At 42.3% G+C, this 53,178-nt stretch overlaps 1 protein-coding gene across 3 annotated transcripts; it reads left to right on the top strand.

Moving 5' to 3' along the window:
* Positions 1–22,665: 22,665 nt before the first annotated feature.
* DERL1 (derlin 1) lies at positions 22,666–52,622 on the top strand. 3 transcript variants are annotated; one of them, XM_519933.7, is made up of 8 exons: positions 22,666–23,975; positions 35,224–35,335; positions 40,896–40,960; positions 42,206–42,232; positions 43,162–43,257; positions 44,442–44,494; positions 46,641–46,751; positions 50,371–52,622. In XM_519933.7, exons 1-8 carry the CDS (start codon positions 23,823–23,825, stop codon positions 50,507–50,509), a joined length of 756 nt encoding a protein of 251 aa, XP_519933.1. In that variant the 5' UTR covers positions 22,666–23,822; the 3' UTR covers positions 50,510–52,622. The 3 variants fall into 3 exon arrangements, with proteins under 3 accessions (XP_519933.1, XP_054512962.1, XP_024201036.1); XM_054656987.2 differs by lacking the exon at positions 35,224–35,335 and having other exon boundaries at positions 23,534–23,975; XM_024345268.3 differs by lacking the exons at positions 22,666–23,975; positions 35,224–35,335 and adding an exon at positions 40,170–40,222.
* The last annotated feature ends 556 nt before the right edge of the window (positions 52,623–53,178 follow it).

Genomic DNA, 53,178 nt, shown 5'->3' with positions numbered 1-53,178 from the left:
TAACCATAAGCATTTATTGCTCATGCATCTGGAGTCAGCAGGTGGCTCCACTGATCTGGGCTGGGCTCACAAACACATCTAGGGGCCAGCTGGTTTTCAGCTTTGTAGGCTGACTTCATCTGGGGCAACTGCAGTAACTCTATTCCAAGTGGCTCTCATCCTCCCACGCTAACCAAGCATGTTCTCAAGGCAGTGGCAGTGGTGCAGGTGAGCAAGCAGACATGCAATTCTTCTAGTCTTGGAGCTGGCACACCATCACTTTCATCTCTTCTTAATGGCCAAAGTCAGTATGTGGCTGAGCCCAAGGGCTGAGTATTATATTGCATTCATGGCAGGAGAGCACTGAAAAGTTTCATGGATCCAGGGAGGAGTGGAGAACGGAGACCAATTATACAATCTACAACACCTACCATGCGTTTGGAAGGGGGAAGAACCTAAAATATTTGGTGAAAAGCATTAAAAACTCCCACACCATCCTATTTCTCAGTACCTAAAATCTCCACAACCCTCAGGGCTTCCTCCTTTTCTCTTCTAAAACTTTTCTCAGCGCCCATAAACACTAGGGTTTCTGACTCTAACTTCTTTGTTAGAAGCTCAGCTTTATCTTTCTGTTTATTTAGCTCTTTTTCTCATTAACAGGAGTCAAATGGAGTCTAGAAGCTGACCCAGAAACTAGAATCTTTCCTTGTGAGCATGTTGAGGGCCAGGTGCGGTGGCTCAAGCCTGTAATCCAAGAACTTTTGGAGGCTGAGGTGGGCAGATCACTTGAGCCCAGGGGTTCGAGACCAGCCTGGGCAACAAAGACCCTGTCTCTATTTAAAAAAATAAAATAAAATAAAAAATTTAAAAAAGAAAAGGAAAAATATTAGGAAGAGTACACATTTATGGAACTCTCTTCCCTCCATGTCAGATACTCATTAATTGTGTGATTCTTTGATTAATGTTGCCTGTCCCACAGGACTGTTAACTTCATGAAGACAGAGCTCCCCAGGGCCTAGCATAGAGTATGGCATGGAAAAAGTGGACAAAAGACCAGTGCTGTGACTCATGCCTGTAATCCCAGTACTCTGGGAGAGAGAAGTGGGACAATCCCTTAGGGCTAGGAGTTCAAAACCAACTGGTCAACATAGCAAGGCCCCATCTCTACAAAAGAAAAAGAAAAGTGGACAAAATATATGTGTTGAGTGGGGGACTTTACCTGTTTTGTGCTCCCTAGCATCTGGCACAGTGTTAGGCACATAGTAAGCCCTTAAGACATGTTTATTGAACAATTGAGCTATTATTTAAACCTAAACAACTTCAGGCTATGTTTATATATATATAATTTATCAAACTATAGTGGGAAAGAAGAAAAAAAAACAAAATGAGGCTGAGTTTCTAATCCTAGCTCAGTCACTACATTGTTGCATGATCTTGGGTAAGTCACAACCTCTCTGAGTCTCATCTTCCTCACCTGCAAACAGCAGGAATGGAAAAATGCTCCCTTAACCCCCTTCCATTTCCTACATCCCATGCTGCTAAATATACAACATGGAAGCTCATTTATGCATCCCTTGACATTTTTCTTCTGTGTAATTGCAAAGAAAATATTATTTCATATTTTTAGGTATGCATTCAGAAGGCCACAAGCAGACATGATTTATGTTTACACACAAGTTTTCTTCCTGACACACATAAAAACATGGCTGCATTTTATGAAAATACCTCTTGAAGTTGTCAATGTCAAGTTTGGAACTTCCGAAAGAGGTTTCTTTTTTGTGGGAAATAGGATTCCCTCATCACTTATTTCCCTGTTTCTTCTGGGATTTCTCATGACACACATGTGACATGTCACTTCATTTTGACTTTTGTCACAAAGAAACCCTGGTACCTATTTTCCACACCTCTATTCTTGTTACCCAAGTATAGCCAACTTTTGATGCCCCAAATTGGAGACAGCAGTGCAACCCAATACTTCTCAAACAAACTGGCTTAGTAACTACTCCTGAAAAACTTAAAGCTTATAAATGACCATATTCAATGTGTCTGCAAAATCCTTTCTACCAAAATCGGAAAAGGGCCTGGATTAGCTCTTCTCCTCTCTATAGGTAGGCCATATCTTGCTCTTGTCACTCATTGATTTAATCATCAGTGGATCATTCACTCAATATTTTGAATGCCAACTAGGCATCAGGCCCTGTACAAGTACCTGGAGTTGCAGAGACAAAATGAGATGAGTTTCATGTTCTTGGAAAGCTCACAGCTTAGGGTGGAATGGGAAGTTCTAGGGAGAAATAGATGTGTGACTATAATACCATGTGATCAGTGTTATACTGATGTGCCTCAACTTATGATTAAGTTGTATCCTGGTAAATTCAATGTAGTTTAAAAATATCTTAAGTTGGCCAGGCACGGTGGCTCATGCCTGTATTCCTAGCACTTTGAGAGTCCGAGGTGAGTGGATCATTTGAGGTCAGGAGTTCAACCACCCTGGCCAACATGGTGAAACCTCGCCTGTACTAAAAATGCAAAAATGAGCTGGCATGGTGGTGAGTGCCTGTAATCCCAGCTACTTGGGAGGCTGAGGCAGGAGAATCACTTGAACCTGGGAGGTGGAGGCTGCAGTGAGAAGAGATTGCGCCACTGCACTCTGGCCTGGGCGACAGAGTGAGACTCTGTCTCAAAAAATATATATCATAAGTAAATACTTTTTTTTTTGAGTTGGGGTCTTGCTCTGTCACCCAGGCCAGAGTGCAGTGGCACAATCATGGCTCACTGCAGCCTCAACCACCTGGGCTCAAGTGATTCTCCCACCTCAGCCTCCCAAGTAGCTGGGACCACAGGTGTATGCCACCATGCCTGGCTAATTTTTTTTATTATTTGTATAGACAAGGTCTCACTATGTTGCTCAGGCTGGTCTTGAACCCCTGTGTTCAAGTGATTGTCCTGCCTTGGCTTCCCAAAGTGCTAGGATTACAGGTGTGAGCCATTGCAGCCTGCCAAAAAATGAATTTAATAACTCTGACCTACTGAATGTCAATCATAGCTTAGCCTAGCCTACCTTAAACATGCTCAGAATACTTACATTAGCCTATGCTTGAGCTAAGTCATCCAATACAAAGCCTATTATATAACAAATAATATTTATAATAAATTTATAGTAATATTCCATGAATAGCTCATGAAATCTATTGAGTAATGTACTGAAAGTGAAAAACAATGCTTATATGGGTTGAAGTATGGTTCCTACTGAATGCCTATTATTTTTGAATATTCATAAAGGCAAAAAAGCATAAATTGACCTGTCACAAGTTGGGACCATCTATAACTGAGGTATTGGTAAATTTCAGAGAAGGGAGTGATTAATTATCTGGGAAAGAGAGAGAGATGTTAAAAGAAGAGTGACAGGCCAGGCGCAGAGGCTCACAACTATAATCCCAGCACATTGGGAGGCCAAGGCAGGTGGATCATGAGGTCAGGAGTTCAAGACCAGCCTGGCCAACATGGTGAAACCCTGTCTCTACTAAAAACCATAAAAATTAGCCAGGCGCATTGGCAGGCACCTGTCATCCCAGCTATTCAGGAGGCTGAGGCAGGAGAATCGCTTGAACCTGGGTGGCAGAGGTTGCAGTGAGCCGAGATCATGCCACTGCACTCCAGCCTGGGCGACACAGCAAGACTCCATCTCAGAAAAAAAAAAAAAAAGAAGAATGACACTTGAGCTAGGCCTGGAAGGATGAGGTGGAAAAGGCTTTCTACACAGAAGAAAGAGTTTTGGTGGTTTCTTGTTATTGCCTGTATTAGTCAGGGTTCTCTAGAGGGACAGAACTAATAGATGTATATATAAAGAGGAGTTTATTAAGGAGTATTAACTCACATGATCACAAGGTCCCACAATAGGCCATCTACAAGCTGAAGAACTTGGAGGCCAATGTTTGAGGGCAGGAAGCATCCAGCACACGCGAAAGATGTAGGTGGGGAGGCTAAGCCAGTCTTGTCTTTTCACGTTCTTCTGCCTGCTTTTTATTCTGGCCTCGCCGGCAGCTGATTGGATTGTCCCCACTCAGATTAAGGATAAGTCAGCCTTTCCCAGCCCACTGACTCAAATGTTAATCTCCTTTAGCAAGTCCCTCACAGACACCCCCAGGATCAATACTTTGCATCCTTCAATCCAATCAAGTTGACACTCAGTATTAACCATCACACTGCCCATCCCACCTAATGCAGTAATTTTGTCCCCATTTGACTAACGAGGAAACTGAGGCTTGGACTGGTTATATAACTTGCCCAAGGTTATACAGCCATTAAGCCAAGGTTGAAATGTAGACCTAGCTGGCTCCATTGTCTCACTCTGCATTTCCTATGCCTCTCTGCCTTTGTAGATGGGTCTGCTAGTCTGGTAGACTGATTAGTTCTATAATTCTTCCAAAAGACCCATCGCTCAGACCAGAAAACAATTTATTGCTAACCTGGGTTAAAAATTTCTGGGAACCTTTATAACAAAATTCTGTTCTAATCTACTGAACGTCAATCATAGCTTAGTCTAGCCTACCTTGTTTTAAAAAAAATAAATAAAATAAAAAAGTTTCAACCAAGCAAGGATTAAATTTAAAAAAAATTATTTTTAAAAAGAAAAGAAAGGGAAGGCAAGGCAAAAGAGTTCCTTTGCGTATGAAAGGGAGTCTTGGTACATAAAGAGGCTGTCAATGCTGAGAGCATTTTTAAAACATAGTAAAGCACAGAGGAAGTGGGGCTGGGGGAGGATTGTAACCATGGATAGTTCCGCCTGCCCAGTACTCTTACTTCCACCGGCAAACCTACCTACTGCCCTCTCCCAAACCCTTCCTGGACAGGCTCCTTAGCCCACCCTCATTGGTCGTATGATTGGCATGGGGGTGGGGCCTGACTCAGCTGAGCCAATCAGAACCCAGTGCTGGGGGGGAAAAAGAGAGAGAGAGAGAGAGAGAGAGAGACAGTGTGTGTGTGTGTGTGTGTGTGTGTGTGTGTGTGTGTGTGTGTGTGTGTGTACGTGTACTCCCTGGTAGCAAAGACAGGGAGTAGCCATAAGCAATAGCTTTGTGGTGATGAGTCTGAGAGGGGATAGCTAAAGGTCAGGACAAAGCTGGAAAAAGCGGTGGGAAGAGAGCAACCTGGCAGTATTTACGTCCCTTGCTTTTTTTTTTTTTTTTTTCCTTTTGAGACAGAGTCTCGCTCTGTCGTCACCTAGGCTGAAGAGCAGTGGCACAATCTCAGCACACTGCAACCTCCACCTCTCAGGTTCAAGCGATTCTCCTGCCTCAGCCTCCCGAGTAGCTGGGATTACAGGCATGTGGCACCCCACCCGACAAATTTTTGTATTTTTAGTAGAGACGGGGTTTCGCCATGTTGGCCAGGATAGTCTCGAACTCCTGACCTCAGGTGATCAACCCGCCTTGGCCTACCAAAGTGCTGGGATTATAGGCGTGAGCCACTGCTCCCGGCCACATCCCTTGTTCTAATTGCCCCAGAAGTTGATCTGGCCTTCTGACTTTCCTGTACTGGAGCTAAAACATTGCCTCTTATTTGGAGAGTAGATGGAATTGGAAGAAAAAAGGGCGAGGGAAGGCTTCAGGATGATGCATGAGCTCAGTAGGGAAGGATGAGTGGCGCTTACCAAGGCGGAGGAGACATTAGGGGAGGAAATAGCGTCTGTAAAAATCCAGGAGGTTGTGAAGAGACAGGATAGCTTCCAGAAACTAGAGTTTTGTTCAATTAAAGGGCAGGATGCACAAGGAGTCATTGGGCATATACAATGCTTAGCACTTTGAAAGCCTTCAATAATAACAATAACAGTTACTATTATTTCTATGTGGAGAATGGCAGAGGAATAAGAGTTATGCTGAAGTTAGAATATAAAAGACCCAGCTAAGCACAGTGGCTGAATCTTGTAATCCCAGCACTTTGGGAGGCCGAGATGGGCAGATTGCTTGAGGCCAGGAGTTCAAGACCAGCCTGGCCAACATGGCGAAACCCTGTCTCTACTGAAAATACAAAAATCAGTTGGGCATGGTGACACACGCTTGTAGTCCCAGCTCCTCAGGAGGCTGAGGCAGGAGAAACGCTCGAACCCTGGAGGTGGAGGTTGCAGTGGGCCAAGATCATGCCACTGCACTACAATCTGGGCAACAGAATGAGACCCTGTCTTAAAAAAAAAAAGAAAAAGAAAAAGAAAAAAATCACTAGAACAAGAAACACACTGAAACAATGTGTTTTGTGTGTGTGTGTGTGTGTGTGTGTGTTTTAGGGGCCAGGCATGGTGGCTCACACCTGTAATCCCAGCACTTTGGGAGGCCAAGATGGGCAGATCACTTGAGGCCAGGAGTTCAAGACCAGCCTGACCAACATGGTGAAACCCCGTCTCTACTGAAAACACAAAAATCCGTCGGGCATGGTGATACACGCCTGTAGTCCCAGCTCCTCAGGAGGCTGAGAAAGGAGAATAGCTTGAACCCTGAAGGTGGAGGTTGCAGTGAACCAAGATGGTGCCACTGCACTACAATCTTGGCAACAGAACAAGACACTGTCTTTAAAAAAAAAGAAAAAAAGAAAAAAAGAAAAAGAAATCACTAGAACAAGAAACACATGGAAACAATGTGTTTAAAATATATATGTATATTTTAGGGGCTGGGCGCAGTGGCTCACGCCTGTAATCCGAGCACTTTGGGAAGCCAAGGCTGGTGGATCACCTGAGGTCAGAAGTTCAAGACCACCCTGGTCAACATGGTGAAACCCCGTCTCTACTAAATATACAAAAATTAGCCGGGCATGGTGGCAGGTGCCTGTAATCCTAGCTACTCGGGAGGCTGAGGCAGGAGAATCACTTGAACCTGGTGGGCAGAAGTTGCAGTGAGCCGAGATAGTGCCATTGCGCTCCAGCCTGGGCAACAAGAGCAAAACTTCATTTAAAAAAAAAAAAATATATATATATGTATATATACACACATACATATATATACACACATATATACATATATATACACATACATATACATACATATACAGATATATACACATATATATACATACATACATATATATGTATGTGTATATATATATACCGAGTCTGCCTTTCTAAGGAGTTTGGATCTTATCCTGAAAGGTTCTAAGGAAACTCCTTTTTTTCTAAATACATCCCTTTGACTGCAGTGGGAAGATCACTCAGAGGAGTCTGAGGCTACAGGCAGAAGTTGAATATTTATTTAAGCAGCTTAGAACACATCTCTGATTTTTTCTGTACTGACTCATTAAAACTGGGAGAGGGGAGGTACACTGCGTCATAGTTCACAGTAGGGGAGCTGTTATTCCACAAAAAGTGAAGAAGCCTTGACCAAGTCAGGCAACAGTTAGGTGACAAATTTATGGAACTATTGTGTAGGAAAGTTGGCATTGCAAAAGAAATAGTTCTGTTTCATCAGTAAAACAGAAATATGTGTCACGCTGCTAACTGATGCAAACTTGTCAATGCTTTCCATTGCCTAAATGGCTCAACTATTTGGCCTTGTGAGGGGGAGGAAGAAGGCAGAAACCATTGCAGGTGAACTATGACATAGTGTACCTCCCTCTCTCCCCACTTTAATATGAGTCAGAACAGAAAAAAATCAAAGAGATGTGTTCCAAGCTGCTTTAATAAATATTCATGCTTAGGTGTTCTCATAAAACATACATGAAAGCAACCAAGGGTAGTGTTTCATGTATAATCAAAAGGATTTGGCACCTACAGCTAAAATAGTACAATATCAGAGGAGAGGAAGAAATGTGATGTTGATGTTGACAGGCAGCAAGATCATGCCCATATACAATGAGAAAACTGCTGACATAGATTAGGTTTCTAAAAGGGTTTCTCCACTCTAAAGGAAGGAGGAGCCCAAAGGGTGAAGCTCCCAGTCCCATGACAGAATGAGCCCTGCTTGCAGGTTTCAAGTCTTTAGAGCCCTTCCACGTGGCCAGGAGAGGAGGTGGGGGTGGAATTATCAGCCTTTATGACATCTAAAGCTGTTCTAAGAAGTAAAGACAGTCTAGAGCCACTTGGGCCATAGCCAGAACTACATAATATTCCATCATATAGGATGTGGCATAATTTTGTAATCTCCCAGTTGTTGGCAGTTGGGTTTAAAAAAATATTTGCAGTCTGGGTGGTGGCTCACACCTTTAATCCCAGCACTTTGGGAGGCCGAGGCAAGCAGATCACCTAAGGTCAGGAGTGTGAGACCAGCCTGGCCAACATGGTGAAACCCTGTCTCCATTAAAAATATAAAACTTAGCTGAGTGTGGTGGCAGGCACCTGTGATCCCAGCTACTCAGGAGGCTGAGGCAGGAGAATCACAATCTCACTGCAGAGGCTTCAGTGAGCCGAGATTGCGCCATTGCCCTCCAACCAGGGTGACAGAGTGAGACTCCCCGTCAAAAAAAAAAAAATTTGCAATCTGCGTGCCAGAAAAATTAATATCTAATTGTGTTATTGCAGGAACTAGTATAAACCAGCTTGGAAAGATTCTATCAGTTAGGCTGTAAAATTATAATCTGCAGGTAGTGACCTATTCCAAAGATCCCCCTGGGCAGAAGGCTGTGGGGGTCAAAAGATGTTGGGACTGTCTCCACAGGACTGAATAATTAGCCTTGATTTGCAGGCGCCCAATAACATTTGTGAGCTCAGAGGACAAGTTGTCAATCAAGCATGAGAAAATGCCAGTAAACTATGAGTAAAATGCCTTTAATTGCTGTAAGGGTGGAAGACAAAGTGATTGAACTAAGCATTTATTGTCCAGTAAAGTATTCTAGGGCAGTGCAGTATCCCTCCTCAGGCACCCTCCCTGAGGAGTAAGGATGACCAGCAAGAAATCAGCACCTAACAGACCCCTCCTCAGCCAAACATCACATCAACTGGCTCTTCAGTTTCTTTCCTTCTCTGTGTGGCCTTAGCAGTACAAACCATTTTTTCCAACTGTTTTTGTTTTTATTATATTGATGCGTTTGATAAATACTGCAAGCAACTTTCCATGTGAGAAAAGAAAAAGATAAGAGGATAAGCACAATAGATCACGATTTATTCTATAGACTTTGGAAGAGTACTGTCTGTTAGTGAAATCAGGCCCAGCAGTTGGGCCCAGCAGCTTAACCCTGCAGAGAATTTCTTTTCAAGGAAGTAGGTGTGAACATCTGGGGCATGGAGAGGGTAATGGAACCAACATTGACTAGACATCTGTGCCAGGTATGTGTTAGCTGCTTTTCACTTTATTCTAGTTTGTTCTTTGGCCTTGCTTCCTTTTTTTTTTTTGATGGAGTCTCTGTCTGTCGCCCAGGCTGGAGGGCAGTGGCACGATCTCTGCTCACTGCAACTTCTGCCTCCTGGATTCAAGCAATTCTCCTGCCTCAGCCTCCCGAGTAGCTGGGATTACAGACACCCACCACCACACCCGGCTAATTTTTGTATTTTTAGTAGAGACAGGGTTTCACCATATTGGCCAGGCTGGTCTCAAACTCCTGATCTCAGGTGATCCACCTGCCCTGGCCTCCCAAAGTGCGGGGATTACAGGCGTGAGCAACTGCACCTGGCCTCTTTTTTGTTTTTAAATCCCGTAGAAGGTCCTACTTGAATTTAGCATTATATTAAAACCTCTAACTCATAGGTACTGTGAACATAGAGTTCCAATTTCATGTTTTCTGTTCTGTTCCCCCCACTAAATACATTTGCATTTATTAGATCTTGTCCCTGAGTAATGGTTGGGAAAATATGCGTAGTATACTTAAAGGCATGAAACCCAGACACCTGAGTTCCACTCCATTGCTTACTGTAATAGTACTATAACCTTGGACAAAGTATTTAACTTCTCTGTTTCTTGATTTCTTCATCTGTAAAATCAGTATCATAATAGGACTCACCTCATAGAGTTGCAAAAAGTTTAAACAGCATCAGGCAAATAGAAGTCCTCAATGGGTGTTAGCTATTATTAAAGCCCTGCCAGGCGGGTACCAGTGATGTGCTATAAATGTTTAATGACCGCCTCTCTGGACAAAAAGAGTTCTGGTATGTAACATTTGGCAATTTCTGTGGTGGCAATACTCCTGTGATGGCCAATTTCAGGCTATCAATGTAATATCACTGAATGCAGAGTTGGACAGAGGTAAGCAACAGTACACTATTATATAGTATGTTCACTGTACAGACACAGTAGACATAAATAACTTCAAGAGCATAGATAATAGTAAAATACAGCATTATAATTAGAAAGGCTGGGCGTGGTGGCTTATGCCTGTAATCCCAGCACTTTGGGAGGCCGAGGCAGGTGGATCACCTGAGGTCACAAGTTTGAGACCAGCCTGGCCAACATGGTGAAACCCCATCTCTACTGAAAATACAAAATTAGCTTGGCATGGTGGCATATGCCTGTAATCCCAGCTACTTGGGACGCTGAGGCAGGAGAATTGCTTGAACTGGGAGGCGGAGGTTGCAGTGAGCCGATATCGCGCCACTGCACTCCAGCCTGGGCAACAAGAGTGATATTCCATCTCAAAAATAAATAAATAAATAAATAAATAAATAGGAAGTTGGTACTTATTACCTTTTGAAATATAATGTGTTTTAATGTAAGTTTATATAATTTAATTTAATTTTGTTTTTAGAGACAGGGTCTCTCTTCATTGTCCAGGCTGGAGAGCAGTGGTGTGATCATAGCTCACTGCAGCCTCAAACTCTTAGGCTCAAGTGTTCCTCCTGCCTCGGCCTCCCAAAATGCTGGAATTACAGGCATGAGCCATTGCACCCAGCCTAATTTAATTAGAAAAATATAATTTTAAATTTTTTGTTTCCATAGGTTTTTGGGGTATAAGTGGTATTGATTATGAGTAAGTTCTTTATTGGTGATTTGTGAGATTTTGGTGCACCCACCACCCAAGCAGTATACACTGCACCCAATTTGTAGTCTTTTATCCCTCACCCCCTTCCCACCCTTCCCCCCAAGTCCTCAAAGTCCTTTGTATCCTTCTTATGCCTTTGCATCCTCATAGCTTAGCTCCTGCTTATGAGTGAGAACATACGAGTAACATATTCCTGAGTTACTTCACTTAGAATAATGGTCTCCAACTCCATCCAAGTTGTTGTGAATGCCATTAATTAATTCCTTTTTTATGGCTGAGTCGTATTCCATCGTATATATATATGCCACAGTTTCTTTATCTACCTATTGATTGATAGACATTTAGGCTAGTTCTACATTTTTGCAATTGCAAATTGTGCTCTAATTTAATTTTTAATAACAGCTGTGTTTAATAATTGACTCAGAAAATTCAACATTTGGCTCCAGTAGCTGGTGTGAGCTGGCTACAACAGTGCATTCAACTTTATCAACTTAGACATTTGATAATACTTTAGTTGTTTATTGCTGTGCAACAAACCAGCTCAAAACTTACTGGCTTAAAACAACCGTGATTTCCTTTTTTTTTTTTTTTTTTTACAATTCTGTGAGTTGACTGGGCTCAGCTGAACAGTTCTTCAGCCCTGCATGGTACAGCCAAGGCCTCTCATGGTTGCATTCAGCTGAAGCTCAGCTGGGGTAGAACATCCAAGATGGCTTCTCATCCATCAGGGCCTCTCTCCACATGACCTCTTATCATTCAGTAGTCTAGCTTGAGCTTCTTCACATGATGTTGGCATCTAAGAAATGTTCCGCTGGGAGTGGTGGCTCACATCTGTAATCCCAGCACTTTGGGAGGCCAAGGTGAGTGGATCACTTGAGGTTGGGAGTTCGAGACCAGCCTGGTGAAACCAGATTCTACTAAAAATACAAAAAATTGGCCTGGCATGGTAGCATATGCCTGTAGTCCCAGCTACCTGGGAGGCTGAGGCAGGAGAATCGCTTGAACCTGGGAGGCGGAGGTTGCAGTGAGCTGAGATTGTTCCACTGCACTCCAGCCTGAGTGACAGAGCGAGACTGCATTTCAAATAAAAAACCCCAAACAAACTCAGTGTTTGTCAACCGGGGTGATTTTGCCATAAAGGACATCTGGCAATATCTGCAGACATTTTTGGTTGTCATACCTGGGGAAGAGGTTCTACTGTCATGGGGTGGCCATAGATGCTGCAAATTATTCTACAATGCACAGGACAGCCCCTCACAAGCAAAGAACTATCAACCCAAAATGTCAACAGTGCCCAGGTTGAGAAACTCTGCACGTAACCTGACACATGCACCATTTTGGCTGTTTAGTATGTACACTTTCTCTTTTCAACACATTTTCCCCTGCTGCTTTTGACAGCAAGTACAAGGTATAAAATTCTCTTAGCGCTCTCTAAATGTGTGTTCAGCCTATTTGGCTTGGCTTCAAACAAATATGACAGATGTAGCATTTTTGGCTCAAATGCCTTGCCAGTCAAGCATATGCATGTTTGCACATCACGTTTGCAATGACAGCAATAATATTCTGTGACTAAAAGGGGTTGCACATTCAACTTTTACTGAGACATCTCAAATTATTTTGTTTTTCCTCTGAGTCTTTTGGCTCTCAGGCGTTCTTGGTGCCTCTCTCTGCTCTCTTCCTCAGGTAAACGGTTCTCTCCTGTTCCTCGTGATACCAAGGTTACATTTGCTCTTTTTTTTTTTGAGAAAGAGTCTCGCCCTATCGCCCAGGCTGGAGCGCAGTGGCGCAATCTCAGCCCACTGCAACCTCCACTTCCCAGGTTCATGCGATTCTCCTGCTTAGCCTCCAGAGTAGCTGGGACTAGAGGTGCGTGCCACCACTCCCGGCTAATTTTTGTATTTTTAGTAGAGACGAGGTTTCACAATATTGACCAGGCTGGTCTCAAACGCCTGACCTTGTGATCCGCCTGCCTCAGCTTCCCAATGTACTGGGATTACAGGCATGAGCCACCACACCCAGCCACTTTTGTGCTCTTTTTATAAAGGGATGCCCATTTATTAGCTCAGTTTTTTTTCTTTTCCTTTTTTTTTTTTGAGACGTAGTTTCACTCTTGTTGTCCAGGCTGGAGTGCAATGGCACAATCTCCACTCACTGCAACCTCTGCCTTCCGGGTTCAAGTAATTCTCCTGTCTCAGCTTCCCAAGTAGCTGGGATTACAGGCATGCGCCACCAGGCCCGGCTAGTTTTTTGTATTTAGTAGAGAAGGGGTTTTATCATGTCAGTCAGGCTGGTCTCAAACTCGTGACCTCAGGTGATCCACCCACCTCGGCCTCCCAATGTGCTAAGATTACAGGCATGAGCCACCGCACCTGGCCAATAAATATGCCGGCTAGTTTTTTGTATTTAGTAGAGAAGGGGTTTTATCATGTCAGTCAGGCTGGTCTCAAACTCATGACCTCAGGTGATCCACCCACCTCGGCCTCCCAACGTGCTAAGATTACAGGCATGAGCCACCGCACCTGGCCAATAAATATGAATTGAGCTCCTACTGTGCGCAAGAGCTGCTCTGGGTTGGGGGGGCTACAGTAGTGAACAAAACCAAGTCGTGCTTGCATGCAGCTTGCATTCTAGCTGGGGAGACAGACAATGAACAAATAAGAAAATAAATAAATGATACGTTGGGTAATGAAAAGTGAGGAAACATTTAAGCAGAATAAAGGGATGAGACTGATAGCATGGGATGGTATTTTGATTAAAGTGTTCAGGGAATGTACCACTGAAGGGTGTTGTCTAAGCTGTACAGAAGGAAGACCCAAAAACTCCCCTCCCTTCCCCTCCCCTCCCCTCCCCTCCCCTCCCTTTCTCTTCTGTTTTAGAGATGAAGTCTCATCTCACCATGTTGCCCAGGCTGATCTCAAACTCCTAGCCTCAAGCAGTCCTCCTGCCTCAGCCTCCCAAAGTGCTGGGATTGCAGGTGTGAGCCACCATGCCTGGCCCAAGACAGGTTTTCAGTAATGCACTATACTGTGTGGAGGTTTGGTTTAAAAGAACAGAAATTTATTCTTTCACATATCTGGAGGCCAGAAGTCCTAAGTCAAGACCGGGCATGGTGGCTGGGATCACACCTGTAATCCCAGCACTTTGGGAGGCCAAGTCAGGCAGATTACTTGAGGTCAGGAGTTCGAGACCAACTTGGCCAACATGGCAAAACCCTGTCTCTACTAAAAAAATTCAAAACTTAGCTAGGCGTGGTGAGGCTCACCTGTAATCCTAGCTACTCAGGAGGCTGAGGCAGGAGAACTGCTTAAACCTGGGAGGCAGAGGTTGCAGTGAGCAGAGATCGTGCCACTGCACTCCAGCCTGGGCAACAGAGCGAGACTGTGTCACAAAAAACAAAAATCCTAAGTCAAGGTATTGACAGGGCTGGTTCCTACTGGAGGCACTGAAGGGGAGTCTGTTCCATGCCCTCCTCCTAGTTTCTAGAGGTTGCTGGCGATCCTTGGCATTCCTTGGTTTGTAGATGTGTTACTCTAATTTCTGCCTCTGTCTCCACATGATCTTCTCTCTCTCTTTCTCCCTCTCTCTGTGTGTGTCCACATTTTTTCTTTTATATACACCAGTCAGGCCAATTGAAGTGGCTCACGCCTGTGATCCCAGCCCTTTGGGGGGCCGAGGCAGGCAGATCACCTGAGGTCAGGAATTTGAGACCAGCCTGGCCAACATGGTGAAATCCTGTCTCTACTAAAAAAAAAAAAAAAAAAAAAAAATTAGCCGGGTGTGGTAGCGGGCACCTGTCATCCCAGCTACTCAGGAGGCTGAGGCAGGAGAATCGCTTGAGCCCTGGAGGTGGAGGTTTCAGTGAGCCAAGATTGTGCCATTGCACTCCAGCCTGGGCAACAAGAGTGAGACTCCGTCTCAAAAGAAAAAAAAAAAAAAAAAGACATCAGTTGGCTGGGTGTGGTGGCTCACGCCTGTAATCCTAGCACTTTGGGAGGCCAAGGCAGGTGGATTGCCTGAGCTCAGGAGTTCTAGACCAGCCTGGCCAATATGGTGAAACCCCGTCTCTACTAGAATATAAAAAATTAGCCGGGTGTGGTGGTGGGCACCTGTAATCCCAGCTACTCAGGAGGCTGAGGCAGGAGAATCACTGGAACCTGGGAGGCGGAGGTTGCAGTGAGCCAAGATCATGCCACTGAACTCCAGCCTGGACTCTGTCTCAAAAAAAAAAAAAAAAAAAAAAAAAAGACACCAGTCATTGGATTTGGCCTCACCCTGATTCAGTATGATTCAGCTTAACCTGATTACATCTGCAAAGACTCTATTTCCAAATGTGACATTCACAGGTACTGGGTGCTAGGGCTTCAACATACCTTTTGGAGGAACACAATCCAACTTGCAACAGTGTTGTTTTGAGTTATCACAATAACTAGGGGACATGCAGCCATGTAGGGCAGGGGCCAGGGGTGCTAGGAAGACATTCCACAATGTGCAAGATGGCCCACACTCATTTGTCAATTCCTAAGATACTGCTGTAAGTAAAAACCCTGTCTGTAATATCTGAACCTAGAACTTTGTTTTACATATAAACATAAAGAATATTTATAGGGATTCAGTATACACTAAATTTTCCTGAACTGCAACCACTCTTCTACTGTTTTCTTTCTTTCTTTGTTTTTAACTATTCTACTGTTTTCATCGAGAAAGACTGTACTATTTTTCCCTTTCACTTTTTTCTTTTTAGAGATGGGAACTTACTCTGTTGCCCAGGCTGGAGTCCAGTGGCACAATAATAGCTCACTGCAGCCTCCACTTCCTGGCTCAAGTGATTCTCCCACTTCAGCCTCCCGAGTAGCCGGGAATAGAGGTGGGTGCCACCAAACCTGGCTGATTTTTTAATTTTTATGTTTGTAGAGACGGGGTCTTGCTATGTTACCCAGGCTGGTCCCAAACTTCTGGCCTCAAGTTATGCCCCTGCCTTGGCCTCCCAAAGTGCTAGGATTAAAGGTACTGAGACACCACACCCAGCTTTTTAATTCTTTTTTTTTTTTTTTGAGACGGAGTCTCTCTCTGTCGCCCAGGCTGGAGTGCAGTGGCGTGATTTAATTCTTTTTTACTTGTGTGTGTATTCTTAGTTCCTCTTCTTTCTTACATGAAAAGTAACATATTATATACTATTTTGCACTTTACTTTCTTCACTTACTAGGGTATCTGACATTTTTTGTACAATATTTTATGCTGTTACAAGTTTATCTTCAAGGTAAACTACTAAAATTGCCATTGTCGAGTTAAAGAGTAAATGTATACATTGTTTCTATTGTTATACAATATTTCCTATTGTACTATTTTTTGCCAATCTGATAGGTGAGAAATGGTATCTCAGTATGATTTTAATTTGCATTTCTCATATTATGAGAAAATTGAGTATCTTTTAATGTTTTACGGTAATTTAATTTTTTGTGTGAATTATCTGTTTGCGTGTTTTATCTGTTTTTCTGTCAGGTTTTTGGTCTTTCTCCCCCTCATTTTTTTACAAGTTCTTATATACTTGGTTATTTTAGCCTTTTATCTATGATATATCTTGGAAATATTTTCTCCCACTTAGTCATCTACCTCTACGTGTTTTTTTGTCATGCAAACACATTTTGTTTTTATATCATTGAATCTGTCTTTTATCACATTTGAATTTTTATGCACTCTATTATATTCAGAATTTTTCCAAGGGCTGTCCACCATTGTGGACAGTCATGTAACCAATGCCAATCGATTCAGCTGGTGGTGTTTGAGCCACAAATACAACACATGGATATCTGTCTGCATTTATAGCTCTCAACTCACCATAAATCTATAACTGCAAGCACCAGACGTTTTCATGACGTTTGCTAATATAGTTGTGCCTGATCATTAACATTAAAATCTATATTATAGTAGAAGTTAGTTTCCTTTTTTTCTCATTATATCACAATTAGGGCATTATATTTATTTTATTGGAGTTGTAATTTATAACCTATGGTTTTCATTGTGGCATTGGGATAGCAAATATTTTAAAAGACAGCATTTGGCCTGATAGGGTTGAGCACCACTCCTCTGGGGGAAGTGTGTTCCAGGCTAAAGGTACAGCAATCACATGAATGCCTTGAACTGTCCAATGCAGGGAAGGTATTGAGGCTGGAGCAGAGTGACAAGGGAAAAGTGAGAGGTCACAGAAATTGCCAAGGTTCACATCATATAGGGCCTGGAAGGTCATGGTAAGGACCTTGCATCATGCTTTCCACTCTGGCTAAAATAAAATGCAATGTGGCTTTGAGCAAGAGAGTGACAGGGTCTCATTTAGGCTCCTGTGGGATTGCAGACTGCAGAGGGGTGCAACGGAAGCAGGGATACCAATTGGAAGTCCACTGCAGAAGTCCAGGCACTGAGGACGGGTGCGGTGGCTTACTCCTGCAATCCCAGAACTTTTGGAGGCTGAGGCAGGTGGATCACCTGAGGTGGGGAGTTTGAGACCAGCCTGACCAATATGGTGAAACCCCGTCTCTACTAAAAATACAAAAATTAGTCAGGCTGTGGTGGCATGCACCTGTAATCCCAGCTACTCAGGAGGCTGAGGCAGGAGAATCACTTGAACCTGGGAGGCAGAGGTTGCAGTGAGCCAAGATTGCACCACTGGACTCCAGTCTGGGTGACAGACGGAGATCCTGTTTCAAAAAAAAAAAAAAAAAAAAGTCCCGACACCAGCATGATAGTAGTTGGGCCAGGGGGTAGCTCAGTGGAAAAGTTGGGAAGTGGTTTAATTTGGGACATATTTTGAAGGTGGAGAGGTCAGGATTTGCTCACGAAATCTATTTAGTCTTATGTGAGGAGCCATAAAATCCAGGTTCTACCCGGGAGGAACATATACTCTAGAGGAGGAGACAGCTACCACACACACAAACAGTTATCAAACTATGTTCTAAGTGCAATGATGGTGATTTGTGCAGGGTATTCTAGGAGTACAGAGGAAGTTGGTGGTGGGTATTTAACCTAGCCTGGGTGGTGGTGACTGGGATAAGGGTAGGGAAAAGTTCTAGGATGAATCATAATTCATTGCAGTCAACAAACCTTTATTGAGCACCTACTATGTACCAGGCACAGTTCTAGGCACTGGGGACACAAAAGTGATCAAAACAAAGTCCCTGTCCTCATGGAGCTCACATTCTAGAGGGCACGATCTGAGACCCTCTTCTTGTTTTGTTTGGTTTTTCTCTAGAGACAGAGTCTTGCTCTGTTGCTGAGGCTGGAGTGCAGTGTTGTGATCATGGCTTGCTGCAGCCTCGACCTCCTGGGCTCAGGTGATCCTCCCACTTCAGCCTCCCAAGTAGCTGGGACTATAGGCACATACCATAATGCTTGCTAATTAAAAAAAATTCTTTTTTTGTAGAGATGGGGTCTTGCTATATTATGCAGGTTGGCTCTTCCTGTTTTTGGTGAAAGCAATTTATATATATATATATATATATATATATATAGTATATATGTAACATAACTCATTGGTGTTGCAAAGCTATAGTCATAGGATTCTGGAATGCCATTCTCTTGGGGCATCTGACTGTTTTCAGAGAGAAAGAAAGAGGAAGGGGAGGGAAGGGCTTTGACTTGAGTGGGAGGAAGGGCAGGCAGGACTGGAATGAGACTTTTATTTTTATTTATTTATTTATTTATTTTGAGATGGAGTCTTGCTCTGTCACCCAGGCTGCAGTGCAGTGGAGTGATCTCAGCTCACTGTAACCTCTGCCTCCCAGGTTCAAGCAATTCTCCTGCCTCAGCCTCCCGAGTAGCTGGGATTATAGGTGCCCACCACCATGCCCAGCTAATTTTTGTTTTTAGTCGAGATGGGGTTTTACCATATTGGCCAAGCTGGTCTCAAACTTCTGACCTCAGGTGATCCACCCGCCTCGGCCTCCCAAAGTACTGGGATTACAGGTGTGAGCCACTGTGCTTGGCCCAGAGTCACCTTTCTAAGGTGAAAAGCAACATGGCAATATGAAGTACGTGGGCAGATCTGGATTTTTTTGGGCCTAAAGTTTATACAGTTTGGAGGACCTACTTCAAGAAACATCATATAAAATTATGAATACAGGGCTGGGCATGGTGGCTCATGTTTGTAACCCCAGCACTTTGGGAGGCCGAGGGGGGGAGGTCACTTGAGGTCAGGAGTTCGAGACCAGCCTGGTCAACATGGTGAAACCCATCTCTACTAAAAATATAAAAATTAGCTGGGCATGGTTGCAGGTGCCTGTAATCCTAGCTACTTGGGAGATTGAAGCATGCGCATCGCTTGAACCCAGAAGGCAGAAGTTGCAGTGAGGCGAGATCACACCACTGCATGCCAGCCTGGGCAACCTGGGCAACAGAGTGAAAACTCTGTCTCAAAAAAAAAAAAAATTCACAAAGTTTTGCACAGAGTCTTGGAAAGGCCTGTGCAAGTGTGGGGTCCTGTAGCCTAAGTTTGATTAGGTTCACAATCACACCACCTCTAGGAGGAAGAGTCATTGAGCTGTTAATATCTTTTTATTTTAAATCCTACTCCTGGAAATCAGTTCAACAAAAGGATCGAGAGGCAGTGTGGCCTAGTGGGTAAGAACAGTAAAATACAAGGTCCTTTCAATAACCTACAGTGTCCTCCATGATTCCAGTGACTCTCTCCTTCCTTTGTCTCTTGACCCTCCATCCCCACTCTCGCTCCACTCAGCCACATGGGTCTTCGTGTTTAAGGTCTCCATGCCAGCCACATTCCCACCTCAAGGTCTTTGCCATTCCTTCTATCTGAACTGTTCTTCCTCCAGATCTCCACACTGCTTGCTCTTTCACCACCCTGAGACGTGTACTCAATATCTTCTGAGTTTGCAGTGAGGCCTTCCCTCACCAGCCCAAATCTCCTTTTCTTCTTTTTTCTTTTCCTATTCCTATTGCCAGTTTACCTACTGTACATGTTACTTTTTTTTTTTTTTTGAGAGGAGTTTTGCTCTTGTTGCCTAGGCTGGAGTGCAATGGCGTGATCTCAGCTCACTGCAAACTTCACCTCCCGAGTTCAAGTGATTCTCCTGCCTCAGCCTCCTGAGTAGCTGGGATTACAGGCGCATGCCACCATGCCCGGTTAATTTTTGTATTTTCAGTAGAGACGGGGTTTCCCCATGTTGGCCAGGCTGGTCTCGAACTCCTGACCTCAGGTGATCTGCCCACCTTGGCCTCCCAAAAGTGCTGGGATCACAGGCGTGAGCCACCGCGCCCAGCCTGTACATCTTACTTTTATCTCTTTCTGTTGTCTTTCTGCCTCCTCTAGAATGTAAGTTCCAAGAGGGTGGAGATAATTGTCAGTTTAGTTCACTGTTTAGAACTGTTATTGGTATATAACAAGCACTGGACAAAAGCATTGCTGAATAAATGAATGAAAGAGCACCACCTTTGGGCTGGGCATGGTGGCTCATGCCTGTAGTCCCAGCGCTTTGGGAGGCCGAGGTGTGTGGATCACTTGAGGCCAGGGGTTTGGAACCAGCCTGGCCAACATAGCGAAACCCTGTCTCTACTAAAAATACAAAAAAGTAGCCAGGCATGGTGGTGGACACCTGTAATTCTGGCTACTTGGCAGGCTGAGGCAGGAGGATTGCATGAACCCAGGAGGCGGAGTTTGCAGTGAGCCGAGATTGCGCCACTGGCACTCCAGCCTGGGTGACAGAAGCGAGAGGGAGACGCTGTCTCAAGAAAAAAAAAGAAAGAAAGAAAAAAAAAAGCACCACCTTTGGCTTTAAATAGATCTGGGTTTAAGTTTTATATATGCACCTGCCGGCAAGTGCCAAGTTACTTAACTTCTCTAAGGCTGTTTCTTCATTTGTAAATGGAAATAAAAGTACTTCATAGGGTTGAAGCATTGTTGTAAAGACTAATTAAAACCATGCCCATAAAGGGCATAGCTGAGTGCCAATCAAACTGTAGACACTCAGCAAATGTTAGATATTAGTAAATAAAAAAGTTAGCTATTAGTATAAAATGTATATGCATAAAGGTATTCCTTATAGAACTATATACAGGTATCAGAAATAGGAAAATGGTCAAAAGATTCTGCCACATCACTAGTAGAATATTAGTCATTAAAATGATTATTAAGACTTTGTAGAAAGAGAAAGCCTTTAAAAAATAATTATTTAAATAATATTATTAATAAATTAATAATAAATTTAATAAATATTCAATATTATTTAAAAATAATAAATATTTTTAAAAGCCAGTCAAATTTAGCAGTGGGGGGGTTGTATACCAACTTTAGTGACAGTAATGTTAATAAGTTCTGATAAATCACTACCATCGGACCAGCCAGAAAGCCTTTGAATGTAAAGTTACAAGAAAAGACCAGACATGCCTGGCCTACCGTTGCTCTGATTAAAACTTCAGTGTTTCTAAAGGCCGAAGTTGAATTCCAGAGCATTCACTCTCTATGAATTCTAGAGCACAACTTAGAAATAAACACTGCCAGGCCGGGTGCGGTGGCTCACGCCTGTAATCCCAGCACTTTGTGAGGCCGAGGCGGGCGGATCATGAGGTCAGGAGATTGAGACCATCTTGGCTAACACGGTGAAACCCCGTCTCTACTAAAAATACAAAAAATTAGCCGGGCGTGCTGGCGGACGCCTGTAGTCTCAGCTACTAGGGAGGCTGTGGCAGGAGAATCGCTTGAACCCGGGAGGCGGAGCTTGCAGTGAGCGGAGATCGCGCCACTGCACTCCAGCCTGGGCGACAGTGCAAGACTCCGTCTCAAAAAAAAAAAAAAAAAAAAAAAAGAAATAAACACTGCCAGATATTGGGTGTACATTTTTCTTGTTCTTGTCTTTTTCTCATGCACGTGTACTTTTAAGTTTATCAGAGAAACTTTCCTTAGCCCTCCACCTAAGCCAGATAACCCCTGTTTTCTTTCACTGTACCTTGGTTATGAGTAGTGGGTACAAAACCATGGTGGTGGTAGTAGAGGGAAATAAACAGAATAAACCTCAGGCAATATCGTCAAGTATTATCTGTTATTTATATAAATATCTAGCTTTTATATCAAAATTATCTTTTTGTAAGGCTGTATCAATTTATATTCCCACCAGCTGTGTTCTTCGTATATTTGCTATCCATTGGTTCCCAAATGTTGTATACTCTCATTACACTGTGGAATATTTAATGCCTTTTTGTTATGAAAAAACTTTTTATTAATTAACATCAAGGATATGGTGCTGACAAATATTCTCTAAAATTATGGAATGTTGGAAACTCTGCTGTCTGACATTCTTTCCGTGTGAATGGAACATCCCATTCTTGTCCACAGCATCTGAGCCATACAGGTCACTTTGACACAGGATTTTCAATACAGGTACAAAGCTTTAGATAAGAGTTTTCAGACCCAACGTTTCACATTTGTCTTAACTTTGAGATTTCCAAGGAAAGAGCCTGCTTCCTACTCAGGTCTGATGTTAACCTGATGCTACACACAGCTCTGCTTTGCTTCGAGTCTATCAAACACTGCTCCAGTTAATTCTTACCAAAAATTCCCCCCATTCCCATAACCCAATAATGACACTTCCGTTTGATGAGAGGCATTGAGGTTCCTCTGGAGTGCAGTCTCCCTTGCTGCAGCAAGTTAATAAATCTAACTTTGTTGACTACAGGTTTGTTCCTGGTGCTCTTTATTGGAAGACTTTAACAATCTTAAACTGTAGGCCCCAAATCCCAAAACAACGGGAAACTCTACTCAGTATCTTTTCTTTTTTTCTTTTTTTTGAGATGGAGTCTGGCTCTTGTCCCCCAGGCTGGAGTGCAATGGTGCGATCTTGGCTCGCTGCAACCTCCACCTCCCGGGTTCAAGCAATTCTCCTGCCTCAGCCTCCCAAGTAGCTGGGACTACAGGCGCCCTCCACCACGCCCGGCTAATTTTTGTATTTTTAGTAGAGACGGGGTTTCATCATGTTGGCCAGGCTGGTCTCGAACTCCTGACCTCGTGATCCGCCCGCCTCGGCCTCCCAAAGTGCTGGGATTACAGGCGTGAGCCACCGCGCCCGGCCAGTATCTTTTCTTAAAGATTCCTTCTTATACAAGATGAATTAGACAAGATGGATCATTTTGGCTTTTAGTTCCTCCAACATTCCAACCTAGTTAGAGCGGCTTTTCTCTGTGCATGGAAAATTCTTCCCCCAGATCTCTGGCCTGGCTGGCCCAGTTCATACCTAAGGTAGCCATCTGTCCTCACACTGCCGCACCCCTACCCCGTCACTCCACCTCATCATCTCATTTCATTTTCCTATTTTTCTAATCACTCTCTGAGATTATCTTACTTCGTTATCTATTTGTTTATAAATTATCCCAATGAGGATGTTAAGATCAGGAGAGAGGGTACCACGACAGCGCTGACAGCCGCAGCTGCCCAGTGTCTAGAACTGTGCCCAACAAACACTTGTGGAATGAGTGAGCAGACGAGGAACTAGACACTTCGTTTGCCTTCGTTCCCTTTAAATACCCTCCAGGTGGACCCAGCCACATTAAAACTCTGAGAACTAGGTGAATGGCATTTGGCCTCGCCACTGGCCGGAGCGTTTGCCGTTGCTCCAGGCAACCACTGTTTTCCCACCAGTTGTGTCGTCGCTCTACCTGGCTCCGCCCCCCAGGACGCCGAGCCTCGGTCGGGCGGTAAAATCGGCGCTTACCCTTTAAGCGGCGGGACTTCTGGTCACGTCGTCCGCGGTCGCCGGAAGGGGAAGTTTCGCCTCAGAAGGCTGCCTCGCTGGTCCGAATTCGGTGGCGCCACGTCCGCCCGTCTCCGCCTTCTGCATCGCGGCTTCGGCGGCTTCCACCTAGACACCTAACAGTCGCGGAGCCGGCCGCGTCGTGAGGGGGTCGGCACGGGGAGTTGGGCGGTCGTGTGCATCTTGGCTACCTGTGGGTCGAAGATGTCGGACATCGGAGACTGGTTCAGGAGCATCCCGGCGATCACGCGCTATTGGTTCGCCGCCACCGTCGCGGTGCCCTTGGTCGGCAAACTCGGCCTCATCAGCCCGGCCTACCTCTTCCTCTGGCCCGAAGCCTTCCTTTATCGCTTTCAGGTACTTACCGGAGACGGGGGGCGTGGAGACTACAGGCCCCAGGAGGCCCAGCGGCGGCTAAGCGTAGGCTGGCATGTTACGGGCGCGCGGTGCCTGCTGGGATTTGTAGTGCGTCCGGCGCCGGCGGTGTAGGGCGGGGTCCTTTGGGCCCGGGGAGGCTCTGGGATCTGGAGCGGGGTGCTGGATAGCTGGAGTTGTGGGCTGGCCTGGTGGGGAGGGGTTGACTTCACTAGTATAGTGAGATTGTGCTTCCCGCTCTTCGCACTCAGTGAAGGAAGCAGTGAGATTAGTCGTTGGTAGTTGTCAATCTGTTGGACGCTGGCGATTAGGTCCGCCTGGAGCATTGCCGTCTGACCTCCCTCTGTCACCTACGTGGGTGGCCTGTAGGTGTCAACTTCACCAACTTATAGCTGAGTTCCTTTCACGTTAATGGAGTTTTTTTGTTTTGTTTTTCCTATAGGAGTGATTTAAAGTCAGAGATACAAAGAACGAGTGTATTCTGCATTTCCCTCTAGCCCTAATTTAGTGTCCCCCACGTAGTAATAGAATGTACGAAGGAATGGGCAAAGAGTACATTTGTCCAGAAATGGAAGGCCTTGTTATTTTCTTAAGCATGAAGGAAACAGTCCAGAGTAACATTTCTGTCAAGAGAGTGCCAGTTTTCTGAAAGTTATCTGTATTCACCAATTTCTGATTTAAAACTTCAATCAGTGGCAGGTCAGATAGCAAGATCTGGCATTAATTTCAGCCCTTTACTTGGCCTATGGATAACATTTTCTTGTCTTTCCCTGTCTTCACTGGGTATTACTTCTTGGTTTCCTTTGCTGGTTCCTTATCTTCCTGACTTTTAAATGTTAGGATGTGCCTTGGGAATCAGTTATAGGACCTTTTCTATAGACTCTCCCTAGCTTTAGGTGGTCTCATTCATTCAGCCTCAGGGCTTTACATACTTTCTATAAACTGGAGATTCTGAAATGTAAATATAAATATCTTCAGTCCAGATCTGTCTCCCTATTTCCAGATTTGTGCATCCAGCAGTTACTTGAAATCACGACTTGGATGACTAAGAGTCATCTTCATCTTAACGTGTCCAAAACTGAATCCCCTTTCCCCCTTTGCCTTAGAAGTGAATAGCAACTCCGTTATTAGAGGAGCTGAAGTTAATTGTCGGAGTCATCTTTTATTTTTCTTGTTTTTCTCACACCCCACAATCTGTCAGCAAATCCTATTGACTCTACTTGAGACATATATCCAGAATACAATGCCTTTTCATTCTCCATTGCAAGCCATTATCACTGCAATCTGGTTCCTTTCCATCTTTTCTCTAGACAGCTAGAGTGATCCTTTTAAAACCTACATCAAGTCCTGTCTTTCCTCTGTCCAGAATCCTACCATGTCTTCTTAATGAGTAAAATCCAAGTCCTTTCAGTGGCCTGCAAGGCCCCTGCTGCCTCTCTGACCTCATCTCCTACTACTCTCCAACTTGTACCTTAGGCTCCACAATGAGATCCTTGCTGTTACTTCAGTGCTTATCTGGATCTCTCCTCAGGGCCTTTGCACATGTTGTTTCTCTGCCTGAGGAAGATAACCGTGGCTCAATTGTTTACCTCCTAACCTTCTTCAGATCTCTGCCCAAATGCCATCTTGTTGACAAGGCCTTCTCTGATGGCCGTACATAAAATAGCCCATCCTTCACTCCACTCCCTTATCCCTTATCCTTCATTTTTCTTTCTTTCTTTCTTTTTTCTGGAGACGGAGTCTCGCTCTGTTGCCCAGGCTGGAGTGTATATGGCGCAATCTTGGTTCACTGCAACCTCTGTCTCCTGGGTTCAAGCGGTTCTCTGTCTCAGCCTCCCAAGTAGCTGGAATTACAGGTGCACGCCACCATGCCCAGCTAATTTTTGTATTTTAGTAGAGACGGGGTTTCGCCATGTTGGCCAGACTGGTCTTGAACTCCTGACCTCAGGTGATCCACCCGCCTCAGCCTCTCAAAGTGCTGGGATTAGAGGCGTGAGCCACTGAGCCTGGCCTTATCCTTCATTTTTCTTGCTACATATTACCCTTTGGTATTTATTAGTCTGCTTCCCCTCAGAGAATAAGGCTCCATGAGAGCCGTTCACCACTGTCCTTGTTACCTAGAATAGTGCCTGGGACATAGTAGGTGCTTATATATTAACTGAGTTGTTGGAAGTAATTGGGCACTTGCTGTGTGCTGGGCACTGGGGTACAATAGTAAATAGGACTGAAAAGGTTTCAGATCCTGTGAAGACATAGAGGCACGTGTTTTAAGGGGTGTAATATTTGATAGGGTGTTCCACCCAGAAAGGCCTCAGAGAAGACATTTGAAGAAATTGGAATACTGAGGAGCCAGCCAGCCAGCTTTGGGTAGATCTGGCTCTGGAGACAACCTTCCAGGAAGGACTAGTAAGTGAAAGGCTCAGAAGCAGGAGCTGGGAACAGGAAGAAGACTGGGTTGCCAGCTGGCACAGGGTCAGCTGTAGGGTGAGGATTAGTAGATGACAGCAGGGAGATAGCCAGGGCTGGGTGCAGTAAAGCTAAGATGGAAAGGTGGGTTAAAGCTAGATCATAGTTGAGCCTTGTAGGTCATGTTAAGAGGTTTGAACTTTATTTTGAGGGCACTATGAAGTCTTTGGAGCCTTGTGAACAAAGGACCGACAGATTGCCCTGACTATTCTGTGGAGTGGACTTTGTGTGTGTATGGAGGGGGTTGAAGGAGGAAGGGCTAGGTGATGAGATCAGAGAGATGAATCCAGTTAGGAGGCCAGAGAGATGGTGGTTTGGATCAGTGTGGCTGTGAAGATAGAGAAAAGGGCATAGATTTGGCAGAGGGGACGAGATTACAGCTGAACGGATATAAAGAGTGAATGGGTGAAGCGAGCAGGACTGAAAGATACTACTGTTTTCACAGGAGCAGCTGAGTGGATGGCGGAGCCCTTGACTGAGATGGGGAATGGTCAGGGATACCTGGGTTGGGAGTGGGGGCTGGTATGGATGAAGAGTTAGGTTTTGGCTGTGCTAAGTCTTGAGATGCTTTTCAGGCATCCATGTGGCGAAGCCAAGGGAACAGTTGGATATAAAAACATGACTCTGGAGTGCAGCTGGAATTGCATACTGTTCTTTGTTTATTACTTTACTAAATATTTGTTGGCTGAGAGAATGTTGTGTACTTTGTCCCTGGTGGCTTGTTGGGTAATGTGTGGTCATGGGGAGCAATGGTGGCGTATTAATGTGTGAGGAGGACCTGGTCAAAACCGGCTTGTTGTCCCTGTTAGCAAAATCCTCACTTGTGTAGTGATACTAGTGACTGCACGATGTAAATAAGCACATTGTAAAGAAGCAATGTAAATAAGCCTAACAGGCTGCGGGTGTATAAGGTTAAAAGTGGTGAACTGATTAAAAAGAGTAATCGTTCTTGTCACATCTTCCACGATTTTGTCATCTTCCCTGTATTATTTCTTCTCAGCTGCCAGCAGGAGGCAGGACAGTGTACTGCCCAGGTGTGAAAAGACCAACAGCTGTACCTTGTCTTTTCTTCCTGTTACTCTGATTCTTGCCTATTTTGGACACATGTAACTTTCAGACCCACCTGGAGGAACTCATTTGCAAATGAAGCAGTCAAGGAAAAACTGCATTTGAGAGGCTGCTGTGCACGGACAGTGTGCGGTGTGCTTTAGCAGAGTTCTGCTAGAAAGTTCCTTTTTTCCTTAGAAACTGAATCTTTCACAACTTACAAAAATGGGGGAGTGATTGATTTAGAATTGTGTGCTCATGTTGGAAGTGACAAGTTATTTTTCCTCCTCAGCTCTAGATTCTTGTGTGTAGCTTGTTGGTTTAGAACGCTGAGGTTTATAACGTTATTTCTTTAGTTTGGATAGGTTGAAACAGGTGTGTGTTAAGACTCATTATACTGTTGTCTATGATTTCTCCCTATTCTGAGTCCCTCAGATTTATGTTCATCAATCAAATAGTTCACAATAATGAAATGTCTTCATATTAATCGTTGATTAGCTACACAAGAGGTGGCAATTCCTGCTGCCTTTGTGTTTTCTAAGGTTATGTCTCCCAGGGCCGCCTGCATGGCTATATTTCTTCATTTCTTTGGACAAAATAACATCACCCTGTTACAACTTCCCCGAGGTCATGTCACTGAACTCTGACAGTCATCCTGAGATAAGTGTTACCACCATTTTGTAGACAGCTTCAGTTTCAGTTTCTATTTCGTTGAGTCAAGGATAGTTCTAAGCTGTTTTGTTTAACTCCTTTGCATAATATCTACGAAAAAAATAAGTATGTAGCAAAACATTTTTGAAGGTGATTTCTTCCAAATCAATCATAGCAAATTATTTTTCCTTTTCTATTCGAGTAGAAAGGCTGTTAGATTTCAAGTAGTTGAATCATGGTCTCAAGGCCTGGCTCAGTCCCCTGCTAGTTGTGTACCCTTAGGCAAGTTATTTATCCTGTCTGAGCCTCAATTTCTTTAGGATCTGAGGATAATATCATAGCATATTAACCTTGTTCTAAGACTCCATTGATTATACGATGCACCATCAATTTAATGCAACTTTTTAGGGGGACAGGGGAGTAGAAATTACATTAAACGAGTGTATTGATTGTAAGACACTCTAATTTCAGAAACACAGGAACGAGTACCTTCAAATTGAGGAAATATGTTATCTACTTCTTGCCTCTAGTATGTAGAACACATAGAAAAATGTTTGTAATACCCAATAAGTAGCCTGATAAATAAGCTATTCAAAAATAGTTGCCTCCTATGTGGTTGGTATGGGAAAAAAAATAGTTGCCAATTTTTATTTATCAGCCAATACTTTGTGCCTTATTTCCTTCTCTCCTGGACAGTAAGATTCTAATTTTAATTAGTAATTGAAATTGAAATGTAACTGCTGGATGATTATTCTGCTTTGTCTTCTTAAAAGCATCCTGACTTGAAACGGGAAGATGTGAACTCTTGATTTCTCTAATTTATTTCCAGGAATAAGAAATGGTACCAACCAATTCTGTGACTCAGCCTTGTGCTTATATTTGCCAAGCTTTTGCTTATATATCACATTTAACCTGATGACAGCAACCTTAGGAGACTGATTTAAGGGTGTATTGGGGAAGAGAGACATTTCAACATAGCAGGGAGGAGAATGAACTTGGACTATAGGCTGAGCATAGAAGTTCTATATCCATCAAGGTTTGGCTATAGAACTCTAGTGGCAAGTGTTTTGGTACGTAATTTAAGATCTTTCCTTAGTAGTCCTGTCCATGTTGAACAGTTCTGCTGTGTTCTATAATAATGTTGCCCATTAGATTGTGGCTTTTTAAAAAACTTTTTATTGAGTTACAATATACAAGCAGGAAAGTGTATGTATAATAAGTTTATAGCTTGAGTTTTTAAAAATTCAAAACATGTATACAGCCAGCATTCAGATCAAGAAACAGAATCTCTAAAAGCTTTCTCCTGCTTCCTTCTGGTCACTGTCCTCTCTAAGGGTAACTATGCTCTTGATTTTTAATACCATGTATTGTTGTTGCCAGTTTTTATGCTTTTTATAGGTGGAATTATGAAGTATGTTCTCTTTTGTGTCTACCTGCTTTTATCAACATTATGAGAGTCACCCATATTGTTGCATGTGGTTATAGGTTGCTCATTATGGGACCATACCACAATTTATTTACTCATTCAGCTATTAATGGACCTTTTGGGCAGTTTCCAGTTTGGCTATTATGAATGGTGCTGCTATGAACATTCTAGTACATGTCTTGGTAACATATGTACTTCTTGGTGAGGCTAAATAGTAATTTCTGTTGCCTATATATCTAGGAGTAGATTTGATGGCTTCTAATTGCTCTTTTTAAAGATTAAGTGCCTTTCATTTGTTTAAATGAATGGAAGGGGCCTTTTCTTGCCTACCCGTTGTGTCTCCCCACCCAGCAAAAAAGGCCACAGTTTACTAAACTAGCATTTGTCACACAGGTGCTCATCATCTTTCTTGCTTGGTGACTGATATATACTTAAGTCCAAATCAAGTGATCCTTATTATTTCAGACAAATCCTCACTTTTCATACTTAAAAAAAAAAACACTCGATTCTGGATGGCAAATTATTTCAGTAGCAGATTGTTTAGAAGATTTTAGCTAAAGGATGGCTGCAACCTACAGTCTGAAGTTGTTGGACTAATAACTGAGAAACAATGTCTTATGTGTTCTTTAAGGGTGTATATAGCAGTGAGCACATGGGCTACATGTCCTTGTTAAGTGAGGAACTCTAATTAGGGCCCAGCTTTCCTCCTGAAAAAACTGGGATCATTATGGGCCTGGCCTTGAGGTTGCTGTGGACTTAAAATGAGATACTCCCCCACGAGTCCTCTCAGTAAGTGTGAGGCAGGCAGTCCTCTGTCTGCAAGTCGTGGCTCTTTGTGCTGCAGTTGGCTGCCTCTTAGGCTTTCCAGGGTTGAAAATGGGCCTCTTCACTCCTGGCACTGAACGTAAAGCCAGTTCCTTCTCCTTACTGTTTACATATCAGGTCGAGGAAAAAATGGGATTTAGTTGGATACTTACAATGGGGATTTCCGAAATATGTTACACTGTGTCCTTCTAGAGATAAGCTGTCTTCTGGTGTTTTCAGATTATAATTTTAAAGTAACACAAAAATAATATTAAGTCTTTTAGATCAATGAAAGCAAGTATAACTCAAGGGTAGGCTTAATGAACAGGGAAAAGAAGTGAGATATTTTGACAGACACTGATTTCCAAAGAACAGGTGCAAACAGTGACTAAAAATAGTCTTATGTCATCAGCATTAGAGAAAATGTAGTCAGACAAAAACGAGGTTTCTTTTCCAAAACCAGGCCTTGAGTAACTTATAGGAATATGGGGGTAGTTGAAATATGAATTTATAAAAACTGGTTAGCGGGTGTTTCTGAAAAGATTGTGATAATACAATTAACACACCCACACATATTAATTCTTTTTACATAGTATCTTTTTAATTCACTTTCTTAATTCCAACCTTTTACAAATCCTGTAAGATAAGGAAGGCAGAAGTCATAGGATAATGTCATTGGGTAGATGATGAAGCCAATTTGACGTCCATACTTTTCCAAGGGTCCAGGGCTACCTAGAGGGTTTGCTTCTGGTCTTTACTCCCAGTCCTTTTCTTAAGCACAGAGAATTAATTAGTAGGTTTACTCTGAGTCTATTTCAGGATTATACAAGTGCCTGTAGTAGTGAACACTTACACTAATTGTAATTGTACCTCATAATACTGATGCCATTTGTGAGAGGGATTGTAAAAATAGGGGCTCAGTATCACAAACTCTGGAGTCAGACTGTCTGGGATAAAATTCTAGCTTCACCACTTACTGGCTGATACTTAACCTTTTCTCATCCTGTTTCCTCATCTATGAAATCCGTCTCCTGAATCAGTGTGTGTAAATAAGCTGAGTAGCACATTAATTTATTGATTTCTTTAAAAAAAAATGAACTATGGAAATTGAGGCTCGGAAGTGGTGACTTATAAGCAAAAACTTAAACCCAGGTCTTCTCAAGTCATCTCCAGTTCCCTTTCCACTAAACTATCCTGTTTCTGTGATAAAGTTGTGAATGAATCAAACCAAATGTTAACCTATTTTATTTTTCTGGTTTAATACACGTTTCTTGGAAAGTCACTTTTTTGGTATGCACATCGCATTTCCCTCTACAAGGAATTAAGCTCTGAGGGTTACATTCCTGTACTTGGAGAATGGAACTGGCCAGTCTGTATGTGGCCAGTCCCCGTGACTGACGTCCTCCACTCCAGCCACACTTGAATTGTTAGCAGTACCCATTCAGTTATTGTGCTCTTGCAATTCTTGGGGCCTTTGTAACAAGTCCACATGTCCCCTCCCTTGTGCCAACCCTTTCTTCCTTTGACAGCCTTCCCCACTACTCTGAGGAATTCAGGGGCCATGTCTTTTGTGCTTGGTACATGCTAGTGTGCAATGAGATAGACACATATCTCTCACACCAAAAGCCAGCATTTTGCTGCCATTTCCAAAAGTTTAGGAAGGCCATCTGCTTCAATCACTATTTAGCATTGTTCTGGTGGGGGTGCCAGCCAGTGAATTAGACAAGAATGAAATAAGATACAAAAGTTTATTTACAGCTAGGGTTGTATGCTTGGAAAGCCCAAGAAGCTCAATTTTCTTTTTTGTTGAGACATAGTTTCGCTCTTGTTGCCCAGGCTGGAGTACAATGTCATGATCTCGGCTCACTGCAACCTCTGCCTCCTGGATTCAAGCGATTCTCCTGCCTCAGCCTCCCGAGTAGCTGGGATTACAGGCATGCGCCACCACGCCCGGCTAATTTTGTGTTTTTAGTAGAGACAAGGTTTCTCCACCTTGGTCAGGCTGGTCTCGAACTCCCGACCTCAGGTGATCTGCCCGCCTTGGCCTCCCAAAGTGCTGGGATTACAGGCATGAGCCGCTACTCCCAGCCGAAGCTCAATTTTCAATATTGTAGGCAGTAAGATACTCAGCTTTTGTGGTTAGGTATAAAAAGATAGAAAGAGATAGCTCTATAGACAACTCTAAAAGCTATGAAAAACTTCTTGGCTGGGAATTATATCAATATCACATGGATATAATAAAAGTGGTTCTAATTCATTTAGAAAAATAAAATATTGAGACTAACCAAGACAATTGTGACAATTGTTGAAGAAAAAAAGGGGGAGATATTATTTAGCTGTTTAACTTTACCAGCTATTAAAATATGTTATAAAAGGAATAGAAACTAGGCTAGGACCAGTGGCTCATGCCTATAATCTCAGCACTTTGGGAGGCTGAGGTGGGAGCATCATTTGAGGCTGGTAGTTTGAGAGCAGTCTGGACAACATAGGGAGAGCCCGTCTCAAAAAACAAACAAACAAAATTACCAGGTGTGATGGTACATGCCTGTAGTCCTAGCCACTTGGGAGGCTGAGTGGAGAATTGCTTGAACCCAGAAATTTGAGGTTACAGTGAGCTGTGGTCAAAACACTGCGCTCCAGCCTGAGCAACAGACTGAGACCTTGTCTCAAAAAAAAAAAAAATAGAAAATAGGAATTAAAATAACTTGATATTGGCATAGGAACCAATTCCAAACAGAATGGTGTTAAAATAGACCTTAATGTAAAAGAGACTAGAGTATAAACGTTCAATGAAAGTAGTTTTTCAAATAATTGGAAAAAATGTGGGTTACTCTGTAAATGGGGTTGGGAAAACTGGGTGACTGTTTAGAAAAACAGTTGGATCTCTTCCTCATTCCTTGGATGCACCTTGAAAGTGCTAAAATAAAACCATGAACACTTACATTCTTGGAGCGAAAAGACTTTCGAAACATGACACATCATGGGTACATTTGCCTACATTTAATTAAACTTTTGTATGTCAAAATATGGCAAAAACACCATGAAAGTCTAATGACAGATCAGAAAATGCTTGCAATGATGAGAAAGAGAAATTTCATAATGTATGAGGAAATGCAGCCAGGTGCGATGGCTCATGCCTGTAATCCCAGCACTTTGGGAGGCCAGGACAGGTGGATTGCTTGAGGTCAGGAATTTGAGACCAGCCTGGGCAACATCAGGAGACCCTGTGTCTACAAAAAATATAAAAATTAGCCAGGTGTGGTGGTGCATGCTGGTAGTCCCAGCTACTTGGGAGGCTGAGGTGGGAGAATCACCTGAGTCCAGGAGGTGGAGGTTGTAGTGAGCTAGGATCATGCCACTGCACTCCAGCCTGGGCATCAGAGCAAGATCCTATCTCAGGGGGGAAAAAAAGAAATGTAAATCCAGAAGAACAAATGAATAAAGGAAATGCTCAGGTTTTTAAAACGTGAAAAGGTGCTTGACTTCTCATAATGCAAATAAAAATTAGTTTTCAGATTGGTGAATATATAATACATGAAATGGTGAGAGTATGGAGAGAATACAGGATTCATCTACTTTTTAGGAGGAAGTATAAATTGAGCAAACATTTTTGTAGGCATTTGGCAGTATCTACCAAAATAAATGGTTATGTCTGTTGCTCTAGCAGATTTATTGACAGGAACTTATTCTGTATATGCACATATAAAGAGGATATACAAGAATATTCATTGTGGCATTGTAACAGTTTAAACAAAAGTTTAGACATTCACATACAAGGAATACTATGAAGCCAATTAAAATATTTTGTAGGGAATGAACCAAGGTATAAAACAGTGCCATATAGAGTAGGATAAAGAAGAATGAGTAATAGTAACGTGTATTTCTTAGAGGAAATACAAGACACTGATCAGCTGTTGTTGGGGAACTGGGAGACTGGAGGTTGGGAATTAGGCTTACTTGTTACTTTATTATTTAATTTATTTAAATTAAATTAAATTAAATTTTTTGAGACGGAGTTTCGCTCTTGTCACCCAGGCTGGAGTGTAGTGGCGCGATCTTGGCTTACTGCAACCTCCGCCTCCTGGGTTCAAGCGATTCTCCTGCCTCAGCCTCCCGAGTAGCTGAGATTACAGGCCCCCGCCACCTCACCTGGCTAATTTTTGTAATTTTATTGGAGGCAGGGTTTCACCATGTTGGCCTGGCTGGTCTTGAACTTTTGACCTCAGGTGATCTGCCTGCCTCAGCTTCCTAAAGTGCTGGGATTACAGGCATGAGCCACCGAACCTGGCCTGCTTGTTACTTTAGACCCTTCTTATGTTTTGTTTGTTTTTTCAGGGAAATGTTTTTAAAGAAAAAGTGCCCCTATTGCCTATTTAGTGCATTGGTTTGAATAAAAAATTGTTGTTTTACTTCTGCCTTTGAATGTGGCATTTTTGGACAAGGTTTGTCATTCCAGAATATTCTTTCCCTAAATAGAGGCATTACTGTACTGTTGGAAATTAAGCCTTTGTAATTCATTTTTTGATGTAGGCTTAATTGTATGCCTGATCTCAGCAAAGACTAACCATATACTCATATAGTATTGATTTTGTTTCAACTTGTTTAGAAATATTTGTTGCTTATTTTATGATGTCGTTTTATTCCATTGATTTGCAAAGTGATGTGATTGTATTTGGTGTGAACACTTTTCTTCAGTTGTTTTCTTGAGTTGTGTTGGTAGGATCACTTTCACACCTCTCATTGAGGAGGATGCTTTGTTAATTTTGTTTAGTTAAAAGGGAAAGAAATAACCAGGCTTACAGAAACTAACAGCTGTGTTTATTTTGATCTGGACAGATTTGGAGGCCAATCACTGCCACCTTTTATTTCCCTGTGGGTCCAGGAACTGGATTTCTTTATTTGGTCAATTTATATTTCTTATATCAGTATTCTACGCGACTTGAAACAGGTATGTTACCCATAGTTGTTTTAAGCATTGTTTCTTTCTCATTTACTAATCCATGTGTTTACTTTGGAGCAATTTGGAGGGCAGTTAGCATTACAAAACGAAACTGCATAAGGATAGTAAATGCTTGGTGACTGTGCCAGGACTGCACCAGGCACTTAGCTTACTCAATTTTTAATCCTCACAACATCCTGAGGTATAAGTAGCAGTGTTACCATTTTATAGATGCAAAAAGTAGCAGATCAGAGGTTGACATGGCTTGTCCATCTCCTTAGTGGCTGAGCTGTGTGCCTTTCATTTATTTTGAGGGTCTCACTCATTTCTTTTGCAGCAGTCCTTGTCCTTCAGTGCAGAATTGGGCTGGAGTATATATATCTCCTAGATTGGGGTTGAAAAACATCAATTTATGTAATTAAAAGCCTAGATTTATTCTCTAATTGAAAAACTCAACTCTAAAATACAGTATGTAGCCAAGATTTAATAATATATGGTAGTTTATCAGGTATGAGTACCAATGTAATATTTTATTTATTTATTTATTTATTTATTTTTTGAGACAATCTTGCTCCGTTGCCCAGGCTGGAGTGCAGTGGTGCCATCTCAGTTCACTGTAGCCTCTGCCTCTCGGGTTCAAGCAATTCTCATGCCTCAGCCTCCTGAGTAGCTGAGATTACAGACACCTGCCACCATACCCGGCTAATTTTTATATTTTTAGTAGAGACGGGGTTTTACCCTGTTGGCCAGGCTGGTCTCAAACTCCTGACCTCAAGTGATCTGTCTGCCTCGGCCTCCCAAAGTGCTGGGATTACAGGTGTGAGTCAACGTGCCCAGCCAACCTATGTAATATTATGGATAAGTTTGAAAAATCTTTTCATAAAAGTGTCTTACTGAATTGTCATTTATTTCCTACAATACCTTATATGCTGTCTGAGTCACTTATACTAAAGAAACAATACATCAATATACTGTGTTACAATATGGATATAATTTTGTTAAATTTAAATGACTTTGAAAAGGCTGACTGACTTCAGAGACTTTATAAACTTGCTGGCTGTTACCTCAGGATAGAGAACTCTGAACTACCCTTAAGTGTGTGTAAGTCAGTGCTCATATGGTTGAGAATTGCGAATCAGTCTCATCACTGCAGGGAAATAGTAGGATGGGTATTTGATGTCAAGTAACATTTTTCCTTAAATTGGCATTTGCTTTTAGGTTCTTTTTAAAAAGAAAGAAATTGTATTAATACAAAGTGTAAGGTCATAGACTATTATATTACTATTGGGAGGAACCTAGTTTATTTCCTGAGTTTTACCAAAAGATGAATTGGAGATTCAAGGAAGTGAAGTAACTTGGCAGAAGTGAAACTGACAACTAGGCCTCTCACCACCATATTAGGGGTTTGATCTTTAAATCTACCAGAATATGTGATTTTTATTCTCCTTTGTTCCAGTTGGACCCGTAATGATACCGAGTGCTTAGCAGTCTGCCTTTCTGGTATAACTTAATTGAGCATTAATTTGTTAGAGTAATTTTTTTTTTTTTTTTGAGACAGGGTCTTGCTCTGTCACCCAGACTGGAGTATAGTGGCACAGTCATGGCTCCCTGCAGCCTTGACTGCCTGGGTTCAAGTGACCCTCCCACCTTAGCCTCCCTAGTAGCTACAAGTATGGGTGTTAAACCGCCACACCTGGCTGACTTTTGTATTTTTTGTAGAGATGGGGTTTCACCATGTTGCCCAGCCTGGTCTTGAACTCCTGGGCTCAAGAGATCTGCCCACCTTGACCTCCCAAAGTGCTGGGATTACAGGCGTGAGCCACTGTGCCCAGCTGGAGTAATTATTTTATATTGATAGTAAACGTTATATCAATAGTAAAATAGATTAAGTGTGGATCATCTATGATCAGTTATTTAAAATTTTATTCTGGAAAATTTTCAAACATATGCAAAAGTGGAGGGAAAAGTCAATGAACCTTTTTTCTTTTTACTGAGACCAAATTCACATAACATAAAATTCATCATTTTAACCATTTTAAGGTGTACAATTCAGTGGTCTTTAGTATATTCACAATGTTATGCAGCCATCACCACAATCTAATTCCAGAACATTTTCATCATTCCCTAAAAAAGCCAAAGCAGTCACTCTTTACCTCCCACTTTCCCTCCTCCCAGCCTTTGGCAACCACTAATCTACTTTCCGTGTATATGGATTTACCTATTCAGGACATTTCATATGTCCTTTGGTGACTGGCTTCTTTCACTTTGCACAATGTTTTTAAGGTTCATCCCTGTCATAGTGTGTGTCAGTACGAACCCCTCCTTAACCATCTAATGGTTATCACCTCTAATAGTTATCTCATAGCCAATCTTGTTTTATTTATATCTATCGCTGTCCTCCACCCCTGATTATTTGAAGCAAAATGCCAGGCATTTCATTTGTAAATATTTCAGAATTTAACTCTGAACTATAAGGACTTAAAACATAATTCTAATGCTATTATTAAACCTAAATTGCAATAATTCCATGGCCACTTTTTTTTTTTTTTTTTTTTGAGATACAGTTTCACTCTGTCACCCAGTCGGGAGTGCAGTAGCGTGATCTCAGCTCACTGTAACCTCTGCCTCCTGGGTTCAAGTGATTCTTGTGCCTCAGGCTCCCGAGTAGCTGGGATTACAGGTGCATGCCCCCACATCTGGCTAATTTTTGTGTTTTTGGTAGAGATGGCATTTCGCCATGTTGGCCAGGCTGGTCTCGAACTCCTGACCTTAGGTAATCCACCTGCCTCAGCCTCCCAAAGTGCTGGGATTACAGGCGTGAGCCACTGCGCCTGGCCAATGGCCACTTTTATTTTTAATTGCCTTCTTGTGCTTTGAATCCCTTTATCCAACCCTATTACCTGGTCAGGTAATACAACAAATTGTAATGTTATTCTCCCTGAATACCAATTTAGGACAAATTTGTGGGATTATTAGGTCATTGGTCTCTTTTATTTGCTTTGATTTTTATAAGTTGCCCTCTCATTCCCTACTCAACAACTACAGAGCATTTTGAAAGGCTTGAGCTGAGAGGCATTTTTTAACAGCTTTATTGAGATGTAATTCACATATGGTACAACGTACCCATTTAAAGTATACACAATTCATTGGTTTTTAGTATATTGACAGAGTTGTACAGTCATTATCACACCCATTTTTGTAATATTTCACCACCCCCAAAAGAAACCCTACCATTAGCAGCCATTCTCCCTTTTCATTTAATCCCTTCCTCCCCCACACCCTTAGGAGACCACTAATTTTTTTTTTTTTTTTTTTTTTTTTTTGAGACAGGGTCTCACTCTGTCGCCCAGGCTGGAGTGCAGTGGCACTGTCTTGGCTCTTTGCAACCTCTGCATCTCGAGTTCAAGCAATTCTCATGCCTCAGCCTCCTGAGTAGCTGGGACTACAGGCACGCACCACCACATCTGGCTAATTTTTGTATTTTTAGTAGACAGGTTTTCACCATGTTGGTCAGGCTGGTCTCAAACTCCTGACCTCAAGTGATTCGCCCACCTCAGCCTCCCAAAGTGCTGGTACTACAGGCGTGAGCCACTGTACCTGACCAAAACCACTGATCTTATTGACTCTTTAGATTTGCGTGTTCTGGGCATTTCTTAAAATCATACAGTATCTTGTTGCCTTTTGTGACTTATGTCTTTTACGTAGCATAATGTTTTCAAGATTCTTCCATATAGCCTGTATCAGTACTTCATTCCATTTTATTACCATTAAGATTCCATCGTATGGATATACCTCATTTTGTTTATTCAGTCATCAGTTGATAGACATTTGACTTGGTTTCATTTTTTGGCCATTGTGAGTAATAGCTGCTATGAACGTGTAGAGAGGAACTTTTGAGATCATTCTATTTAACACTCTTATTTCATAGATAAGAAAACAGTGATCTGGAGTGGTGGTGACATGTCCCAAAAGTTGCAGAGCTCTTTGAGTTAATGCAGTTAGGACTGGAACCCAGGTTCACTGATCCCCAGTTTTCTGTCAACCACACAGCTTTAAGTTAACATCTTGACAAAATGTTTGCCACCTGCACATTTTCCTGCCTGGCTGAATTGTTAGTTATATAGCAGAGTTGGCTTATTTGAGGTTTCTGATTTGAACTGGAAGACTGTAATTTGAAACCAGTTAATTTGTAAATTCTCAGTTGCAAGCATGTCAGATAATATAGTGCTGTAATTTATATGATTACAATATTTTAAGTACTCAGTCTAAAGACTCCTTAGGAATCAGACAGCCAAAGCCACATCAAAAGAAGCACAGCTATTATTAAAATTGGGAAATTGTGTTAGAATTTCAGCTGTGATTCATCATTGTGATCCTCTAGCATTAGGCCTGCTTAACACTGTGGCTGAAGTGTGCTTTGAGGTATCAAGGGAGAAATAAAGGAGAGTAGAAGACACTTTTGCTGGAAACCTATTTTCTTTTAGATATATCTTTTTGCCTTACTGACACTTGTTGGGTTTCTTTTTTTAAATTGACTAGCTGTATCATGTAACTGTGAGGGGGTGTGGAACGGGGAGGGAAAGTAACTTTCAAGCTAGAGTGATCTTACAGTCATTTCTGTTTCTTTTTTTTTTTTTTTCTTCTGTTAAAGTCTTCTAACTGAAGGCATTAGGAATTATGTTTATACGGGAGGCCGTTGTTGATTATTCTGCCCAATAAGGCATATGGCGCAGTGACAGGAGCCCTGTGCTAGTAATTTGATGTCACTCTGGTTCTAACAAGCGCTGTGACTTTGGTCATGTGACTTTAACTCCGCATCTGTAAGAAGCAGGTCGTAGGTCTTTCCATTCTCCCTTCCAGATGCAGTATGAGGACTGAGTCAGAGGCAATGGAAAGGTTTGGCTGACGCTTTATTCCCTCCTTCCCCCACATTGTTTTCCCTTGGTAGAATGTACGTCTCTGGAAGACAGAGACTTTCTTTTTCAGTATCTAAGGCCAGTGTGGTACAGGTGGTTGTGTGTGTGTATGTGTGTTTCTAATAATAATGGTAAGTACCTCCCAGCATAGCCATGCTGGAGGAGACACAATAGGAGACAAAACAGGCATGGTTCCTCCTCTGACAGAACTTAACGGTCTAGTGGAGGAGGACAGGGATCAAGCATGTAATCCAGAATGCGGCCATCAGGTCATGGCGAGAGCCAAGAAGGAAAGGCTGACAGGCTGGGAGGGAGCTTGGGGGGCCTCACTGGTCTTTGGGATACAGGGCTCAGAAGCTGTGGAATTGACTGTACTTTCTCTGGGTCTGTTTTAGCCTGTGGTAGTCAGAGCATGTCACTTACTGGAATTCAGTTAGGAGAGCATAGATTAACCTTACTCAGGTAACTTTGATTCAGGGCTTTATTGGGGACGTTGTTTAGATATTTAAAAAAATTCACTTTTTTAGAGAGGAGTGGTTTTTAAAATGTTCTCATTTTGGCTTTTTCTGTAACTTTTTGAAGTGTTTCTCTATGTAGATGTTACTTTGTTGTGAAATTCTGAACCATGACATTTGGCTTGTTTTTGTTTCCAGGAGCTTTTGATGGGAGGCCAGCAGACTATTTATTCATGCTCCTCTTTAACTGGATTTGCATCGTGGTATCCTTCAGTCTGTGATTTTGGGCCAGAAATAAACCAGTTTTTTTCCAGGTTTGGGGAAATAGACCATATTCTGTAAACGTTTCAAATTACAATATTTGCATCTTGGTTGACTACCGTTAATAAGAATAATTATAGTTTTTTAAAAAAAACTGTAGTAAATCATATAGCCCTTGAGTGATGCATTCTCTTACCATTTGTGGGATTTTTTTCCACCTTTGGTTGAGTAGTTTTATGACTGTTCCCTCTTCTTGTTCCCAGTTCTCTGTGTTCTCATGTGTGACAGCTTGTTGACTGAGGCACAAAGAGAGTCCGTGCCATGAGACAGCTTTTGAAATCTGTGGTCCTTATCAGAAAATTAATTTACAACCAGCATCCTTTTCTGACTTCATTGCTGTCCTTCTCTTGGGGTCCTACGTAGTAATTCAGTCCCTCTGTGAAGTACCCAGCTCTGGGAAGGGACACAGTACGTTTCTCTGCTTTGTATCAATAGCAGTTGTCAGCAGCCCTCCAACTGCAGGACTCTTACAGATGGTGAGAGCAGCAGCAGCTCTCGATGTCTCAGGTCCTGTGCAAAATTGGTGAGCTCAAAATTGCCTTTGGGCTCAGCTGTCATTTAAACTTGGCTGAGGGCCAGAAAATGTGGCACTGTGGATGCCCTTTCCCCTCCTTTGAGGGAAGGAAAAAAATATTTTGGACTTTAACCATGCTATAGAGTCCTGAGAATGTAAGTAGAATGATTATTTCCTTCAAAGGCTACAGGCATCTTCATCCTTTATTTGAAGGAGAGATGTTAAAATGCAGTAGCAGAGAAAAAGGATGCCAGATGACCAGACTAAGTCATATGCAGAAGCTGTTGATTTCTACTGTGTCCTTGTCATGGTATCGTCTAATGGAATATGCATAATGAAGATTAGATAACTTTGTGTTGTGGAATGTTTTAAGCAATCTGAACTATAGAAAAGTATTTTCCTTCAGAACACTGGAATTAACTTAAAAATTTTTTTAATTAAAAAAATATGTATATAAATTAGAGATGGGGTCTTGCTATGTTGCCCAGGCTGGTCTGGAACTCCTGGCCTCAAGCAGTCCTCCCATCTTGGCCTTCCAAAGTACAGAGATTACAAGCATGAGCCAAATTACACCTGGCCAAGTGAACTTTTAAATGGGAGGAAAATAACCACATCAGTCTTGACGAGGTACAGAATGCTTTTTTATGTCTGATCTTTAACTTTACAAACCAAGATTACTGGCTTAGCAATGGATATGCAGGTAAGTGTCCATTTAAACTATCTATTTGCCCTTTTATTTGTTTCAAATATACTATTAGTGGCCTTTGTCAGAAGTTGAAATTGCATTAACTATGGGGTTAATTATGTGGTATTTTGAAATTATAGAATTACAACTATTTTATTTATTTATTTATGAGATGGAGTCTTGCTGTGTTGCCCAGGCTGGAGTGCAGTGGCTTGATCTTGGCTCACTGCAACCTCCGCCTCCCGGGTTCAAGTGATTATCCTGCCTCAGCTTCCCATGTAGCTGGGATTACAGATGCACACCACCACACCTGGCTAATTTTTGTATTTTTAGTAGAGATGGGGTTTCACCATGTCACCAGGCTGGTCTTGAACTCCTGACCTCATGATCCGCCTGCCTCGGCCTCCCAAAGTGCTGGGATTACAGGCGTGAGCCACCGTGCCTGGCCTATAGCTGTTTTATTTTGAGGATCTTAAGTCAGCTAAATCTTTGAAGATCTTACATGAGCTATCTAAATCATTGCTTTCCTTGCTCATTTCTGGCCTCTTTTTGGTGTTTGAACATTGACAATAATGGTTGTCTAGTATTTTCTAGGCATGTGACAACAATGGTTGTCTAGTATTTTCTAGGCATGTATATGGATGTTTTTTAAAAATTGAGATTATATGGTAATGCTTTGTTGCTTACTTTTTGTAAATAACGGAGCTTGACTCTTATATTTCTGAATCCATCTAAAATAATATAGTTTTGTTGTATTTTATTATAGGATTTTGTAATATTCATTGTATGATAAATAATAGGATCAATTTATAATTCTGATCAGTTGAGTTTCCCTTTACCCTGGTGAGGATTGTTGTGAAGAGGCGGGGTAAAAAGCATAGTAGATGTACACCTTTTTTAAGTGCCTCTGGAGCCTGGTTTTTACATGTCGACTTCTTTTGCAGTTGCTGATGATTCCTCTGATCATGTCAGTACTTTATGTCTGGGCCCAGCTGAACAGAGACATGATTGTATCATTTTGGTTTGGAACACGATTTAAGGTACTTTGCCTTGGTTGGAAAAGTGTCCTTTTCATTTGTCTGCAGAAATCCCTCTTCAGTCCAGAGATGTACTTTCTGACTCATCCAGAAGGGGTCACTGCAGAGCAGTGTACCATAGGCAAGCCCCTTTCTGCCCTCCTCAATCCCAGCTCTATTTAATTAGCCAGCCTGGAGTCCGTTGCTGGCCTTTGTTTCTTCACTCCCTCTGTACCTCGGGCCCCTCAAGGTTATGTCCCTGAGTGATCTGATGTGTCTGTGTTAGAGAGAAGGAGAGATAACTCATGTGAAACCCTGCTTTAAAAATCTGTTCTTACCCCTCCCTCGTTCCCTGTTATTTGCTTTATACTGTAGCTGAAACAGATTGTTTTTGTCCCCAAACACTTCTCTTTGTACATTCTTTCACAATTTTCCACCTGTAACATCTTGGTTCTCTTCTTTGTATAAATCCTACCCATTCTTAATTTGAGTTGGAACTGAACATATTTCCTGAATCTCCTGCCTAGAATTAGTCTTACGTTTGGGCTTTTTCAATACTTTGTGTTTCTCTTTAGTACTTAGCACATGTAGCTGTAAAGTTATTTAAGTATAACCCTCTCTTTCCTAGTTTGTGAAGTTTCTTGCAACTCCTTTAGCTCTTGGTATGATGTCTTGGATTTGGTAAGGGGCTCAAATGTTGAGTTCATCTGGAGAGCTTTCTTATTTGGGAGAGTATTAGTTTAAGATATCAATGCATAATGAGATAAAAATTCAGAGGAATTTTGCAAGATAAGTAAAAGAAGAACCTAAAAAGATGGGGTATGTTTATTTTATTTGTAGCAATTTGTTGACTGGAATCTTAGTGTGATTCTGTCATGGGCCTTGCTTTTAGTAGCATCTGTAGGACACTCATCTGCTTTTTGAAGCTGTTTGTTTATAGCAGTTCAGCAGGGCCTGTATTGCATCAGACCTGTGGGCAAAGTACTGTGTCCTTCCAGTTACAAGTACACAATTAAGTCTAGTTTTAGATAGGAAGGTTTAAGTATAGTGGGAATAATGCTAGATTGATCCTAGAAATTTTGCAGTGACCTTCCAGAGGATTTATATAAAGCCCTTGTCAGTGTATCCTTACCCACTTTAGTCCCCGTAGTAGCTGTGTCCTCGTCAGGTGTGGCTACTCACATTTGCATATATTCATTCCATCCTAGGCCTGCTATTTACCCTGGGTTATCCTTGGATTCAACTATATCATCGGAGGCTCGTAAGTGATATTAGATTTATTTAATTGGAAACTAATCCTTGGAAAATTTCCATTAGTTTTTATCTTTCTCTAACCTTTATACAACTTTAAAGAATCTCAACATTGACGCATTAGAACCCTATATTTATGGAATAATTTCACTTCAACTGAATTGATTAGATTGCAGGGCTTTAAGCATATTTAACCTTGAATGGTTGTGATTTTGTTAACTTATTGTTACACACAGTATGTTCCTATGTGTATAGTACAGGAATAAATATGTATTTCTGGATTCACTATTCTGATTGGGCAAACAGAGACCTAATTTTTGTCTGAGTTGGCTCCTCTAAGAGCTATGTATAAAATTACTATGTCTTATATTCTTAAGGCATTTCCAGAATGCCTTGGAAACTGCCGATCGGTCATAGAAATCCAGATTCTTAGATAGGATACAATTTTGCAAGTGGTTTGATGATACAGAACTTTTTTTTTTTTTTTTTTTTTTTTGAGACGAAGTTTCACTTTTGTTGCCCAGGCTGGAGTGCAATGGTGCGATCTTGGCTCATTGTAACCTCTGCCTCATGGGTTCAAGCAATTCTCCTACCTCAGCCTCCCGAGTAGCTGGGATTACAGGTGCCCGCCTCCATGCCCGGCTATTTTTTTTTTTTTTTTTTTGGTATTTTTAGTAGAGATGGGGTTTTGCCATGTTTGCCAGGCTGGTCTCAAACTCCTGACCTCAAATGATCTGCCTGCCTTGGCCTCCTAAAGTGCTGGGATTACAGGCATGAGCCACCATGCCTGGATGATAATACAGAACTTTTGGCCAACCAGGGTCAAATATCTAGTCTATTGGTCAGGAATTAGAGCTAGACATAGGAATAGCTTTAATTTATCCAGTCAGAATTTTAAAGGGAGGATACCAAGATGCAACTTCTCTAAGAACTCCCATTTCTTCATTTTTTCTGTTTATTTATTTACTTACTTATTTTTTCAAGATGGGGTCTCGCTCTGTCACTGAGGTTGGAGTGCAGTGGCGTGATCTTGGCTCACTGCAACCTCTGCTTCCCAGGTTCAAGCAATTCTCATGCCTCAGCTTCCCGAGTAGATGGGATTACAGGCGTGCACCACCACACCCAGCTAATTTTTGTATTTTTTGTAGAGATGAGGTTTCGCTGTGTTGCCCAGGCTGGTCTCAAACTTCTGACCTCAAATGATCTGCTCGCCTTGGCCTCCCAAAGTGCTGGGATTGCAGGCATGAGCCACTGCACCCAGCCAGAACTCCCATTTCTTATACTACAAACTACTTTTAATATTTCAATCCATTTTTATATTGCTGGTTCTTCATGTGTCTGACATATTTGCTCTGTGTGATCCTAACTTCTTCTGCATATTGCTGGGGAGAAGTGAATGGATGGAGCAGACTGTTTAGAGCAAAGCACATTCTGAACTTGGTAAAGCTGCTCTTCCACTCAGGAAGGTGAAGTCTGAAGTAGTTGCAGGTGTTGATTTGCCCCTGACGGGAATCATGTTGCAGGTGAAGACAAAGAGGATATGTAATAGTAACAGTAGATCTATACACTCTTGAGGTGACCTGTATGTAAGCCAAGAGAAAACTGAAGAAGGTCAGCGTTGATTTCAGGGTGCAAGTTGGCTTTCCTAAGTGATCTCTGTGGTGTCTTACACTCAAGGGTACAAGAGGCAAGGGAGAAGTGCTTAATGGCTCCAGGAAAGGGGGAACAGGCATTTATTGTTCCTCTTTTCCTTACTCCCACGCTTCTCTCTTGGTAGCCTTCATGTTTGCCCACATTTTATAAATACAATATTCATGACTGAAAGCATTCAGAAGCATGCTTTGCAACTTCCCCAACTCTTGAGGCAGGAAGTAGCAAAAACAATATTTTGAGGATGGGCTGGTGCTTGAAAGAGAGGTCAGAGGGGCTGCTGGCCTTGAAGAGCGGCAGGCCTCATTGGTTCAGCAGGACTGATTTTCCCGTCTCCCTCAGAATGCATTTGCCACTCAGACTACAAAAGTGCTCACTGTCAGCTCTCACAGACTCCCAGGGACTAAATGGGCTGCCTTGAAGGCTCTCTTCCTTATGCTGTTAGTTAAAACTTGGTGCATCTCTATTGCTTGAATGTCTTTAAACTCATTTGGCTCTCTTTGCAGGGTAATCAATGAGCTTATTGGAAATCTGGTTGGACATCTTTATTTTTTCCTAATGTTCAGATACCCAATGGACTTGGGAGGAAGAAATTTTCTATCCACACCTCAGTTTTTGTAAGTGTTTTTGTCCTGTCTCATCTAACATTTTACTGCCTGTGTTCTTAGTGCATCCTAATGAGAGCTCCATGAGGAGTATGATTTACCCCTATGCCCCATCTGGAGAAACCTGAGGCAACAAGTGACTTATCCTAGTCACACAGTCACAGGAAGTTAGGGATTAAAGCTTAGGCTCAGTTGCCTTCCTGTTAGTCTTTTAGCCAGGGACCACTGACAACTAGATTCCAACATTACAGGAGGCATCTCAGCTCTCTGAGCCTGCTGAGGGACCTGATGCAACTCCAGCGTGCGAAACAGTAGGCTGGGGAATGGGCAGAGTCACAGGTTAGTGGGGTGTCTTTTCTTGGCCCATCAGTTTTTACCCATGATTTTGCCCAAGGAAGGGTAAGTTAGCGTGTTGGTCAGCAATTTTAAACATTTTTATATTAAATACTATGGAGTAGACATTTTACAGGACTGTTCAGCGTTAAAATGAGAGACTTGAGGTTTGTATAGTCCCAACCCCCTGGGAGTTTGTGCTCTTTATCTGCTTTTAGGGTTTACTGAAGTGGGCTGGTAAGGGCAACAGCTTTGATTTTTGAGACAAACTTGGATTTGAATCCCAGTCCCCTCAGATAGCAGTTTTTATACTGGGAAAGTTACTTAATCAAACCTCCAAGCTTCAGTTTGCAAGCCTGTAAATTGTGGGAGAAGCCCCTGTCTCACAGGACTGCATGAAGTAAGATACACCGTTGGGAAGCACAGTAGCGGGTTCTCGGTAGGTAAAGCTAGCTGCCATATTCCTAAAGGTGGGGGTAGGAGAGCAGGATTTTGACGATCTGAGAGGAGACGCGCACACACCCAGAAGCATGTAATAGTCGTGTGACCGTTCTGTCAGTGAGGCAAAAGGCTGTCGAAGAACGGGCCAGTTAAATCACCATCTGGGTGTCACAGCCTGCCTGACAATCATGCCTAATCTCATATCAGGGATATGCAGTAATAGCTTGCATTTGAAAGCTTTAAAAAAACAAACAAACCAAACCCTTCCACATCTTGCTAATTTTAATGTTTTGCAGTTCTGTCATTCCTCTAAGGGATCAGTGAGGGCAGTAAAACTTGAGCAGGCCTCCTCTTTTTCCCCTTCCTTTTATAGGGTAGGGGTATGTTTTTCAAAGACTTTTCAAATTGTGAACTGTAATATACAGAGATATACCATATTCGTGGTTGTGGTGTGTGTGTTTTTCTTTAAGAGAATAAAAAGAAACTTGTTTCTCTTCTGAGCCTTGAATTGCCTTCAGGCTAAAAAAACAAATGACCAATCTGGTTTCTAATTATCAAAGGACATAATAACAGCAGGTTTGGCTTTCTGATCTAGGTTTATCAAGTAGGATGGCAGATGCATCAATTAAAAAAAGCTTGGTGCTTTTGGGGGGCAGCCAACAGTTACTTTACTTTAAATGGCCATATTCTAACTTAACGGCTTGTAGCTACTTCTCAGTTGTGGGCAACACAGGATACAAGATTCTAGTGGCAAAATCAGCGAGCCCTGGAGCCTGCCTTCCACTTGAACTTTCTCTGTTGGGGGAAGTCCTTCTGCTAAATTTTGCATAAAGATCAGATGACAAAATACAGCTCCTTGCAAAAGCAGTAACTGCTTTGAAATTACCATAAATTTTTGTTGATTATGTATAATTGGGTATCTTTTTATACTAATTATTTGCATTTAATTTCACTATCTACTTAAGCAGTGGAGATGGCTTCCATATTGTCTTAGAGTGAGTAGCAAAGCAAGACAGCCCTAGCATTTTCTTCTGCAAGTGTTCTATTTTATTATGTACTTTGGAGGAATATTATTGTACCAAAAGGCATGGATGTTGAGAAGCCAGCACTTGGAAAATACATTTTGATTTAATGGTAAAGCTGTATTTGTTTAAAATGGAGGAGGTGAGTATAGGAAGGTATAACTGCTTTTCTAAATGGAATGCTGATACATTTGTATCACCATTTTCCATTCCATTTAGAATAGTTATATCTTCTCTGTACACACTAAACTTTGTGTTTAAAAGGGGTTTTTGGCCAGGCGTGGTTGCTCACGTCGGTAATCCCAGCATTTTGGGAGGCCGACGGGGGTGGATCACGAGGTCAGGAGATCGAGACCATCCTGGCTAACATGGTGAAACCCTGGCTCTACTAAAAATACAAAAATTAGCTGGGCATGGTAGCGGGCGCCTGTTGTCCCAGCTACTCGGGAGGCTGAGGCAGGAGAATCGCTTGAACCCGGGAGGTGGAGGTTGCAGTGAGCTGAGATCATGCTACTGCACTCCAGCCTGGCGACAGAATGAGACTCCGTCTCAAAAAAAAAAAACAAAAAAACAAAAAAAAACCCTGAGTTGTTGTCTGTTTTGGGAAGAGGCATGAAGGTATCGAGTATGATGTAAACAGACTCCAGTCACTGACTGCTGTCCCTTCCCAGGCAGGATGCATGTAGTATAACAAGTAGTGCAGGGCGCAGGCTCTGGAGCCAGGCTGACTAGGTTGGAATCCTGTCACTTTTGAAGCGCTTCACTCAGTGTTGGCTCAATTTTCTTGTTTATAAAACAGGAGTAATAGTAATGCCTACCTCATGGGGTTATTGTGAAGATCAGATGGATTTATAAGCAGGCAGCACCTAGTGTAAGGCAATAATTACTGAGTAAATTCACATAGTAACTGCTCTAGTATAAGGTCAAGTATAAAGCCTGTCCTCTTCAGGGTTTCTGCTGTGGACAAGTCACCTGTCATGACTTACTCTTGCTGCCAAGAAGGGTTTAAGCGGAGGTATCAGATCATGCTCTCTGCCTTCAAGCAAAATTTTAAACATTAGGATCTGCTAAGTGGAATAGGTTTAAACACATTCTCAGTTTACTAATAAAAGAGTCAAAGATGGGAAATAGTTGGAAAATACTATTGAGAGTGTAGGCTTGGGTTTAAGTTCTCTTAGCTGTTCTGTGAACTCTTACTTTATTAATTTTAAGGTGGGAAATCATCTAACCTTCTGGGGCCCCAGCTCTCCCACCATCTGTGAGAAGGGAAGAATGTACCTGGAAGGCAGATTCTGAATAAATTTTAAAACATAGCCATACTTCCAACATAGAAAGCCTTCTTCCCCCGTCTCCTTTGATGGGCTCAGCTGAGAGCCTTTTAGAAATGCTGTGCAAGGCTCAAACACGCAGGCTGTGGATTTGGCCTTTGAAAGTGAATGTATTTTGTATCCTTTGATCCAGTTTGAGCCATATTTAGATATACCAAAATGCTATCAGTCATTCTTTGGTTGCTGGGCTTGTGGGTGTAATATTTTTGTTTCCATACTGTTCTGCATGGATTACTTTTATAAGCACAGAAAAAAACGTTCAGAGTGTGAATTTAGCTGAAATCTGAATACATTTAAGAAACATGAAAAACGAATGCCGTCTGTGGTCAGGTCATGGAGCTGAGCACAGAAAAGACAAAGTTAAATAAGACGTTGTCCCTCGCCGCCTTCAACATGACAAGTGCCATGGGAACAGCAGGAGAGGGAGGTGTTCTTGGAGGTCAGATAACTATGTGGAAGTGACTTTGTTCTCTTCTCTCCGTTTGTGTCCCCGTCTTTCTGCACCAGGTACCGCTGGCTGCCCAGTAGGAGAGGAGGAGTATCAGGATTTGGTGTGCCCCCTGCTAGCATGAGGCGAGCTGCTGATCAGAATGGCGGAGGCGGGAGACACAACTGGGGCCAGGGCTTTCGACTTGGAGACCAGTGAAGGGGCGGCCTCGGGCAGCCGCTCCTCTCAAGCCACATTTCCTCCCAGTGCTGGGTGCGCTTAACAACTGCGTTCTGGCTAACACTGTTGGACCTGACCCACACTGAATGTAGTCTTTCAGTACGAGACAAAGTTTCTTAAATCCTGAAGAAAAATATAAGTGTTCCACAAGTTTCACGATTCTCATTCAAGTCCTTACTGCTGTGAAGAACAAATACCAACTGTGCAAATTGCAAAACTGACTACATTTTTTGGTGTCTTCTCTTCTCCCCTTTCCGTCTGAATAATGGGTTTTAGCGGGTCCTAGTCTGCTGGCATTGAGCTGGAGAGCTGGGGCTGGGTCACCAAACCCTTCTCAAAAGGACCCTTATCTCTTTCTTGCACACATGCCTCCCTCCCACTTTTCCCAACCCCCACATTTACAGCTAGAAGAGGTTGCCCATAAAATTGCTCTGCCCTTGACAGATTCTGTTATTTATTGACTTTTGCCAAGGCTTGGTCACAACAATCATATTCACGTAATTTTCCCCCTTTGGTGGCAGAACTGTAGCAATAGGGGGAGAAGACAAGCAGCGGATGAAGCGTTTTCTCAGCTTTTGGAATTGCTTCGACCTGACATCCGTTGTAACTGTTTGCCACTTCTTCAGATATTTTTATAAAAAAGTACCACTAAGTCAGTGAGGGCCACAGATTGGTATTAATGAGATACGAGGGTTGTTGCTGGGTGTTTGTTTCCTGAGCTAAGTGATCTAGACGGTAGTGGAGTTGCAGCTACCACGGGTTAGGTTTAAACCATGGGGGATGCAACTCCTTTGCGTTTCATATGTAGGCCTACTGGCTTTGTGTAGCTGGAGTAGTTGGGTTGCTTTGTGTTAGGAGGATCCAGATCATGTCGGCTACAGGGAGATGCTCTCTTTGAGAGGCTGCTGGGCATTGATTCCATTTCGATCTCATTCTGGATATGTGTTCATTGAGTAAAGGAGGAGAGACCCTCATATGCTATTTAAATGTCATTTTTTTGCCTATCCCCCATTTTTTGGTCATGTTTCAATTAATTGTGAGGAAGGTGCAGCTCCTCTCTGCACGTAGATCATTTTTTAAAGCTAATGTAAGCACATCTAAGGGAATAACATGATTTAAGGTTGAAATGGCTTTAGAATCATTTGGGTTTGAGGGTGTGTTATTTTGAGTCATGAATGTACGAGCTCTGTGAATCAGACCAGCTTAAATACCCACACCTTTTTTTCGTAGGTGGGCTTTTCCTATCAGAGCTTGGCTCATAACCAAATAAAGTTTTTTGAAGGCCATGGCTTTTCACACAGTTATTTTATTTTATGACGTTATCTGAAAGCAGACTGTTAGGAGCAGTATTGAGTGGCTGTCATACTTTGAGGCAACTAAAAAGGCTTCAAACGTTTTGATCAGTTTCTTTTCAGGAAACATTGTGCTCTTAACAGTATGACTATTCTTTCCCCCGCTCTTAAACAGTGTGATGTGTGTTATCCTAGGAAATGAGAGTTGGCAAACAACTTCTCATTTTGAATAGAGTTTGTGTGTACCTCTCCATATTTAATTTATATGATAAAATAGGTGGGAGAGTCTGAACCTTAACTATCATATGTTTTGTTGTTCATCTGTGGCCACAATAAAGTTTACTTGTAAAATTTTAGAGGCCATTACTCCAATTATGTTGCACGTACACTCATTGTACAGGCGTGGAGACTCATTGTATGTATAAGAATATTCTGACAGTGAGTGACCCGGAGTCTCTGGTGTACCCTCTTACCAGTCAGCTGCCTGCGAGCAGTCATTTTTTCCTAAAGGTTTACAAGTATTTAGAACTCTTCAGTTCAGGGCAAAATGTTCATGAAGTTATTCCTCTTAAACATGGTTAGGAAGCTGATGACGTTATTGATTTTGTCTGGATTATGTTTCTGGAATAATTTTACCAAAACAAGCTATTTGAGTTTTGACTTGACAAGGCAAAACATGACAGTGGATTCTCTTTACAAATGGAAAAAAAAAAAATTCTTATTTTGTATAAAGGACTTCCCTTTTTGTAAACTAATCCTTTTTATTGGTAAAAATTGTAAATTAAAATGTGCAACTTGAAGGTTGTCTGTGTTAAGTTTCCATGTCCCTGCTCTGCTGTCTCTTAGATATCACATAATTTGTGTAACCAATTATCTCTTGAAGAGCATTTAGGAAGTACCCAGTATTTTTTGCTGGATTCATTCCTGGATGCAGAATTCCTGGGTTTTCATTTTAATGAAGGAGGATGCTTGCTAACTTTGAGTGAGGAGTCATATCTGATTGTAGCATGCTTTATGGCATTTTTATAGCTTCTACCCATGGATCTGAGTCCTGGAACTTTATAAAATTAGTTTAATCCTGTTTCCTCATAAGGCACACACAGACTAGGTAGCAGGTGCCATGACATTCCTGAGCCCTTTTTTTTTTTTTTTTCCTCGAGGGTGAACATCCCAGTCTGTATCTTGGGCCTTCGACAGGCCAACTTCACTCATCACAAGGTGAGGTGACAGGAAGCAGGTTGTATGTATGTCCCTCTTCTATTACTGGGGAAATACTGAAGCAACAGAAAAAGATCCCGCTTATTTAGAAGGACACATTGCCAGTATCATTGTGTTCTAAGCTACCTTTTGAATGAC

The sequence above is a fragment of the Pan troglodytes genome, chromosome 7, assembly GCF_028858775.2.
Source record: "Pan troglodytes isolate AG18354 chromosome 7, NHGRI_mPanTro3-v2.0_pri, whole genome shotgun sequence".
NCBI classification, from domain to species: Eukaryota; Metazoa; Chordata; class Mammalia; order Primates; family Hominidae; genus Pan; species Pan troglodytes.
This window is presented reverse-complemented; position numbering and strand designations above follow the sequence as displayed.

Excerpts from the sequence above, each read along its gene's own strand:
- DERL1 (XM_519933.7), top strand. The coding sequence starts at position 23,823 with ATGTCGGACATCGGAGACTGGTTCAGGAGCATCCCGGCGATCACGCGC. Across the intron at positions 40,961-42,205 it reads TTAACTGGATTTGCATCGTG|ATTACTGGCTTAGCAATGGA; the intron begins GTATCCTTCAGT and ends TTACAAACCAAG. Across the intron at positions 43,258-44,441 it reads GGTTTGGAACACGATTTAAG|GCCTGCTATTTACCCTGGGT; the intron begins GTACTTTGCCTT and ends ATTCCATCCTAG.